At 35.6% G+C, this 71,528-nt stretch overlaps 7 protein-coding genes across 9 annotated transcripts; 4 read left to right on the top strand and 3 right to left on the bottom strand.

Annotated features, from left to right (window-relative positions):
• The first annotated feature begins 13,846 nt into the window (after positions 1-13,846).
• Positions 13,847-15,594, top strand: LOC131631558 (probable xyloglucan galactosyltransferase GT19). Its single transcript, XM_058902359.1, has one exon. It carries the CDS (start codon positions 14,102-14,104, stop codon positions 15,455-15,457), a length of 1,356 nt encoding a protein of 451 aa, XP_058758342.1. The 5' UTR covers positions 13,847-14,101; the 3' UTR covers positions 15,458-15,594.
• Positions 15,595-31,952: 16,358 nt separating this feature from the next.
• LOC131602963 (heavy metal-associated isoprenylated plant protein 35-like) lies at positions 31,953-33,855 on the top strand. The gene is made up of 3 exons (XM_058875196.1): positions 31,953-32,525; positions 32,621-32,696; positions 32,950-33,855. The coding sequence occupies exons 1-3, from the start codon at positions 32,490-32,492 to the stop codon at positions 33,750-33,752; spliced, it is 915 nt and encodes a 304-aa protein (XP_058731179.1). The 5' UTR covers positions 31,953-32,489; the 3' UTR covers positions 33,753-33,855.
• A 1,364-nt stretch (positions 33,856-35,219) lies between these two features.
• LOC131631550 (probable protein phosphatase 2C 40) lies at positions 35,220-37,949 on the bottom strand. Its single transcript, XM_058902349.1, has 4 exons — positions 37,674-37,949; positions 36,216-37,310; positions 35,793-36,057; positions 35,220-35,701 (listed from the first exon to the last, which is right to left on the bottom strand). Exons 1-4 carry the CDS (start codon positions 37,926-37,928, stop codon positions 35,574-35,576), a joined length of 1,743 nt encoding a protein of 580 aa, XP_058758332.1. The 5' UTR covers positions 37,929-37,949; the 3' UTR covers positions 35,220-35,573.
• A 5,881-nt stretch (positions 37,950-43,830) lies between these two features.
• Positions 43,831-48,275, bottom strand: LOC131631532 (uncharacterized). The gene is made up of 8 exons (XM_058902332.1): positions 48,082-48,275; positions 47,854-48,000; positions 47,652-47,764; positions 47,364-47,456; positions 47,038-47,140; positions 46,877-46,951; positions 44,417-44,512; positions 43,831-44,177 (listed from the first exon to the last, which is right to left on the bottom strand). The coding sequence occupies exons 1-8, from the start codon at positions 48,163-48,165 to the stop codon at positions 44,118-44,120; spliced, it is 771 nt and encodes a 256-aa protein (XP_058758315.1). The 5' UTR covers positions 48,166-48,275; the 3' UTR covers positions 43,831-44,117.
• Positions 48,276-48,730: 455 nt separating this feature from the next.
• On the top strand, positions 48,731-49,718 carry LOC131631541 (F-box protein At2g35280-like). Its single transcript, XM_058902339.1, has one exon. It carries the CDS (start codon positions 48,822-48,824, stop codon positions 49,581-49,583), a length of 762 nt encoding a protein of 253 aa, XP_058758322.1. The 5' UTR covers positions 48,731-48,821; the 3' UTR covers positions 49,584-49,718.
• A 151-nt stretch (positions 49,719-49,869) lies between these two features.
• Positions 49,870-53,837, bottom strand: LOC131631512 (pentatricopeptide repeat-containing protein At4g38010-like). 3 transcript variants are annotated; one of them, XM_058902310.1, is made up of 4 exons: positions 51,380-53,837; positions 50,737-50,962; positions 50,146-50,417; positions 49,883-50,019 (listed from the first exon to the last, which is right to left on the bottom strand). In XM_058902310.1, the coding sequence occupies exon 1, from the start codon at positions 53,552-53,554 to the stop codon at positions 51,767-51,769; it is 1,788 nt and encodes a 595-aa protein (XP_058758293.1). In that variant the 5' UTR covers positions 53,555-53,837; the 3' UTR covers positions 49,883-50,019; positions 50,146-50,417; positions 50,737-50,962; positions 51,380-51,766. The 3 variants fall into 3 exon arrangements, with proteins under 3 accessions (XP_058758305.1, XP_058758293.1, XP_058758297.1); XM_058902314.1 differs by having other exon boundaries at positions 49,897-50,019; positions 50,277-50,417; XM_058902322.1 differs by lacking the exon at positions 50,146-50,417 and having other exon boundaries at positions 49,870-50,019.
• Positions 53,838-70,130: 16,293 nt separating this feature from the next.
• Positions 70,131-70,773, top strand: LOC131602957 (protein RALF-like 33). Its single transcript, XM_058875186.1, has one exon. The coding sequence runs from the start codon at positions 70,171-70,173 to the stop codon at positions 70,525-70,527; it is 357 nt and encodes a 118-aa protein (XP_058731169.1). The 5' UTR covers positions 70,131-70,170; the 3' UTR covers positions 70,528-70,773.
• Positions 70,774-71,528: the final 755 nt, after the last annotated feature.

Genomic DNA, 71,528 nt, shown 5'->3' with positions numbered 1-71,528 from the left:
AAGAAGGACTCTCATTGTGGTGATTTTGGCAACAGGTGAAAAGGTGTCAAAATAATCCACTCCTTCTAACTGAGTATACCCTTTTGCAACTAACCTGGCTTTATATCTTTCTATGGTTCCATTGGCATGGTATTTAACCTTGTAAACCCACTTGCAACCAACTGGAACCTTACCTGCAGGGAGATCTACAACAGTCCAGGTTTGATTTTCTTCAAGGGCAGCCATCTCTGTATCCATGGCCTTTTTCCAACAGTCAAGTTTAGAGGCCTGAGTATAAGTTTTTGGCTCAGGTATGGATGAAATGGTGCAACAAAATTTTTTGTAGGTAGGTGAGCAATTGAGATATGATAAAGAAGTGGAAAGAGGATAAGAAACATTATTAGTATTGGGTGCTTTTATTGTGGAATTTGGGAGAAGACTACAATGATAGTCTTGGAGATATGTAGGGATGACTTTGGCTCTAGTAGACTTTCTAGGTGGAGGGACAGAAGTATGGTCTGGGATAGATTGGGAAACTGTGTCCAGGCTGGCAGAGGGGTTGCTATTAGGGTCAAAATCAATAAGAGATGGGCTGGCAGCAGAAAAAGGACTGCTAGGAGGTGTATGCAGTATGGAATTGGGGTTAATGTAGTCATTAAGAGAGTTAGGGGTATGCAGGGCAGAAGGACTAGGAGCAGAATGAGTGTCAGAATCAAACAAATGACTAGAAACTAGCTGATTATTGTCTAAAGGATCATGCTGTGGGTTAGAGAGAGAACTAGAAGACTTTTTGAAGGGAAATACAGATTCATAAAAAATAACATTTCTAGACAAAGACAGTTCATTAGAGTGTAAGTCATATAGTAAGAAGCCTTTAGTACCATCCTTATACCCAAGAAACACTGCTTTTCTAGCCCTAGGCTGAAACTTAGTCCTATGGTTTTGTAGGGTGGTAAAATAACAAAGGCAACCAAAAACTTTTAGGTGAATGAGAACAGGAAAAGTTTTGAACAATTTTTCATAAGGGCATTGAGATTGTAATAAAGGACTAGGGATACGATTGATTAAATGCACAGCATGTTTAATGCTAAAATTCCATAGGTTCAAAGGAAGGTTAGAATGGAAGGTGATAGCTCTAGCTACATTCAATATATGTTGATGTTTTCTCTCGACTACCCCATTTTGTTGGGGAGTCTCCACACAAGATTTTTGGTGTAGTATACCCTTAGATAGAAAGAAGGGCTGCAATGAGAGAAACTCACAGCCATTATCAGATCTAAAGGTTTTAAGAGTGGTATGAAAGTGATTTTCTAAAGAGGCTACAAAATGAATGATACTTTGTTTAGTTTCAGATTTGTTTTTAAGAAAAATAACCCAGGTGAACCTAGAAAAATCATCAACAAGAGTTAAAAAGTATCTATGGCCCATAATGGACTCAGTGGCAAAGGGCCCCCATAAATCAGCATGCAAAAGATCAAAAGGAGAAGTAGTGAAAGTAGTACTAACAGGAAAGGGTAACTTCTTTTGTTTAGCATAGTGACATGAATCACAAGGGTTCATGTTATTTTTACAAGAAATTAAAGGACAAGCTTTTGCAATTATTTGTAAACTAGAATGGGAAACATGACCTAATCTTAAGTGCCAAGTTTCAAAAGAATTGGAAATAGCAGAATTACAAGAAGATATAGCAGCACTTGTGTCAAGGATGTAAAGACCCCTTTGTAAGCTAGCTGTACCAATCGTTTTCTTCGAAAGGTTCTGCAAAATATGACAAGTATTGGAGGAAAAATTAAGATGACAATTATTGCTAATAGTCAACTTAGGAACAGAGATAAGGCTGACATGAAAATTTGGTATGAAGAGAACATTATGCAGGGTTAAAGATGGAGAAATGACTACATTTCCAGCAATGTTAGCATTGATAAGGGAACCATCAGGCAAAGTGACAGATATAGGATTGATAGTGTGATACGAATTGAAAATAGCAAGGCTAAAAGTGATGTGTTCAGTGGCACCAGTGTCTAAAATCCAGAAGTTGGGATTCTTACCAATGACTGAAGAGTGGGAATTGAGGGCTAAAGGAGATGCAATGATGGAATTTGCAGTAGGGTTTGATTTTGACTGCTGAAGCAAGGCACGGAGACTGTGAAGCTCTTCTTGAGTGAAACCAAACGAGGACTGAGAGTCTTCTGTAGGAGGAGCAGTGGACGCAGAGTTGGCTTGAGGTTGTCCATTACCATCCGGAGGTTTAGAAATTCGCCCTTTTTGCTTAAATCCAGGGGCATATCCATGCTTCAAGAAGCATGTGTCCACGGTGTGGTTTGTGCGTCCACAATGCGTGCATACACGTCCTGTCCCTTTAGGTTGCTGAGACCATTTTCCCTTTTGGTAGCCTTTCCCAGCCGAAGGACCTTGAACATGTAACGCAGAAACTGCAGAGTCAGTGGTATCCGGAGAAGGAACAAGGTTCAATTCACGTTCCTGCTGAATAACGAGTGAAAACACCTTGTCAATGTTAGGCATCGGATTCATCATCATGATCTGCGATTTGGAGCTTGCAAATTTCTCGTTTAAGCCCTTCAAAAATCTTATCACATAGTCTTGTTCTCGGTAAGTCTTAGCAGAATCCACAGCACCACATGAACAAGAAAATGAACATTTGCAACAAGGAAGAGGACGATAGTTTTCCAATTCGTCCCAAAGCATTTTCAATTGAGTAAAATAGTCAGAGACATCAAGAGTACCTTGGCGGAAACGATACAATTCTTCTTGAATGTCGGAGATGCGAAACACGTCACTCTGCGAAAACCTAATTTGGAGATTCTTCCAAACTCCCGCCGCTGAGTCAATCCAAAGAACAGATTTCGCAATTGAAGTGGAAATTGAACGCTGAATCCAAGAAACAACCATGGTGTTGCAACGAATCCATTGTGCAAACAAAGGATCAGTGACGAACGGTTTGGGGAAAGATCCATCAACAAACTTTTCCTTATTCTTGGAGATAAGTGCCAGAAGCATAGAACGTGACCAAGTATGATAGTTCTTGTTGTCCAATGGTGGAGCAACAAGAATCAAAGCGGGACTCTCGTTGGGATGAAGATAATAAGGATTCGCAGAGTTCGTTGCGAAGTCGGCATAGCTCTGGTGATCCATAAAGAAAAGAGAAGGAGTTTGAGATCGTCAAGAGAAAAAAAAGGGGAAAATCGCGAGGAAGACGAAAGGGGAAAATCGCAATTCTTGAACCAAGGAAGAAGAAAGGGGAAAGAGTGGTCACCAGAGCTCATTGAGCTCTGATACCATGATAATATCGCAACTAGAAGGTAAAGAAAATATCTTCATTATGAAAACTTGGTTAAAGAATCCTGTACACAAGGTTGTTCCTATTTATATGAGTAATTAATAGCACTTTGTTATAACTAACACAACTTTCTACTTTACATAACTACTATCACTAATTATATACATCAAATAAACTTAGGCTAATATTAGGTAGTATGGCTTGATATAAGAATCAATTCAAAAACCAAAGTCAGATACCATCAAATTCACTATCCAAAATAATCAATTCAGAAACGAAAAGGGACAACAAACAACCTTTGAAACTATCTTGAACTAAAAACTGAACAAATGGGTGAGAAGAAGTCTTTTGAGAACACCTCTAGCTGCTGCTTCTTTAACGAATGGAAGTTCCCTTTTGGAATCCCTGGATCATGTATCTCCACAAGGCACTACAACACAATTATAGTTTCTCTAAACATACAAAAAAGTGAGCATATAAGTCAAACATAGTCCAATATGACATTTCCTCGAACAAATGATGTGTGTGGCAAATTGAGGTTATATATGTATGCATCAAACAACTACAAAGATAATTATCTTGTATTTGAATGTGAAATTAAAGAATAAAAATCCTAATCTTGGATTTTAGGATCATCTAATTAAATTTTCTTAACACTTAATATTGATTATTATAAATGAATAAAGTAAACATTTGCGAGATTTCTTCTAACAACAATCATATCTCCACCAAAAGATGAATAAAAAGAATAAAGCACCCGAGTTTAGTGAATGAATAGTGTGATGTTTTTCCCTCTTTCAATTGCAGAGCACAGTGACGGCGGTGTGGTGTCTTTCCCTCTTTCAATCGCGAGCACAAGTTTTAGAACAAAATCCTAAGCATGAAATATATCGAAGGTGTAAATTAGACTCCCAAAAGCATAAACCTGAGAATAAGAAAAGAGAGATATAATTCATGCGTTCATTTTAACAGAAATAAAAAACAAAATGGTGAAACCGTTGAGCGGTGACATGGATGACTTGAATCGTTAAGCTATAACATGAATGAGAGGGATGAATCTTAGAACTATGATATGGATGGATGACAGAACAGAGACATTAATGGAGGCGGAGGCGATATCGGAGGTGGGAGAACGAAAAAGCTGAGATGCGTTCTTTTGCATTTTGTTCTAGGTTAGGGGTTTACAAAATATTTACTTAATTACTATTATTAAAAAATTACTTTATTATTATTATTAATTAGAAAAAGAAACAAAAAAGAAGGATATATGGAGTATTTGATACAACGCTCAGTGATTTTAACATTTAAGATATTTATGAAAACAACGGCGGTTAAAACCGCCATTATATTACTAATATTATGTCGTATTTTATCATAAATTATGACGGTTTCAAGTAAACGCCATAACGAAACCGCCGCAATTTATGCATTTTTTGTAGTGAAACAAACAGTGACATGATTTTCATTGCATTATAAAATAAGTTCACTATAAAATTCAAAAGCTAAAACTTGACATCAAAATATTCTAAATGGATTTAAAAGCTTAACAAATATAAGATAATAAAACACACATCAATTAACATATTTCACGCCTCAAACACACATCAAAACTAGTTTGTAACAAGACTACAAGGAAATTTGTTGAAGAAGAAGAAGAAGAAACAAAAAAGGTTCTAGATTAACATCAGAATGCTTTCTATGTTTAGAAGTTTGTTTCTAGATGCGTGTTTTGCTAAAAGGAACGAAGTGCAAACAAAGGTGGAGAGCAGTTGGACCGATACAAAATTAGGCTTAATGATGGTTGGAATAAAAAATTTAGAGTATAAATATTTATATTGGTTCGGTTCATCAGTTTGGCGGTTTCTAAAAACTAAAACCGAGAACCGAACCAAACTACATTGGTTTTTATTGGTTTGGTTCGGTTTTAGAACTGAACTAGAAAAAATCAGTTTAATTTCGGTTTGGTTTGGATAGTCGATTTAATTGGATTTTTTGGATCCGCTTACACTTCTAGTTCTTTTGATGGTTGACTAGTAGTTTACATGCATACAATTATCTTTTTACAAACTCTTACATGTTTGATTTTTCAATCAGATTGAGGGTGTTTTGAATCGATTAGATTTTTTGTGAGTCTTTGATGGTTTTGTGAATCAAATCAATTTTCTCTTCCAAAGGTTTTTGTAATGCTCACCTATGAATCAATTTCAAATTATGTTAAAATTGATTCAATTAAATCAAATCATGTGGCTTGGTTTGAATTGAAACAAATTGCATTAAGCTTTTAACTTCTTTGTATAATGTTACACAACAACAACATACATTAACACAACAAATACATGCAACAAAATTAAAAAAACATACATTTTAGAAACAAAATACTAACAGCATACAATGTAACACCGCAAAAATTAGATTCAATTATTTAATCTAATATTTGGTTGTTTTATGTGATTATATGAGTCATTGTGATTTATCGAGGAGTATATGTGATGTTTATGTGACGTGTGATGTTTGTGTTGATATGTAAGGGGTAGTAGAATTAAGGTGTTGGTTAAAATAAAATAAATATAGTTCTAATTAGCAATATTATTATTTAATTGAAATAAAATAAAGGAGATAATGTGAGGTGGAGTTAGTAAGGGCATAATAGTAATATCATATTAGGGGTCCTAAGGCTAACTAAGTAAATAGAGGAAAAGAGGAGAATATCCATTCATCATAGAATTTTGTGGAGAAGCGTGAAAGAAAGAGAGAGTTAGGGCAAGAAGAGGAGAAGGAGAATCAACCGTAGAAGGGAAAGTAGAAGCTTAATAATGGTTCAATGTTACTATTGTAATAAGTTTGGCTACTTTGCTAAGTAAATAGTTGGTCAAACAAAGAAAGGAAGTCAGAAGAAGCAAACATATACAGAGGAGATTCTGATGAGGAACCTGTGTTATTGATGGCTTATGAATCTGATGATGAACCTGCGTGATTTCCAACTTCTGAATTTGAAGGAGATTCTGATTTTGACTGTGAGTCAGAGTCAGAAGATGACTCAGAATCTAAAGGTGATTCTAAAGATGAATCAAAATTTAAAGATGATTCTGAATATGAGTCAGAGTCAGAAAATGACTCTAAAGCTGAAGTCGAGTCTGATTCTAAAGATGATTCAGAGTCAGAAGATGACTTTGAAGCTAAAGTCGAGTCTGATTCTGAAGATGAGTCAGAAGCTTAAGGTGATTCTGGAGGTGAATCTGATTCTGATCCAGATTTTGATGAGGATCCAAAATCAGGTGGTCAAGACTTTAAAGGTGATCCAGACTCTGAAGGTGGTCCAGAATTTGGGGGTCAAACTTCTGAAGGTGATCATGTTTCTGAAGGTAGTGATTTTAGAGGAGGGCTAGAAGCTAAGACTGTTCCAGGTTCTGTAGAAGATTCAAAACAAGTTCAGAGACCACAAAGAATGAGTCAACTACCTAGAAGGATTGTATAGTTTGACATGTTATGTGATACTGAAATAGATTTTGAAGGCAAAGCCATTAAGTGTGCCGTGTTAGTAGACCCTGAACTAGTTAGTACTGAAGAGACTCTCAAGAAGAAAGTGTGGCTGAAGGCCTTAAAAGAAGAACTTGAGGCTATAGAAAGAAACAAAACTTGGGAGTTGACTAAGCTTCCAAAGGAGAATAAACTCATCATTGCCATATGGGTTTTTAAGATAAAGTTGGAGCCAGATGGATCAATTGGCAAACAGAAAACAAGGCAGTACAACAAATAACGCTTTTCATGACGAAGCTTTCATGCCATCTAGAAAAAAAACTGAGGTTTTATTCCAAGGCACGCCATATATATGTATATTTAAAAAAACAACTTTTTGCCTTGGTTTTTATAAAAATCGGGGTGATATATCATTCAAGACATGCTTCGAATCCTAGCTAATGTACTTTATGTTTTTATTTGTTGTCAACTATAAAATAAATGATTTAATCCTTCGGCTTCTTTGATAACACGAGGGATAATCAGATTTTACTATAAAACACTTATTGAACAAATATTACCCTAACGTTATCTTACTTGTTGTTGTCCAACCGTCGAATGCATCCTTTTTTTAGAATGGATTGCAAAACTGAAAAAATGTTCGTCTACCTTGAAATACTATGATTTATTCCTAAAAGTCTTTATGTTTTTGTTGTTGTTGTTGTTGTTGTTGTTGTTATTGTTGTTGAAGGTTTTGAACAACTATGATTTATTCCTAAAAATCTTTACTGATGGATCGCAAGTGGTGAAATTTTTTTCCCCTAATTTTCGGAACAAACACCTAATTAGAAGTTGGATGCATTCCAAGCATGCAAATTGTATACGCTAGTGAAAGCAATGATAATGATAGCATCAATAATCAATCTTGGTGAATGCAGGTCTGACATTCAAGTGCAGATCTTTAGTGTCTTGTATGTGACTTGGACATGTTGTATTTTTAATATTCTGGTTAAACAATCTTGATATTCTGCGAAGATTTGTTACATACAATGTATTTTTGATATTTTGGATAAACATTTTAACGAGTAACCATTTAAAAAAATTCTAACCCCTCGATTTTGTTTTAAAACCGAGGGGTTAGAGTAAAATATATTTTTTTACAAAAATGATTACTTGCTCATGCTGTAATTTTAATACTCTGGGTAAACAATATGATATTCTGCAAAAATTTGTTTCGCACAATGTATTTTTAATATTGTCATACCCCAAAATTTGCCCACACTTTTTAGTGACAAAATTTTTCGAAATTATATTCAAAATTAGATTTTTATAAAATCTTGGGTTCATTTACATTGACATCCTGAATTTTATAAATATTCGATTTAAAGTTTATTTTAAAATATAGTAGTTTACTCTTAAATTGCTTATATTTTAATAAATAGAAAATGATGACCGATGCTTCATATACCTTCAATTGGCTTTTTACTTCAAATAATTAACATAGCACAGTTGGTAAGAAGGAAAGGCTTGCATATTAAAGGTTACGGGTACGAATCCCGCTGGGTGCATTTTATCAGTTTTTTTAACTATTTTTAATCTTTTTGGATCATTTCCTTTTTAGGAGTGGTTTTAACCTAATTCTATTCTATAAATAGGGCACTCTCCACCCTCTCTTTTCATCAACAACAATCAACAATTTTCTAATCCTCATTCTCACACTTTCATTCATACTTTTTTTAAAGTTTTTACACACGTTTTTTATCAAACACTTTTTACGGTTTTTAAATCTTGTTTTGGCCAATGATGACACCTGAGGCCATTCTTTTTCAAATAATTTTAAAATATTTTTGGCCGATGATTTTTATATGAGGCCCCCAATTTATTATTTTTTCAATGTTTTGCTTTCAGCCATATGATGGTAACTGATGGCTCTTTTCATCATTTTTTAATTGTATTATTATCATATTGTATACCAATAATATAATCCATTAAAGTTTTCCTTCAATTTCCATTACTTGCGTCAAATTCTAATAAATTTTCTTTTTACGATCTATGAAATTTTGTACGTATATATAATCCTCTAATTTTTTTAGATTTCATGGTACATACTAACTCACATATAAATCAGGTCTCATTCACAATTACCACACTTTTTGTTATAATCTTTCTCTGTGCATAAAATTTATATTTCGATGAAGAAAAAAAAAACAACTTTCACATTCAAGCTATTTTCAAACCAAATTCATATAACCATATCACTTTCATGCAATATTAAACATCTCCTTCAAAGATTTATCAAAAATTCTAACAAAATATACCCCACCTCTACTAACCAGCATCAAATCTCTTAACAAATACACCCTTTTCATTTAAATCCTCAATTCATAAACCTGTTAATCATACTTTCAACACTTAAACCCAAATCCAATCCAATAACATAACAATATTCATAAAAACTAATTTCAATCTATATCTCTTGCAGGTGAAAAAACAGAACAACGGTTCAAATCAAAATCAAAACAGAAGCAGAGAAGAAATCTGGAAAAGTATGAAATAAAAAAAAACTCCGACGCGGCTTCGATACATCCACCACCTACAGCCGCGCGGACACCTACTCTGATCAAACCCACCATGAGACCGCTGTCTGCAGCCACCCTCGCAGTGAAGCCCACACCGAACAACTATTTCATTCGCGTCACGGCTTCACGAATCCTTCATCTGCAGCTCGCAACATCAGTTCAGAACTGCATCGCAACGCGTCGGCAACATCCATCATCATAGCAATTCGATTCAACGACATCAGAGTCACGTGCCCCAACCAGTACAGAGATCTGTTACCGAAGTTTCATCAAACTCGCCCTCGAGCAATACCTCTTCATCAACAGAATCACATCATGCACAGATTCGAAGAGTTTTTCAGGTATTAATTTTGAGGCGTTGGATTACCTTCATGGGCGTTCACAAGTTTTACTTAATATTTTGTATTTAGTCGCATCTTTTTTACAAGTTATGTAATTGTCTATGGGTTGTAATAGTTTTAACTAGGATTTTAATTCCCGCAATCCCCATTTTTAATTATGTACTCCCCATCCCGAAGCCTTGTAATAGCGTAGGATTTTACCTTTCCGCTCTTTACTTTCTGCATTTTATAACTGCTATTTAACTGTTTAGATGTATGGCTTAGGATTGCATGTTCAAGATTAAAACCAATCGCTAGCTAATTAATAACTCAAGATAAATATATATCTGAATTCAACACACTTCTCTCCACACACTCACCTCTAGGGTACGCCCCTCTTGGTTGCCTTACGAACGAATAAAAAATGGTCGTGTCCCTCGAATATAGAGGTACCCAATAGCAAATTCCCCTCGATTAAAAATCATCAAAGATCATGGTCCCTCGATGAACCTCGAAATTGCCTACGAATACATGATCTTGACCCTCGATTGTTGCCTACGAAAAAAGATGATTTGTCCCTTCGAATTTACCAAAGGTACCTCTATCATGTTGCCTTCAAGGACCGTCGATGACCCTTCGATGTCCCGTATACGTCCAATAGATAAGACTACCTACCCACAAATGGTATGGTTAGTATTATCCCTTAAATGAAAGTTAAAAGTATAGGAGAGACCAAACATAGGGTAAGTAGCCTTCAGTTTGCTTGCTCAACATAAAAATACTTTTCACACTCTGTTTTTCAACATTGTCTTTTCAGATATCTTCAAATCAAATTGTTTCTCAAAACACACACACTTGCTTTTTCAAGCTTTTCAAACAAAACCAAACGAGCTAAGCAAACTAAGAGCCCGTAGATAACTACGGATGAAAAGGGTGCTAACACCTTCCCTTTTCATAACTTACCCCCCGAACTCTTTTTCTCAAAAGGTCTTTCCTGTACTTTTATACCTTTCCTAAATTGGACAAAATAAAAGTCGGTGGCGACTCTTGCTCACCGCAACATTGCTTGCTTAAAAATAAAAGTCAGTTCACCGTATTACAAATATTTTGGGTAAACAATGTAACCATTTTTTGTAAAATAAAGTATTTTACTCTAGCCCCTTGATTGTTTTAAAAATCGAGATAGTAGTTAATTATTTTTCACTATTTTAAATCAACATCCTTAAACAAATCTTTGTCGTCCATTTAAAGGTTATCAACGCTCAAGGATCCACCATTAGTGATCTGCGTGAAACCTAAGGGATGTCCATTATATAAGTTCTCTTACAATTTTGAAAATCTAAATGAAATATATGAAACCTAAGGAAACTTGGAAAAGTTCTCTTTGATAGATTACATGAGCAGAAAATCATCTGGGTTCAAGGTTTGTTCTATTAAATTTTTATTTATACAGAAAATATTTTAGATTTTAGATTTTAATTATCTTACCATTTTTTCACCATAAACAAATACATGCAAGATCCGTACATGAAAGAGTTTCCCAGAATATCAAGGAATTAAAGATCCAATATATGATCTTCATAGACAATTAATGTAATATTCTTTGTAAATGCTGTAACGGATTTTATTAAGAAAATTAATGTTATGGTAAACATTGTAACTAGGGGTGGTAAAACGGGTCGTGGCCCGTCGGGCCGGCCCGCGCATCCGCCACAAAATGGCGGGTTGGGTTGGGATTTTAGACCCGCCCCTCGCCAAAGTCCGCCCCGCTAAAACCCTCCGTCCGCCATTGCCCGCCCCGCCAATGCTCGCCGCCCGCCAAAGCCTGCCCCTCCTCCAAAATTACCTCTTTTTTAGTTAATTGTAGTAATTTCAATTCTTGATGGTTTATTTTATATATTTATTTGTAAATATATGTAATATTTTTTTAAGTAAAATCTGTTAAAAAATTGCTTTTATATAAAATTATTTTAAAAAATAAGTGAAAAAATTAATTAAAAGGTAAAAAAAAAACCTATTAATCTATTAAAAAAATGAAAAAAATATAAATAAAAATAGGCGGGCAAGCCCGCTGCTCGCCAACCCGCCATCTTGGCGGGGCGGACATGATTTTTATGCTCATTTCACTTGGCGGGCATGCCCGTCTCGCTCGTTTTTTGGCGAGCTTAAGGCGGGGCGGGCGCCGGTGCGGACGACCCGTTTTGCCACCCCTAACTGTAACACGATTTATTTTAAAAAAACTAATGACCTTTAGGTTTTTATGATAAACCGAGATAAAAAATGCGTTAGTTTTTATAAATAATAAAAGTGAAGAAACTGGGGTTTGAACCCAATCCATAATAAACTTTTACCTCTGTGTTTTAAAATCCGATGTGTTAAGTCATTATTTTTCATGACGCCCTTCGTTACCTCGATTCTTTTGCTGAGGTAAAATGCATTTTGCGTCCGACGTTAGAAGCGCTTTTTTGTAGTAGTGAGGTTAGTAGCTAGAGGATTTCTACAGAAATCTCGTTAAGACTACTTTGAAGTGTTTGCTCATGTAGCTAGACATAAAACAATCATATTGGTAATTGCTATAGTTGCAAATAAAAATTGGCCTCTGATGCATTTAGATGTGAAATATGTATTTCTAAACGGTCCATTACAAGAATAGGTATACGTGTCACAACCTCCTGGAGTTGTAAAAAAGAATCAGAAAACTAACGACCTCTCGGTTTCTGATAAACCAAGATAAAAAAAAGGCGTTAGTTTTTATAGATAATAAAAGTGCAGAAACTTAAGTTCGAACCCATGCCATGATAAACCTTTACCTCGGTGTTTTAAAATTCGAGGTGTTAAATCATTACTTTTCATGACGCCCTTCTGGTGTCAAATCTGACTCAGAGCTGATATGCTATTCAGGCTCTAATTGGTGCGGAGACAAAGTTGACAGAAGAAGTATTTTGGGATATTTTTTCAAGTTTCTAGGAAGTTCTGTTTCTAGGAAGTTCTATTTCTTGGGGCTCTAAGAAGCAACACGTGGTTGTCTTGTCAACTTGTGAAGCTGAGTATATTGCAAGTGCTTTGTCTGCGTGTCAAGCTGTTTGGATGATGAATTTATTACAGGATTTGAAGATTAAGGTGAGCAAACCTGTGAGGTTGATGATTAACAACAAATTAGCTATAAGCCTTGCTAAGAATTCAATGCTGCATGGGAGAAATAAGCACATTGACACGGAGTTTCACTATCTAAGGAATCAAGTTCAGAATGGAGGTTAGAAGTTGTGTACTGTAGCACCCAGAGACAACTTACAGATGTGCTGACTAAAGTCGTCAAGACTAAACATATCATAAATTTGAGGAATGAAATTGGGTGTTGTTGGTTTTAGCTTTGAATGTGAATTTAAAGATGGTGTCGAAGTGTAATTGCACATTTAGTATTTGTTGTAAGTTTGTTTTGGGCAAAGTTGGCCCAATATAGAATTTATTATATAATGCAATTTTACTTTATAATAGAAGATAAATCATTCATTGTAAGTGTTTTTCAATCGAGTAAAAGTTACTTATAGTTTCTCTCTTCCATCATCATCTTTAACATTGTACTCCAACATAAATGATTTAAACTCTCTAGTTTTTTCTCTACTGCTCCTTGTTCAGCAACAATTTTGCTTCTTAAATTATATTCTATATCTACCTATATTTCATTTTTTTAAAAATATTTTTCTTAATTATTAGTCTTTTAGTTTTAGAGCAGGAGGAAGCTAAAAGTTGAAGAAAAACATGAGAGGATCCGTTATTGTATAGAGGCTATTAGTTTCAAATTATTTGTTTGAGTCAATAAGGATAGAAAAGAAAAACTATAGAAAGAGAAATAAATGTGTCTTGAATAATATTTTCCAAATTGAGAGATAGATCATTTTTTAAAATAAAAAAAGATTAAAAAATAACTTAATCTAATTATAATGTTCAAATTAATTTGATGTACTGATAAAATATTCATTCATAAAAAGAAAATAATAGATAAATTAAATGAATCTTAACTAAATGAAATTATTTAGAAACATTTTTCATTTATTTGTTTGATTTAATTATTTATTTTTATAATTAACATTAATAATTTTTTCAGAAAAATTCCATACTAGATCGATGAACCTTTCCACATCTATACATACATAAAATGCGCCATCCCTGATTCCCTTCTATACTTCAGTACTTGAGAACCACTCTCCAAACCACGCGTCTTACACCGACAATTCTCTCTCTACACTCATAAATCAAACCCCTATTAATAAATAAAAATATTAAATACAACTAGTTAAACAATAACTAATCCCTTTTAAATTAACTAATTTCCACTTTCACCTTAATTCCCTTTCTCACCAAACCCAGATCAATCCTTCATTATCACAATTCACTACCAAAACAATGAAAGACACCAAACACGATCAAAACCGTTAACCAAACCTTCAATTTCCAATCCTCTTTTTCCAATGGCATTATCACCATCACCCATCACCATCTCCATCATCACTCTCTTCCTCCTCTTCAACCCAACCACATCTCAAAAAACCGAAAACCCCAAATCAACAACACAACCACAAACCAACTGTGAAAACCGTTGGATCCACATCAGAAAACTACCCTCAATCTTCAACCTAGATCTCCTCTCAAATTGCTCCGAATACATATTTCTTGACGATTTATGTCCTTTCTTAGCAAACCACGGTCTGGGTCAAAAAACCCATAACCGTTCACACAGTTGGTACCGAACCGACCCGGCCATGCTTGAACTCATCTTCCACCGCCGTATGTTGGAGTATCCGTGTTTAACGGAAGATCCGAATACCGCTAACGCCGTTTATCTTCCTTACTACGCTGGCTTCGACGCGCTCCGTTATCTTTACGGTCCGGAATATAACTCCAGCGAAGAACACGGTGTTCAGCTTTTTCATTTTCTCCAAAACGATAACCCGAACATATGGAACCGTTTTTCTGGTCACGATCATTTTCTGGTTATGGCCCGACCCGCTTGGGATTTTTCTCAGCCGTTGGATACGGATCCTCATCTTTGGGGAACTTCGTTTCTTGAGTTACCGCAGTTTTTCAATGTAACGGCTTTGACTCTGGAAGCGCGTGCTTGGCCGTGGCAAGAACACGCTGTTCCTTTTCCGACGTCGTTTCATCCGCCGAATTTTGCCTTGTTGGATTCGTGGATTCAACGTGTTCGTCGTTCGAAGAGATATTCTCTTGCGCTTTTCGCCGGTGGTGGAGGTTATTCGTCAACGCCGAATATCCGGCGGAGTATACGGATCGAATGCGATAACAGTAGCAGTAGTAGTAGGAATGGGAATTCACTTGGTTATGAGAAAATTTGTGATACTGTTGATTGTTCCAATGGTGTTTGTGAGCATGATCCGATTAGGTTTATGAAACCGATGTTAGGGGCGAATTTCTGTTTGCAGCCTCCAGGGGATACTCCGACTCGGAGATCGACTTTTGATGCGATACTTGCGGGGTGTATACCAGTGTTTTTCGAGGATTTGTCTGCGAAATCGCAGTATTCGTGGCATTTGCCGGAGAATGAGTTTGAGGGTTTTTCTGTTACTATACCTAAGGAGGATGTTGTGTTTAAGGGGTTGAAGATTCTTGATGTGTTGATGAGAATACCTAGAGCTAGGGTTAGGAGAATGAGGGAGAAAGTGTTGGAGTTGATTCCTAGGGTTGTGTATAGGAAGCATAATAGTTCTCCTGAGTTGAGGACTAAGAAGGATGCATTTGATTTAACCATTGATGGTACATTGGATAAGATTCGAATGAGGCTCCAGGAGCTTGATTTGGTTGTGTAATTAGATTTTTTTTTCCTTTTCTTGCTTTAGGTTCAGAATTTAAGCAATTGATGAATAGCCAATAGCATTTGTACTTTCCTTTTTTAAGTTGTGTTTTTGGCAATAATCAATAGATCTTGACATGAAAGTTAAGTTTACTACATGCCTTTTAAACAATTTTTTTCTTGATCATGCCATCAAGTGGAAGGCAGGGCAATTATATAAGGAAGCCCTTAGCCATATTTGGATGGTGCAATCAGATTTCAGTTTCGATGGTTTAGTTTCTTTTATAAGATCATAATCGGCCTTAAAAACTTTAAGTCTGGATCTTAATATGACCGACTGAAATGTGGCTGACTGCATGAAGTTTTATGGCCATTTGAACTTTTATTTGTTGATTGCTCATTTGAAATTCTAGGTTCTTTTTCTCTTTTATTGAGTAATTTCTAGTTTGCTTTACTACTCAACATCACAGGTTTCTTCTTACAGAAACTCCAGAAAGCAACAAAGCACCATATATTGTGATCAACAGTTGGTTATGTGTGTGGAGTTCGGAACATGTTAAAAATATCGCACAGGTGCTTCAGAGTGTTATATTGATAATATGTTGTAATTCTTCTCTAGATGTATTATATGGAATGAGTGTTTCTGCCCATTTGTTGGGTAACTTGTCTCTCTGAGCTAGAATGAATGAATGTTCCACAAATCATTCATGCTAGCATATTGTGTGGTAATTCTCATCTCAGGGATTGAGTTGTTAATTCCAGTTTATCATGGTTCTTTAAATTCTGAACTGAATATTCATCATAGGAGAAATGTGAAACGAAGATAAGACATGCTTTTGGCATTTCTTGTCATTTATCTTTTGGTATATTTTAGTATTTGAACATTGTAGGTAACTCAAAATATGCAGAAAACATTATAAATTAAAAACAATTCACTGTCATCATTTGATTTGGCAAGGTATTTAAAAGGACTGGAGAAGTGTGTATCTACTAGTGGTGAAGACTTGGCCTTGAGTGTATGTTTCTCTTGAAGGTCTCTTGTCCGAATCTTGCTAGATGCAAATTGTTATATAAAAAAAAAACTCTAAAAATTGTTATATAAAAAAAAAACTCTAAAAATAAGACTTTTTAGTATGTGTGTGTATATATATATAATAGGAATTAGGGAAGATAAGAATAACACAAGAATTGGTTATAACTGTTATTCTTTTACTTTTTCTTAAAACAAGATTATAAGTTTACAAGAATAACAAATAACCTCTCTCACCCTAAATTAGGATTTGCAGCTTAGCAATGATGAGAGACTAGTATGCTATTTATAATAAAATCTAACATACTAACTAATGGGCTTTTTACACAAGGCTCATTACACAAGTCAACTTAATAAACAAGCTAAGTTAACAAATTAGGGTTTAAACACTAAAATCTAATTTAACATGCTAACAACCCTAGCATCTTCGACACAAGCATGTGAACAACCTTCGACTTCATGCTTAATCCTGTCGAACCAAGAAGCTACCCTTCGACCATACTAGAGTTCGATCCAATATCTCACAATATATATATATATATATATATATATATATATATATATATATATATATATATATATATATATATATATATATATATATAAAGAAAATACTCTCTATAACCTAGGCCACTAAAGAAGAAGAAAAACCCGTCATCACAGATGGTGTCGAGCCTGTGGCCTTGCACTTTGTCTTGAACCTTGTCAGGTGGCTCTGGATCGAAATCCTTACCAGGACCTTCAAGATGTGCTTCATCCTTTTTAGCTTCGCATCATGAATTTTACCTCAGCCTCTAAGGTCGGTTTTAGTTTGTTTTCTGCTACATAAGCTGAAATCCATTTTAATGTCCGAGACTCACATCATCACTGAATTCACTCCCCCAACTAATTGGTTGGATATCTTTTGTTCCTCCATAACATAGATCTTCATTTCTCACGACCTGTCGATCCCACTGAAAACCTTGAGTGAGATACAAATATAAGGAACAATATGCATTATCAACTAGTGAGAATGAAAACCCGGCAGGATTGCATGTAGCAATGTTTGCCAAGTGTCGGTCGAAATGGAGTCTCTTGACATGATTAACCTCAACCATATAATAGCTTTGATCTGCTTTTACTTTTTCCATAATACCATCACTTCGCTAGATGGTAATCCTTTGGTGCGTTGAGGATGACACAACTCATATGCCATGGATCCATTCGCGATACAACAAAAAATTATAATTTGCTTTTGATTCGACCACCATGAACATGGTCGGTCTAGTGATTGTACCAATTGTCAAGTCAACCTAGATCACCCCTAGGTTTATGCCCACCTTTCCTTCATAATTGGATAAAACCATATTGTGTGGTTTCATATCCATGTCAAATTTTCCAATATTTTTTAGCATTGTATGTGGCATTAGATTAATTGTTGCTCCTCCGTCAACCAATATTTTGTTTATAGCCACGCTTTCTAACTTACCCTTAATCAAAAGAGGTTTCAAGTGATTTTTCATGGCTTCATCTGGCCTTTCAAAAAAAGCATTTTGTTCGTCGACACACCCGTTACTCATCACATAATAACAAACTGGCCTGTGTCTGGCCATTTCTATGTCGACGTTGTCCTCTGGCTCTTCGATTTTAGTAACATGATTATACTCCCTTGGGTGAACTGATACCACATTACAAATGATGTTTAAGGATGGCTCTGACCTCGTGTCGAAGTTATCCTTTAGTAGGTCATCTTTTGGAAGAAGCTCTTGCATCTTCTCCTTTTCTTTCTCAACTTTTTGAGACAATAATTTCCTCCCCACATGAACTTTCACTCTCGGCTCCTTAGATCGAGACTGGTTAGTGCTTGATTCGGCCATCATTTTCCCGGCTGCTTCTCTCTCATCCTTTTTCCTCCTTTGGAACCTTCGCCATTGGGAATGAGAGATAAGATTCTTCCCTTTATAGTTACTTGAACCATAGGTTTGTTGTTTCATAACCTGGAATTCTTTTAAATACTCCTATGAAGATCCTATGCTCACTTCAAAGTTTTTCCATTTCCCTTGGTCTTGATCCCTCTTGTGGATAGGCCTCACCCACTTATTTATAGGTGTATCTGTTGTAGGCTTGAAGGAAGCCTGCTTGTTGGGTCGAAGGCTTTGGCCTCCTTGTGGATGCTTCTTGGGAATCTCCCTTTTGTCGAAGAAGTAGAGGGCCTTTGTGTCCCTCTAATTGCGTCTTCGACCAGAACTCTAGAAATTTTCGATGTTCTTAGAAACTTTCTCGTCATAGACACTGCTGCACCTTGCGCACAACATGACTTCAGACCTTTTCTTCTAGTATCTGTACATGAAATCCACCAAATTTTCATCCTCTCTAGGATAGGAAATGTTTAGTTAGTCTTCTTTGCATTAATTAGTCTCTTCGACTTCCTTGTTAGGGAGACCATATTCACGTCCATACCGGGACCATCAGTGATCCTGATTTGTTGGAGTCGAACTCTGAGGCCTTCAATAGTCTTCATCATGTTAACTTCAGCAGACTTAATGTAATGAGCATAAAAAATTTGGAGAGGGTCAGCTTCGATCCTCATTTGGGACTTTGCCTTTTCGCCAAACTACAATCTCCCCACCTTGATAGCATTCTGAACCAAATCCCTAAAAATAAAACATTGAGAAGTTTTATGGCCCAAGAAGTTATTATACTTACAAAAACTCCTCTTTTTCCTTTCCTCTACAGGGGGTATTTTAGCACCAGGAGGTACTATCATCTGGCCATCTTTAACTAATAAATCAAAATTATTGTCATATTTAGTGACTCAAAAGTATACGTTTTCTTAGGAAACCGATCACCCTTTTTTGGTTTGACTGGGTTTTTCATATTTGAAGGTGTCAAAACTTTTCAAGAATAAGGCGGTCCTTGTTTTAATTTAGCGAGGTCAATCTCGCATTCGTCGAAATCCGATGGATCATTAAACGCCTCTTGATCGCCTTCGTCGACTTCGACATAGGCTATTCTTTCCTTTCCATTGTTCTTATTTGCCATAGCTTTTTCATTCTTTACGCGTTCTATCTATCGATTCCTATCAGCCAACTGGTTAATGTCTTTTAAATGTTGGGTATCTAACTTCTTCCTATTAGAATAGTCAAGGCCTTCAGCGGCCATTTCGATCAACTTATGCTCAGGCACTTGCGTAAAGCATCTAGCCTTGAGCAAACGAAACCTATTCAAGTAATCATATATTAGTTCAGTGAACTTTCGTTTAAAACTTGTCAATTTCTTCAAATTGATCTTCGTCTGTCCCATGTAGAATTGCTCAAGGAATAATCTTTCCAATTGAACCCAAATATGTATTGAATTCGGTGGAAATGTGGTAAACCATGTAAAGGCATTTTTTGTAAGAAAACTTGGAAAGTATTTTATCTTAAGATTTTTCGTTATTGACAATTTCGCTTGTCTCTATTAGGTATTTCGCTACATGTTCGACAGTAAACTCGGTAGTGTCCCTAGAAAACTTAGTAAACTTAAGGACTTTCCACCTAGGGGATACATTTGATTGCAAGATATACTCATTTAATGGAAAAGTGTAACTTGGCCTTTGAAGGCCAACATTAACCCCATATCGTGCCATGGTTCTTTCGACCATGGCTTCCAGATTATTATCTGCTGCCATCTCATCACATCAAATTTGATGTATGACTTCATCAGCATTTTGGTTTCTATTCACCATTATTATCATAGGTTCTCTCTCCCTTGGAATCTTTGGTTCCTGTCTAAGAGTTTCAATCCTGGGTTGCTCGACTGCCACCCCCTGATTCACCACTTTTGCCTGGGGTATAAGTCTTTGATTTTGTTGGACTTGGTTAGTGGTTAGGTCTTATTTGAGGGTTATCCCTAGGTTTTCTCTTACCCATTCCTTCTGAGGATGTGGTGGGGGTTGTGGCACCCCAAAAAACTCAGCAATGCGCGTCATTTGCGCTACCATTTGTTAGTTTGCTTGATTGGTGTTTTTGATTAAAGGGTTCAATATTGTGCCCATTTTTTGGGCAAACATTTGGACCATTTCATGTTACTTTCGCCCATTTGCTATCTTATTACTGCTGCAGAATTATTGGTCAAGTTGGGCATTTTGGAAGGAAATTCATTCCTAAATGCTTACTAATTTGACCCAAGTTGTCAACCGCGGACCCTGAACCATGCAATGGCGATGTTACTTTCATTATTGGCTCTGAAAACGTTGATGTGGTGTTGTGCAAATCAGCCATAAACAAAGTTGGCATACCATAAGGTTGTTTTCGTCCACTTACAGGCATAGTAAAACTTGGAGGGAAACATTACCCACTGTTGGGGGGTTAACTAGTGAACTTTGTGGCCTTATATAAGTCAAAATAGGTCCAGTGTGGACATTCGACTATACTAGTGTCGAACTCGCCGTGGATGGTGTAACATCAGACACAGGCGCTGAAACCGTAGTTCTCCCTGTCGAAGAGACTGGGGGTGATAATTCATTATTGTTTTGTGGATTTTGATTACTTGGCTGACTTTGATTTATCATTTTCCTAACATATCTCCTCTAAGGTATTTCTCTGTTGTTTGTGGCTAATTTATCACTCCTTGATCTCATTCAGTGAAGTGTAATCAAAGAAATAATGAAGATCTTTATAAAAAAAATTCACAATAACAAATCTTATAATCAAAAGCACTGGTCCCACTGGGCGTGCCAATTTCTTTACAGTGAAAATTGGTACACAACATATGGTCTCTAATAAAATAATTAACTTGCATGATCAACCAGTAAATCCTAGGACATGTGATTTTGTCCAAATTACGATTTTTTATATGAAGAACATTTCGATAGCATTCATACTTAGAGATTTGTTTGTTTCGAAAAATGGTTACAACGTACAAAATGTAAAAGGAATGTAATAGAAGAGTGTTAAAATAAAAGGTAAAGAAAAGTAAATGTTGGAAAGATAAATGAACTATAAACTAAAATGAAAAAATAATGGTGTTTACACGTACATTCTCGGCATCTCTTTTCTCAATTCACACAGTACTTTGAGTATTGTGAGTATTTGTACAATAAAATGAACACACAAATCCTAATGCTAAGATCTCTATATATACTAAATCGAAATAACTGTTATCAATTGTCTTTCCCCTAGAACATGACACGTTTTGCTCGACATGTCTTTCATTCATCTTGAGGCTCCACGCGTCCTTTGAAACTGCATAAGGACGAAACTCAGTTAATCCTCGTTTAAATTCAAAAACCCTCCGTTGAACGCAATGTGTTGTTTGTCGAATTGCATCTCAGACTTAGAAAATATTTATAAGTCCCATCCAACATCTCTCTCTTATGCAGATGTTGTTAGAACAAGATTTGTTCTGATCAATATTCTTAGTTTTGATGATAACAAGGATATGAATTTTGTGTGAGATAATGTGGTACTCTAATACATTGAAATTTCCCTTTCAGGAAATATATAAAGAGTATGCACAAATCAGCGCTCAGAAGCTTTGTCTCAGAAGGTTCAGCATGCAACATCAGAACATGGTCTGGCAAGACATCAGAAGATGGTCAAGGCAGAATCAGAACATGGGTCTATGGAAGCATCAGAAGAACTTGAGGTCAGAAGCAGAAGCACTGAAGTTCTCATGGTATCACGCTCAGAAGCACTTCAAGGTCAGAAGACAAGAAGATGCTATGCACCAAGCTGTTTGACTCTGATGATATTCAAATATTATATTCAAACATCAGATCAGAAGAAAGTACAGGTGGCAGGCTACGCTGACTGACAAAAGGAACGTTGGAAGCTATTAAAGGCAACGTCAGTAGACACAGCGTGAACAAGGCTCGAGGTAGTTGACAAAAGCGTGAAACATTAAATGCAAAGCTGTACAGAACACGCAAAGCATTAAATGCGCTCAACGGTCATCTTCTCAAACTCCTATAAATATGAAGTTCTGATGAGAAGCAAGGTTAACAACTCTGAATCAAATTCTGTGAATATTAACTTGCTGAAACGCTGTTCAATTCAAAGCTCAGAAACTTCATCTTCATCAAAGCTCACTACATTGCTGTTGTAATATATTAGTGAGATTAAGCTTAAACGTTAAGAGAAATATCACTGTTGTGATTATAGATTTTAAGAAGCATTTGTAATACTCTTAGAATTGATTACATTAATTTGTAAGTAACTAGAGTGATCAAGTGTTGATCAGGATACTCTAGGAAGTCTTAGCTTGTGTCTAAGCAGTTGTAATTAGAGTGATCACGTGGTGGTCAGGATACTCTAAGAAAGTCTTAGCTTGTGTCTAAGCAGTTGTTCCTGGAGTGATCAGGTTGTGATCAGGATACTCTAGAAGACTTAGTCGCGGACTAAGTGGAAAACCATTGTAATCTGTTGCGATTAGTGGATTAAATCCTCAGGTGAGGTAAATCACTCCGTGGGGGTGGACTGGAGTAGTTTAGTTAACAACAAACCAGGATAAAAATAACTGTGCCTATTGTTTTTATCGTTCAAGTTTTTAGACTACACTTATTCAAACCCCCCCTTTCTAAGTGTTTTTCTATCCTTCAATTGGCATCAGAGCGCCGGTTCTAAGGTGCAAGCACTTAACCGTGTTTAGAAAAGATTCAGGAAGAGAAAAACGCTTCAGTAAAAGATGGCTGGTGAAATTCCAACAAATCCAACTCCATCTACATCTGGCTCTGCTGAGCAATACAATGGTAACAATGGTTATACTAGACCACCAATATTCGATGGTGAAAACTTTGAATATTGGAAAGATAAACTGGAAAGTTACTTTCTTGGTCTGGATGCTGATCTATGGGATCTTTTGTTGGATAGTTACAAACATCCTGTTAAAGCTACTGGTGTAAGGCTCACAAGAAGCAAAATGAATGATGATCAAAAGAAAGATTTCAAGAATCATCACAAATGCAGGACTGTTTTGCTGAATGCTATCTCTCATGCTGAGTATGAGAAGATATCTAACAGGGAAACGGCCAATGACATATATGAGTCCTTGAAAATGACTCATGAAGGAAATGCTCAAGTCAAGGAGACTAAAGCTCTTGCTCTAATCCAGAAGTATGAAGCCTTCAAGATGGAGGATGATGAAGACATTGAAAAGATGTTTTCAAGATTTCAAACTCTGACTGCTGGATTGAGAGTTCTCGACAAAGGCTACACCAAGGCTGATCATGTAAAGAAGATCATCAGAAGTTTGCCCAGAAGATGGGGCCCAATGGTGACTGCATTCAAGATTGCGAAGAATCTGAATGAAGTTTCTTTGGAAGAGCTGATCAGTGCCTTGAGAAGCCATGAAATTGAGTTGGACGCAAACGAGTCTCAGAAGAAAGGTAAGTTTATTGCATTAAAATATAATATTAAAAAATGCACTAACGCTTTTCAGGCAAGAGAAGAAGATCCTGAAGAATCAGAATCTGAAGAAGAAGATGAACTGTCCATGATCTCCAGAAGGGTGAACCAACTCTGGAAGAGCAAGCAAAGGAAGTTCAGAGGCTTCAGACGTTCAAAAAGATTTGAACGTGGAGAATCTTCTGGTGACAGAAGATCTGACAAGAAGAAGGCTGTCTGCTATGAGTGCAATGAGCCTGGACATTACAAGAACGAGTGTCCAAAACTTCAGAAGGAGAATCCCAAGAAGAAGTTTCCTAAGAAGAAAGGTCTTATGGCAACATGGGATGATTCTGAATCAGAATCAGGATCAGACTCTGAAGGAGAGCAGGAAAACTTTGCGCTGATGGCGACAGAAGATGATGGATCATAATCTACATCAGAATCAGATTCTGAAGAGGTATTTTCTGAACTATCTAGAGAAGAGTTAGTTTCCAGTCTAACAGAGCTTCTTGAATTAAAAGCTCATCTTAGTATCAAATACAAAAAGCTGAAAAAGCAATTTGAATTTGAAACTAAGAAGCTTGAGTTGGAAAATTCTGAATTAAAAGAAAAAGTTTTAAAATTATCCAATAATGTTGGATCTCCTCCTGATTCAGAAAAATCCACTCCTAGTCTGAATCATATTCTGAAATAATATGATTTAAGTTTCAGGAAGTTCTTATCTAGAAGTATTGGCAGAAGTCAGCTAGCTTCTATGATATATGCTGTGTCTGGAAACAAAAGAGTTGGCATTGGTTATGAGGGTGAAATCCCATACAAGCTTGAATCTGTGGATGATATGAAAATATCATACAAGCCTCTGTATAACCAATTTAAATTTGGCCACTCCCATGATATTAAGCACACATCACATGCACAAAGTTTTCACATAACACACACCAAGAAGCATGTGACACAACCTAAAAAATATCATGGAAATCAGAACAAGAAGTATCATACTGTTCCTCCTGTTAAATATTTTGCTAAACCCAAGTTCAATCAGAACTTGAGGAGAACTAACAAGAAAGGACCCAAGAAATTGTGGGTACCTAAGGAGAAGATAATTTATGTTGCAGATATCCTTGGCGGCAAAGAGGACAGAAAGCAAAATGTCATGGTACCTGGACTCTGGGTGCTCGCGACACATGACGGGAAGAAGGTCTACATTCCAAGACCTGGTGCTTAAACCAGGTGGAGAAGTCAAGTTTGGAGGAGATCAGAAGGGCAAAATCATTGGCTCTGGAACCATAAGTCTTGGTAACTCTCCTTCCATAACTAATGTACTTCTTGTAGAAGGATTAAAGCATAACTTATTGTCCATAAGTCAATTAAGTGACAATGGTTATGATATAATCTTCAATCAAAAGTCTTGCAAGGCTGTAAGTCATAAGGATGGCTCAATCCTATTTACAGGCAAGAGGAAGAACAACATTTATAAGATTGATCTTTCTGATCTTGAGAAGCAGAAGGTGACTTGTCTTATGTCTGTTTCTGAAGAGCAATGGGTCTGGCACAGAAGATTAGGTCATGCTAGTTTGAGAAAGATTTCTCAGATTAACAAACTAAATCTGGTCAGAGGACTCCCAAATCTGAAATACAAATCAGATGCTCTTTGTGAAGCATGTCAGAAGGGCAAGTTCTCCAGACCTGCATTCAAGTCTAAGAATGTTGTTTCTACCTCAAGGCCGTTAGAACTCTTGCACATTGATCTGTTTGGCCCAGTCAAAACAGCATCTGTCAGAGGGAAGAAATATGGATTAGTCATCATTGATGATTATAGCCGCTGGACATGGGTAAAGTTCTTGAAACACAAGGATGAGTCTCATTCAGTGTTCTTTGAATTCTGCACTCAGATTCAATCTGAGAAAGAGTGCAAAATCATAAAGGTCAGAAGTGATCATGGTGGCGAATTTGAGAACAGATTCTTTGAGGAGTTCTTCAAAGAAAATGGTATTGCCCATGATTTCTCTTGTCCTAGAACTCCACAGCAAAATGGAGTTGTAGAGCGAAAGAATAGGACTCTACAAGAAATGGCCAGAACCATGATCAATGAAACCAATATGGCTAAGCATTTCTGGGCAGAAGCAATAAACACTGCGTGTTATATTCAGAATAGAATCTCTATAAGACCTATTCTAAATAAGACTCCTTATGAATTGTGGAAGAACAGAAAGCCCAACATTTCATATTTCCATCCTTTTGGATGTGTATGTTTTATTCTGAATACTAAATATCATCTTGGTAAGTTTAATTCTAAAGCACAAAAGTGTTTCCTTCTTGGATATTCTGAACGCTCTAAAGGCTACAGAGTATACAATACTGAAACATTGATTGTAGAAGAATCAATCAATATCAGGTTTGATGATAAGCTTGGTCTTGAAAAACCAAAGCAGTTTGAGAATTTTGCAGATTTTGATATTGATATATCAGAAGCAGTAGAACCAAGAAGCGAAGCTGCAGAAGCTGGCAGTCTCAGAAGCAATGGATCAGAAGATCAAGTTGCTGCATCTTTAGAGAATCTGAGAATTTCTGAAGAACCTTCAGTCAGAAGATCACCTAGACTTGCTTCAGCTCATTCAGAAGATGTGATCCTTGGGAAGAAAGATGATCCCATCAGAACAAGGGCATTCCTTAAGAACAATGCAAAATGTCAATTAGGTCTTGTTTCTTTGATCGAGCCAACTTCTGTTGATCAAGCTCTAGAAGATCCAGACTGGATAATTGCCATGCAAGAAGAACTAAATCAGTTTACAAGGAATGATGTATGGGACTTGGTTCCTAGACCAAAAGGATTTAACATCATCGGTACTAAGTGGGTTTTCAGAAACAAGCTAAGTGAGAAAGGTGAAGTGGTAAGAAACAAAGCCAGACTGGTTGCTCAAGGTTATAGTCAGCAAAAAGGAATTGACTACACAGAAACCTTTGCACCAGTGGCCAGGTTAGAATCTATTCGTCTATTAATTTCTTTTGCCACTCAACACAACATCACTCTTTATCAGATGGATGTTAAGAGTGCATTCTTAAATGGTTACATAGATGAAGAAGTTAATGTCCATCAACCTTCTGGTTTTGAAGACTCCATGTCTCCAAATCATGTTTTTAAATTAAAGAAATCATTATACGGATTGAAACAAGCTCCCAGAGCTTGGTATGAACGTTTGAGTTCTTTCCTTCTGGAAAATGATTTCACTAGAGGAAAAGTGGACACTACTCTCTTTTGTAAAACATTTAAAAAGGATATTTCAATTTGTCAAATATATGTTGATGATATTATCTTTGGAACATCTAATGCTACACTTGGAAAGGAGTTTGCTGAGTCTATGCAGGCTGAATTTGAAATGAGCATGATGGGAGAACTCAAGTATTTCCTTGGGATTCAAATCAACCAAACTTCCGATGGAACCTATGTTCATCAAACGAAGTATGTGAAAGAACTTCTGAAGAAGTTTAATCTTTCTGAAAGCAAAGAAGCCAAAACTCCTATGCATCCAACATGTGTACTGGGTAAGGATGAGGTAAGTAAGAAGGTAGATCAGAAGTTGTACAGAGGTATGATTGGATCTCTTCTATATCTAACTGCTTCTAGACCTGACATTCTCTTTAGTGTTTGTTTGTGTGCTCGATTCCAATCAGATCCAAGAGAATCTCATTTAACAGCGGTTAAGAGAATTCTAAGGTATCTGAAAGGTACTACTAATGTTGGTTTAGTTTACAGAAGATCTAAAGATTACAACTTAGTAGGATTCTGTGATGTTGACTATGCTGGAGATAGAATAGAAAGAAAGAGCACTTCTGGAAGTTGTCAATTTCTTGGAAGTCATCTGATCTCATGGTACAGCAAGAAGCAAGCTACTATTGCCCTCTCAACAACAGAAGCAGAATATGTTGCTGCTGCTGGTTGTAGCACACAAATGCTCTGGATGAGAAGTCAGCTGGAAGATTATCAGATATATGAGAGTAACATTTCTATTTTCTGTGATAATACTTCTGCTATATGTTTATCTAAGAATCCTATTTTACATTCAAAAGCTAAACATATCGAGATTAAACATCATTTCATAAGGGACTATGTTCAGAAGGGTGTTATATCTTTAAACTTTGTGGATACAGACCATCAATGGGCTGATATCTTTACAAAACCCCTTGCTGAAGATAGGTTTAAGTTCATTCTGAAGAATATCAGTATGGATTTATGCCCAGAATGAGAAGATGAGAAGATCTTATGTATGAGTATCTTCTGAAATGAAATTGGATTTTTGTTTATAAGAAGTTCTGATTGAAATCAATTAGAAATTGTGATTCAGTTATTACTAACGTTTCATTGTCTAAGTTGATTCAGAATCTCTTTAAAAGCAAAACAGCTGTAACTGGCTATCCAGATGGTAAACACGTGTTCATTATTCCTGGACAAGCGTGCGTGCAGTTGAGGGGACGTCTACTTAGGTAACTGTGCAAATCTCGTCTTTTGTCATTATTATCTCTCCTCACGTCAAATAACATTAAATGTTATTCATCATTTCTTTTATTGTCCTTCTTTTCTTTTTTATATTCCTCGAACGTTTCCCTCTTCTTTTTCCCTCTATTTATTCCGTCTTTTCGTTGCATTTTTTTCATAAGTCTTGGCTCTCTTTCCCCTTCTTTTTCTCTCTTGTCCAACAAAGTTTTTCTTTGGCATAAACCCTAGTTCATTTATCTTCAACCTAGCGTTCATCATGAATCCTTTCAACTCAATGAGAACGGATGGAAGGGTTATTCAGTTACAGGATGTGAAGCATATCTTGGGATGGCTCTCCAAGTCTCTTTCAAGACAAATCTCTTCTTCAATGCTGTTATCAACATTTATCCAAAGGAAGAAGACCTTATTGAGTCACTGGAGCCCGTTTGCAACATTAGCTCCCTGTCTATGAACTGTCCCTCACTTCCTCTTTGGTCTCTTGGATCTCTCCTACAGTGGAGGTTCTAGTCTGGACAGGCATGAAGAGTTTTCAAGCTTCCATGGCTGAACAAACTGAAGACCAGAGGGTTCTTGAGTTGTTTGCGCAGTCTTTGCGTAGGATAGAGTCTTAGGCTAGGGTTGTAGCTCTTAAGTCTTTGTAGTTTTCTTTCCTTGTTGCATCTGTTTTTCTGCATTCCTCTTTTGTAATCCTTCTTGTTGATATCAATGAAAAGTCATTTATGTTTCTTTCCTTTTGTCTCTTGCGTTACATCTGAATCTTTTATGCTTTTTGATGTTATGACAAAAAGGGGGAGAAAATATATGATAAATGATCTAATTAATATTATCAGTTACCGAGTAAAAAGACCCCACATTTACTAACAGAAGCTGCAAGCTTCATATGTTTTTAAGTTGTGTTGTTGCAGGAATCAAAGATTCAAGATCAACATAAGAAGCAACGAGATGAGCAATGAGATGATGAAGCAACTCTTTAGAGAATCAAGCTCTTGGATTCTTGAAGCAAGCTGAGTGCTAGGAAACTTCAGAATCAGAAGCAAAAAGGAAGAATGATCAGAAATTCTGATAATAGAATATGATCCAAATCATTGTCTATTTGCTCTGATACACTGTCTATTGGATCTGATATATTCTATATGGCTTATATGGCTCTGATACATATTTTGTGTTCTGATACACATCTTATGTTCTAACTCATTCATGCTGACTTTTGTCGTTTAGTTTTGTTCTGTAACATTTCAGGATGTAGAGATGCTCTGATGATGCTCTGGTACATTCAACAATGTTCTGATACAATCTAGCATGAAGTGATGTAAGAAGAAATTCAAAGCTCTGAAGCTATCCGAGGGAAGCAGAAATCAGAAGCTGTGAATGTTCTAAAAAATCCAGAAAACTCAAGTTCTGAAGCTGTCCTAAATGGAAGCATGAATCAGAAGCTGTGAATGTTCTGAAGATCAAATAAATTCAAGTTCTGAAGCTGTCCTAAATGGAAGCAGGAATCAGAAGCTATGAATGTTCTGAAGATCAAAGAAATTCAAGTTCTGAAGCTGTCCTAAATGGAAGCAGGAATCAGAAGCTGTGAGTGTTCTAGGGATCTAAAGAAATTCAAGTTCTGAAGCTGTCCAATGGAAGCAGAAGTCAGAAGCTATGAATTATCAGAAACAAGAAGCTTATGTGATCGTCTCTACCGAAATAATCAGGGAAGTCTTTTATTATTAAAGTTCTTCGAGTATTTATTTCAGGGGGAGATTATTCATCTCAGGGGGAGAATGTTAATCTCAGGGGGAGACATATTCACATGCTTATGCTATAGCTGTGTAATTTGTCTTTAGCCGTCTGCTCTTTCTGATCGCAAATTCATATCATTTATATATGTTTTTGTCATCATCAAAAAGGGGGAGATTGTTAGAACAAGATTTGTTCTGATCAATATTCTTAGTTTTGATGATAACAAGGATATGAATTTTGTGTGAGATAATGTGGTACTCTAATACATTAAAATTTCCCTTTCAGGAAATATATAAAGAGTATGCACAAATCAACGCTCAGAAGCTTTGTCTCAGAAGGTTCAGCATGCAACATCAGAACATGGTCTGGCAAGACATCAGAAGATGGTCAAGGCAGAATCAGAACATGGGTCTATGGAAGCATCAGAAGAACTTGAGGTCAGAAGCAGAAGCACTGAAGTTCTCATGGTATCACGCTCAGAAGCATTTCAAGGTCAGAAGACAAGAAGATGCTATGCACCAAGCTGTTTGACTCTGATGATATTCAAATATTATATTCAAACATCAGATCAGAAGAAAGTACAGGTGGCAGGCTAGGCTGACTGACAAAAGGAACGTTGGAAGCTATTAAAGACAACGTCAGTAGACACAGCGTGAACAAGGCTCGAGGTAGTTGACAAAAGCGTGAAACATTAAATGCAAAGCTGTACGGAACACGCAAAGCATTAAATGCGCTCAACGGTCATCTTCTCAAACGCCTATAAATATGAAGTTCTGATGAGAAGCAAGGTTAACAACTCTCAATCAAATTCTGTGAATATTAACTTGCTGAAACGCTGTTCAATTCAAAGCTCAGAAACTTCATCTTCATCAAAGCTCACTACATTGCTGTTGTAATATATTAGTGAGATTAAGCTTAAACGTTAAGAGAAATATCACTGTTGTGATTATAGCTTTTAAGAAGCATTTGTAATACTCTTAGAATTGATTACATTAATTTGTAAGTAACTAGAGTGATCAAGTGTTGATCAGGATACTCTAGGAAGTCTTAGCTTGTGTCTAAGCAGTTGTAATTAGAGTGATCACGTGGTGGTCAGGATACTCTAAGAAAGTCTTAGCTTGTGTCTAAGCAGTTGTTCCTGGAGTGATCAGGTTGTGATCAGGATACTCTAGAAGACTTAGTCGCGGACTAAGTGGAAAACCATTGTAATCTGTTGCGATTAGTGGATTAAATCCTCAGGTGAGGTAAATCACTCCGTGGGGGTGGACTGAAGTAGTTTAGTTAACAACGAACCAGGATAAAAATAATTGTGCATATTGTTTTTATCGTTCAAGTTTTAGACTACACTTATTCAAACCCCCCCTTTCTAAGTGTTTTTCTATCCTTCAGATGTGACTTCGACTAAAAACTTCTAGCAGACTTTCTTGTCGAAAGCTCATAGTATTGTCTAAGATATTTTTTCTTTATTTATAACATTAAGTCAACCTTAACGTCGAAAACTTCTAGCTAACAATTTAATGCATTCAAAAACACAATTGTGCTATTACTCTCTAATTATTGTTGTTATTATGATATCATTGTTTTTCGACTAGTATTTTATTTTTCTTGAAAAAATAACCTTAATGACTTTGTTGCCTTGTGAATGACGTCTAGGTCGGGGTAGTTCTAGATGTCATTTATTAACCCATGTAGATTGGAGATAGAATACTGCTAATTCATTTAAACAAGTTGCTCAAGTGAGTCATGACTCATTACCTAAATTCTTTCATCATATTAATGATTGTTTCTGATCAAGCACTTACTTTGCCTTCTCAATAGGTTCAAGGCACTGTTGAACTTGGTCATCTTTTAGCATAACATAGCTGAAATCAATTACCGATAACAAATTTTCCACTCTAGATTTCCCTACAGTCATTTCCCTTTCAATAGGCTCTACTAGATTAGTCTTTTCTTTACTGGACAGTAAATAATCTAAACCGGGTAAAATGATGTTATTTTTTACCAAACTAGAAATATTTAAGGCACTCTTTTTGTTCTGCTAAACGGCGATGTGGCTTAGACGTTATCATCAACTTTGGCTCTTTTACTTGTCCTATGCTGTTTTTTGGTTCCTTGTTTCAAGATCACACCAATAAGTTACTGTTAATTAATTTGCTTGTAATAAAGAAACAAAAGCTTAGAACATCTACAAGAGACAAAAAAATTAGTAATATTTGAGTGAGTAAATGAGTAGCTTTAAACAAAGTAAAAATAAAAATAGAAAAAAAGTGAAAAAAAATGGGAGAATAGATTGAGTGAATGATTTCGGAGGGCAGAGGAAAGCAGCATCAGTGTGTTACTTCTTCTGTCATTGTCACATTATACTTTCATAGCCATTTTCATCTCTCATTCTCACTTTCATTTTTTCATTTCAAATTTTCTAATTCCCTCTCATTCTCACACATTCTCTCTAATGGATGCTGCTACCTCACAACCATTGAAGTATCAGGTAAAACTATCTTCCTTCAACTCTAGTCTCACAATCTTTTCTTTGTTTTGTTTTGTTTTATAAGCTAAACTTTGTTTCTGTTATATGTTTCTCAGACATGGCTTTTGAAAGTTTCTATCCATTGTGAAGGTTGCAAAAGAAAAGTAAAGAAAGTTCTACAAAACATTGATGGTACTTCATTTCTTCTATTTTTTCTTCTTCTTCTCATGCATGGAAAGATTTAAACTCAAATTTCACTGTTATAAACCCAAAACCATATAATGTAAACAACTGTATGGTTTTGTGCTCTAGCATGCACAATGCAGCACCCGGCCGGACACCTCAGATTCATCAACGTGTCTGTGTCTATGTCAGACATTATGTTAGTGTTGTGTCTAATATCTTTGTGTTTTTGATTCATATATTTTCTGGTTTTGCATTGCAGGAGTATTTACTACAACAATTGATCCGCAACAGCAAAAGGTAACAGTCACAGGAAATGTTGCTGTTGAGACTCTGATAAGAAAACTGGCCAAAGCTGGAAAACATGCTGAGGTTTTGCCGGTGAATCTTCCTGCAAAAGGTAAAGATTCCAACAAAGGTAACAACAGTAACAAGAGTGAACAAAGAGACAAAGAACAAAAGAAAAACAACTCTTCAGAAAATAGTACTGAATCCAACCATAGTTCTTCTGTCAAAGACAAAGTAGTTGAAAATGCTGAAAAATGCATGGGTGAAAAAAACAGTAATAAGACAAAAACTAAGGTGTCGCCGGAAAAGTCGCCGGGAAAGTCTCCGTCCAAGTCTCCGGCCAGTTGTAAGAAACCGGAGAAGGACAACAAGGCTGGAGGTGATTCTGGGAAGAAGAAGATGAAGAAAGTTGGTGAAACTGGAACTAAAACAAGAAACAATGGGTTGAGTTCAGCATCTAATGGTGGACCTGCACACACTGGATCAGGATTCCATAGTCCAGGTAAGGTTGTGGGGCAAGTGAATCTCAGCCCTACACGTCAGCAGCAACCGTACATGATGTACCCAGAAACGTGTTATCCTCCTTTGGTACAACAATATGCAGCATACAACAGATTATGTCCCATGGGAACAATGGATTGTCCTTCTTACTATGTTCCACCATTGCCCTACATGTGTTCAGGCCTTGATCGTGACTCTTATCAGTTTCAATCTGGACCGTTGATTCCCTTTGAATTGTTCAGTGATGAAAATGCAAATGGGTGTTTTATCATGTGATGTTGCACTTTTAGCTGGTTTTGTTTGTTCTGTTATAGGATAGTTTTGTTGTGTTATGGTAATTTTGTAATTGAGGAAAATTTAGCTTTTGTGTTATGGTAAATGGATGATTTTACATTTAGAATTTGTTTTTTTCAACACTGAAAATGCTTACAACTTTAGCTTACTTTGATTTTGGACCAAAATGCTCACCACTTTAGTAGCTTTTTTTTTCAACACATGCACTCACAAGTTTACTTATTAGAATCTACTTAATTTGGACGTGAGAACCAATATTGGAGAAATTGTGCAATAATAACTTATTTACTACTATGAGTCTATGACTGGGAGAGCTTTTGATTGAACCGTGATCAGTGCCGTATTTGATTGCTGCTTTTCCGGGCATGGATATATTTACTGGTTTTCTAACTACCTCGTTTTCAAGAATGTAATTAAATAATCTTTTTTGAGGAAAATAGATTCATATGTAGTTAAAATGACAAATTATTTAGTTCTAATGTTGTACAAATGTGAGGATATATGACATTTGTTTATCTAATCCTGATTTTTTTTGTGTTTAATAATGAATCTCAATTGTATTCTTCGAAATCACTTGAACCACGCATAACGCATTCACTCATTTGAAATTTTAGTGATTAAGATCTAATGGTTCACTAAAACTCAAAATTTTATTTTTGTTCTATAATTCAAATCTCAAATTTAAATTTAAAATGTCTGATCTTGATCGAACAGTCTTTAAAGCCCTAAAAGGGTGCATATGTGACTGCAGTGAAACACGATCACTCAATTACTTTGCTTTGAATAAAGCAGCTAGCACTTGAATCAATGCTGGTTGATAAACAAACTAATGATTTTATAATGAAAGGGTGAGGCCACAATTAATGTCTCCTCTATATTTTTCATGTTGTTAAGTTAAGCCCCCCATGTGAGTGGTTCAGCTTGTGGACCTAAACCATTGTGAACATCAATGAAATAAAGTGGAAAAACAAAAGTATTAAAGGAAGAAGCATGTGTGAAGTGTAGTCCATTATCAGAAGCTTGAAGCCCGAGAAGATAAAAAGGTGATGATGCTAGGTGAAACAAACAAGCACTATTACATTGAAGTGAAGTGGAGGAAACAAAGAAACAAAAAATACAGATCATAATAGGACAATGTCTTTGAATTGATAAAGAAAATGTTTTATTTTTTATATACAAACGAAATGTAAGTTGTTCTCGGCTGTCTGCAAGGCCCAATAAAATAAAGATCCAATTGCCACTTTGAGACAATATAGTTCATGTCACGGTTCAAGAGAGTCCAATTCTAATGGACACTTACTGTATCAGAGAGCTACACCACTGTGTTGAGATTTCACCTCATCGGTTCATCAACAATTGGTTCCAAAAAGGAACAAAAATAAATAGGAATGTCACACATATAACTATTAGTTATGGTTCAAACTTAAGGTGACAGATGAAACTATAAAATAAAATAAAAAAAGACTCGTACAAATATGAATACATATATTTTACATATAAAGGACTAAATGTTTTTTGTAAAATGGCATATATATACACACTTTCAATACCATAAATTTATCCTACTAAAGAGCATTCATTGAAAAGCTATTTACATACAAGCTTACACACAAGTTATCTTTGGACAATTTCATATGCATTTGGATTTGGTGCAGTATCTGTGTCACGCAGTTTTCGATTTCGACTCTGATCTCAAATTAACGGTCTAGGCTGATTTAAACAGAATTTGTTGCAGTGTAATCTAAACTGTCATATCTCATATTAACGGTCGAGATTGAAAACTGCATCATATCCTAGTTTGTCTTAGATGCAAGTTGAAGCTTTTGAAGTCCGTTGATTCATCCCAAGCATGATCACTATTACAGTAACATCATCATGGTACTTTCTTCTCCTTCCGGCCGGAACATTCATCAACTCTTCCATGCTGAAACCTGCACGAGATTTACTCGTCAATACAGCGCATAACAATGTACATTCGTGCGTGCAAACTTTAAAATTAGCATTAGATAGAGAAAAACTGACCTGCAGAATCAGCTGCTCTAGCTACAAGTTGCTCTATGAGAAACTTTGCAGGATCCCCAAAAGGATTGCTTATGATGTAAGACTCAACAAGTGTCACCGCCTCTTCATTGCTGAAAAAGTCGAATAAACCATCGCTCCCTACTATAACAAATTGATCGGAGTTTGAGATTTTATGGACATTTAGTGATGGTTGAGTGGAAACATATGGTGGGCTCGTAAGGTCGCGAACTCTAAGGATTCCCATCAAAGCATCATTCAGATTTTTCTGCAACGGAATGATAATAAACACGGGTCTAAGTGTTTGAGAGTTTATGAAAATATCTTAAGACCTGTTGTTTTTAACCACATTTCTTCTTGAAACGATTAGTTAAACTGTTTATCGAAATACACTGAAAAATGTAAAAGAGAATACAAAGTACAAACCTTTTTTAAGTAGCCAACTCCGAATGCACGAGTGACCTTCAATTTACCTTTCACTTTTCCTGCTATGACGACCTTAGGATCATCAGGATGTTCAGCAATGAGTCTAGCTTTTTCAGCTTCGTTATCGACGGTGTGATTATCTGTAAGCTGTATAGTCTCGAGTCTTTCAGTCTTACTCATTCTGTCATCGTTACTGCATGTCGCCAATACTGCTCTACTGTCTCCAAGATTCAATGTATACAAATCATTACCATGAAGAAGCAAAAGCAGAACACAAGATCCAATCGAAACTAAATCCGGACGTTCCACCATTTCCTGCTCAACCATGTATAAGAAATCGTTCTCAGCCTGACTGAGAGCATGTTCGAGGCTATCAAGTACTCCACGCGAAAAAGACTCGCGCGATGTGCTTGACTGAGAACGACCCTCGTGACAATGAAGACTATCGTCCAACTTATATCGAAAGAATTCACCCAAATCCGCGTGATTGGAAGCTGCGGTGGAACCTGGCTCCAATTCCCAAATTAACTTATCTAGATAAGATATGATGGTGTCGTAAAGGGTACCTGCTAGAAAATCAGCAGCATCTCTTCCATTAAACCCGTCATAAATTGCGCAAAAGAGCCAGCCATTTTCTTCAGAACAAACCGCTTGAACTCTATCTTCGCCTGCAGCTCCTCCTGCTACTTGAACTTCAGTGGCAATAAGAAATCCGTCGCTACTGGAACGATCACTCGCAGATTTCAACTCGTATTCAAGGCTGTCACTAGCAGTTGATGGACTGCAACTAAGGTAAGAGAGACTATTTGGGAGGGAAGACGATAATCTATCCAACCGTGAATGACTTGGCGAAGAAGGTACTCTACGAAACGAATTAGGAGAGTCCCAACTCGGAAGGATCTCTCCACCTATCTTACCATTGCAGATGTTTGTGTTGGCTAGTGTAGCATTTGCACTTAAGGCTGCACCAGATAAACAAGAGAAACTACTTGTTCTACGGATTTCGGTGATCTCGCTAGAAATACCTCTATCATTATTGCATTTGTAACCAAAAGTTATTTTAATTTCTCCTTCAGGACTAAGCATGTTTCTCTCCTGCATTCAAAAATCCATTCTCAATACTATCAACATCACTAGGACTATATCAAAATAATTTCACAACACACAAATACACCCTGTGATGTCCTAAAAAGTAGCCACTTTATCATATAGAATAGAAAACATGAATCAAAGATTTCTCAGCTATAAAGCACAGATACAGACACAGACACAGAAATCAGACACAGCACAGACACGGTTTTTTTCAGAGGTGTCGATGCTATAGAGTTGCTCAGATTATGTAAAAGGTCTCAAATTATACATGAATGAAAGTTCATAACAAGATAAGGCAAACAATGATAGTCCAAATCATGGTGATAGCACAAAAGATTAAAAGAAAAGGAAAGAACAAACACTTACCTCAGTTATTAGCCTAAGATGAGATGATGATGATGAAGTGAAGACAAAGTAGGATAAAAGAATTGTTGAATTCAGAATGTGGCAAGCTATACAGAAAGAGAGAAGAGAAATTGTGAGTTTATATAGAAAGGGAGAGAGAGTGGGAGTGTGACTTAGCAAATCACAAAGGTGAAGAGAGCATAGAGAAAAAATGTTTTGGTCGTGTGAACCAAGAAGTGGAGAATATGTGTCAACATTGAAACACAAGAGGGGCATAGACTTGAAGTTAGATTTAGTAGTTCTCTATTTTGTCGTCTTTGTTATTTACAAAAAGAATCACTCGGTTTCTTTGAGTTTCATTTCTACACGTTAGTTACCTACTAAATTTTTAACAATCAACATCCAAGAAAACTTTTTCCTATTTTCAGCTTCACACCCACTTGGCCACTTCTTCCTTTGTGTTTTATCTATGTCTTCTCTTGTTATCTCTCGCTTTCTAATTACTAATTTTGGCTAACAATGTTGCCTCATGTTTTTTCTTTTTCTTTTGTACTTCTTATTTTTGAAACACACAAATTGGAAATGAGTTGAGTAAAAAATAAAAGTTCTTTGTTCTAATTTTGCTTAAAGTTCAAGGGAGAAAAAAAAGGAAAAAACATCTTTTAGTACGGTTGATTATTCCGACAAGCGGCGTAGTTGTGGCCGTGGAGGTGCTCTTGCAAAATGATGGCATTTGCGACGGTTCATAAGGTTGGTTTGGTTCTCAAGTCCATCCCTTCAGTAATTTGTCGAGTTTTGAGCTCAATTTGAATTTTTAAAGTTTTAGAGTTATAAATATAATGCGATGTCCCTTATTGCGCAATCTTTAGGATTATATACAAAAATAAAAAATACTATAAACACCTTAGGTTTGTATAATTCATATACACAAAATTGATTAGATTGAAAATTATATTAATAGAAAATAGAATTTATTCTTGTGAACTTTAAACACTCATATTTTTATAACTCATCCTGTAATATTATGGTTGATTGTCATGGTTTTTTCTTAAAACTTGTAATTTTGTATATAATATATTTCTTATTATAATTGTTTTCAAATTCATACATAATATAATATAATATAATATGAAGTAATATTTTCGATGTGAAAGAGCGGGATAGACATGCAAGTTTAACTCTCCACCGCCCAAATTAACGAGAGAATGGTATGTAATGTGAATCTAAGAATGGATTTGAATATCTCAAATGGGGTTTTTTCTCCTTATATATCAAGAGCAGTTGAAATCGATCGCGTGATGCGGAGAGCTGTACGAACAGTCGTTTGATTGAATTGGACGACGAAGAATGTGTTGGAGGGAGCAATGTTCTGCTTCTGGACAGAGTGGAGGTCTACCTTTTCGTTGGTCTTTTTTACTTGGAGTTTGCTCTTTGGTTTTTTTCCATGACCCTTCCAAATAGTGCAGAACAGTTGACCCCAAGCCTTTGTTCATACAATAGAATGAGGGTTTTACCATGCACGTATTTAGACCAGGTGTTAGCAAAAGTAAGTGAACATTCTTGACGGGACTTCATTAGCATTAGGTACAGATACATTAAACGTCTTTCTCTTGATCAAAGTCTTGACGCGTCTCCCTATGTCTTACGATAATGATATCATATTTATATCTGGATACACAAGTACTCTGAGTAGTTCAGGATAAGATATTAACCTTTAATTGTGTGGTTCGCGCTTCCCAATGTAATGGATCTCACCGTTCACCCATGTTGACCTTTAATGATATGGTCTGCGCTTCCCAATGGAATGGTGTGGTTCGTGCTTTCCAATGTACTGTGAACATGCCTTTTGAACTCTTCTCATATCTCGCCTGCAACATCTTCTCTTGCGGCCATTCTTTATACATTGCTTTTGGTATCTGATATACTCGTGTCGGTCTTTTTCTTCGAATCTGCAACGCGTTGGCCATCAAATTTATTTATTCAAGGTAATACCCATGTCATCTTCTCTTATATTCTTGCTTTCCTCATTAAGGTTTTATGGTAAAAAGATTACGGGATTTCCGGTCTTTCTGTGTTGCATTTTGATAAACCTCCTTACCATAGATGTGCTTTGATAGTGATGTCAAATTTGTCTTTAAATTTACTCCTTTGAAATTGCATCTAATGAGTTGGGCTTACGTCAAAATATTTTAGTATTGGTGAGAGTACAAGAAGAAATTGCCGACCATGACACTTTTCTTCCATCTCTTTAAAGCTCAACGCAGCTCTTCCAATTTAGCGCGAAGTCGAGGACTGATATCTTTCAGACAATGTACCTAGATGTTTGACGTTTACTCAGAGAGTGTGAAGAATTTTAAGGAGAATTGCTAATCGGTTACTCTTCCCATCAAGATGGCTCATGCTAACTTGTGTATCATAGAACCCGGGCCACCTTATCAATGTTCAGATCAATTCTGCAAGTTTTGGCGTCAGAACCATTTTTTACAGACTCTGATATACACGTCTATAAGATGAATGATTTGTCTAAAGAAGATATTTATCTGAAGAGGCAATTGATGTCTTTCTTCATGGATTTGAGTTTTGTCGATGAGGTTACCCCTTCTAAAGTTGTGTCGAAGAACTAGAAGAAGTGGACACCAACTTGAAAGAGGATAGGCGGATTATTTTTGGTCACGGGTAATCCCCTTTTTCTTAAATGTTGCTTTGGTGGCTTACTTTTTAACCAGTCCACTCTTGGCATGCAGATGTGATAAAATGTTACAAAATAATGCAACAAATGAATAGGACCCGTCAGATCGTCCCCCTACTGGCAATAATTATTGGTGTCCCTGTCGTTGCAATGGCTTAGATTTTGGGGCTTTCTCTTGACTTATTTGTAGTGGAAGATGCTTTGATCCCGTCCCCACGCGTCAATTTGGGGTGTTTGGTCGTTAGCCATGAGTTTCAGGCGTTTCATGATGACGATTCAACTATTAATCGGGCCTAAATGCTTAAGTAAAACTTTGGGGGATCTGATTCTATGGGATGCTCTGCATCGACATCGGTTGCATTACCCTTATTTTCTCTTTGCCAATACATGTCAAAGGATATGTCTTTTTATCTGCCCGATCAAAGTTGTTCGCTCTTTTTTGCTTGCATGTATCACATCAATGATTCTCCTTTTTATGGTTTTCTTAAAGGGTTTCTTTGCTCTTGGAAGACTACCAGTGATTAATGTGATGTACTTGTGCTTTCTTTTCAGCTCTATCTCTTATTCGTTACTTGTGTCTATTTTTGTGAATTTAATCACATCCTCAATATCTTTCTTAGGGGAGGATTTCTTTTGGCAAGGGGATTGTTTCTTCTTTAAAAATTATTCTCGCTCCCTATGCTCTCTCTTTTATTCCTACCCACCTTCCCAAAAACCTTCCCGAGTATACTAGCTTTTAATTTTCTCTTCTATTGTATCCATTATATGCATGCACTCATTAGTATTGTGACTGTGTCTTCCATGAAAATGGAAATATTTGAACTTATCTGTACTAAACGGTTACTTACCAAATAATGGTTCTTGATCTCTGCTTCCTTAAATTCAATGTTAGCACACTCTCACCATACTTTTCCCTCAAAGTGTAAAAATGAGTGTAGGCAGAGAACCTAAATTGAAAATCGAGGTCCTCAGCTTATTTGTGGCAATTGTCTCTTCCTAAAGCCCGAGCATATATGGAGTTCCCTACTTTCTAGCCCATTTATCCCTCTTCACCTATGAATTATTATTCGTAATTGATATAGGGTTGTGCTCTATTCAACAAATCACTTAAGTTACAGACTCCTTCAAGCCCCGGCATTTCTCAGAACAAACAATTCAGCTCATTCACTTCTTGAACATCCAACATTTTAACATGCCATTCATGTCCCCTATTGCCACTTCCACTTACATTTTCGCTAATTGATCAATGTACTCACGCAATGTTTCCTTCTTTCTTGGCGTGACCCTGTTGAGTACATACCTGGTTATGGGTTACCGCAATTTGAAGGTAAGTTGGACAATGGAGTCATACACTTCCTTTCACAAATTCATACTTCTGCCTAAAAGGATTTTGAACCACATCATCACATCTCCCGTCAGGGCTTGTGCAAGAGCTCGCACTTCACTGCCCATTAAACATGACAGTAATATGTTATCTACATGTTCAACATGTTTTATTTCAGATCTTCGATTATGTCATAATTTTACAGGTTTATATGTTTCTTCAGAGACCTCAAGATTTTACTTTCGAAGACGCTGAAAGACAATGGTTTTTTATTTCCCTTTAGAGTTAGAGCGTCTGTGCCATATCTTTCCCTTCTTCGTGAATAGCGTGTAGGTGTATGATGAAGATGGTGACCTTCAGAGAGAGTATGGCTATCACTATTTCCTTTAGAATCAACGGAGGAGTCATTTGTCCTCGGTGCCAGTTGCAAGTGGGTGATCTAGAGGTCTTTTCCGTGGAGCAACTGTGCCAACGAGGACCAGTTGTGGTGTGGAGGCTTGGTTACCTAAGGTCGCCTCCCCTATAGTATGTCCCTTAGTATAACGTATTGCATGCTCTCTTCAATTTTGAGGTTTCTTCAATTTTGAGTTTTCTATAGGAGAAATGAGTTTCATTGGGCGATAGATCGAGTAATTTTGAATGTCATTGTACTCGATGAGTTTGATAATAGACCTGTCTAGGGAGGAGATGAATTTTCAAAAAAGAAAATCAATGATATGGATCTTTAGTGAAGAAACAATGATTTTTCGTGAAAACTAGCAAACATCAACAATTGATACCCATATATGTTACATTGTTCGATTGAAAACTAGAAATAGAATATGAGGTGGTAGAGTTGTGTCATAGAGCAATACTTTAATCCGACAGAGCGGGACGAACATGCAAGATTAGCAATTTAACATCCAAGTCACTGAAAGAATGAGAAATAATATTAGAGTGAAAATGAATTTAAATACCTAAAATGTGTACGATTTCTCCTTATATATCAAATAATTGAAATTGTTCATGTGTGATGTAACGTGTTGTGCAAACAATCATTAACTGAATTAAATGATGATTCATATGTTAAAAGGTGAAATTGTCTACTTCTAATCAGAGTAAATGTTTTTCTATTTCGTGCGTCTTTCATTTCGTGCGTCTTTCTACTTGGAGTTCGCTCTTAGACCTTTTGTCATTGACTTTACTGAAGACCCATAACACTTCCATTGAAATTAATATTGTTGTTAATAGTTGTGTTATTTGAAATCAAAAGTCACTCACCAACGTATAATTCTTTTTATACTATATTTTTTATTTACTTTTTGTTTTCTACAACTTATAAGTGTTCCAAAATTACACATAAGAATGTCTGGTTACTTAATAATTGAGTAAAGACATCCACTTTCTTGTGAAAGGACACTGAGCATGGGCGAAAAGCAAGTTGAGATGTGTGTTGTCAACATAAATTAAAGATGGTTTGAGTTCTAAGAGATTGTATCATATGTATCATGATGTTGTGGAACTTGATGACCAAACTGGATGACCCATGCTGTAAGGATTTTCTACATAATTTTATTATTAGAAATAGTCATATTTGACTTTTCCACTTTCAAGTCAGAGTCTAGTTTCTTAAGTTCTTGTTTTTTTCAATGATGAAAACAACATAAAATTGGGTGAAACATTACGTTACTTTATGTTATGGAATCGGATAGGATGCCCATTATGTTGAATTATTGCCCAACATATGTTGTGTTTAGATGCTGCACGGAAGAATTTGAACGGCCTAACCTCAACGTTAGGTTCCCCCTGTTTATTGAGTTACTTTGTACCCCGTTTTCTACATAAAAGTTTCTTTTGCTAAAAATACTATAAACACCACCAACCAAATATGAATATGCTGATGTACATGGACTAGTTTGTTGTAAACTTAAGTTTCGCCTCGTTTTTATGTAGCCAAAGCAAAGAAGAAGAAAAAGTTTAGAGGACAAGGTGCCAAACTCATCACTACCATCCACTCAATGTGAGGATGGGGACACAGAGATCAAAATCAAAATCATTGTGATCATGACATGTGAGAAATGCTGAATGAAAAATTCGTTACCTAAACCGGTCAAGATGCTTGAGCCTGAAGCAAAAGGAAAGGGTGGTTATTAAGTTTGATTCCAAATCCAAAGGAGAAACCAGAATTTGGAATGAGGATTATAATATGACTGCGAGAGAATATGCTGTATATGTGCGAGTGTAACTGTCATCACCCACTAAAGATATTGCATAATTGTTCTTTTCAAACTCTATCCATACAAACCTTACTAAGTTCATTGATGAGATATAACTGCCACTGTTTTGTGGTAGCATGGAAACCATAAATAGATATAATATAGTTGTTCATAAGAGACCAAAATAGCTTATCCAAGAGTAGTGATTGCCATGAATCTCAAACAACAGTTCATTGACAGAAGAGGCGTCCATTTAACTAAGGTTCAATATTGTAAGATACTTTTGTTAATCCCTTCTTCGACCGAATTTGAGAAACCTGATCAAATACACATATAACTATTATGTAGAAGTGTTATATAGATTAGCAACCAAAGAAAAAACATCTTTTTAAGAATAGATCAAATCATAAGTCTCTTAACTATAAAGGTTTCATTCCAACAGCTTTATGTTAGATATAAAACATGATAAAAGATATGATTGACTAATTGGTAAGAGTAAATGATCATCAAATCAACCTTTTTGTTGAGTAGTGTATGAAGTAAATGGATTACACACCTTAATTTTCGTAATGTCTGAAATATCTACAACATGGGTACCACCGCAAGGACAACCTGGATTATCTCCTATCCGCACAATGCGAGGCGTGCTTTCCTGTGTGAGTTCATACATAAAACTAGATATACTAAACAGCAAAACAGACTCTGATTCTGGCAATGAAATTTAAAAATTGTTTAAGTTGTTATAAACCAACAAAAACTTAAACTAATGTATTTTAACTTGATCTATAGTAATTTATATCTGTAGCACGCCAACTCATGCAAGAGCCCTTTGGGAATGAAGTGTGGACACTGAATACTAAACAGATCTACCTGTAGTTGAACCTTCTTTTTTATAAGGGGGTGGAAAAGTTTGAACTGGCAACCATTTAGCTATTGAAACTGGCGGCATTCCATAAATGGAAACTCCCAAAAGCTTAAAAGGCTTTTTATATTATTTCTCCATCATTTAACTTCTGATAGACGTATAAGCATGGAATGTATATAATATGGGAATAAAGATCCCAGAAAAGTACAATAAGAATGATATTCTAAAAATGCTTCCCACTAGCTTTTTCATAGTTTATGATTAAGAACAGCAGATAAATACACTGATTGACATGGGTGCTATATATTTCATAGTTCTTTGTCTCTTTAAAGGATCAGTCCAAGGTAAAGACCACACCTAAGGCTATGTGAGGCCTCAGATTGAAAAAATAAATCATGGGAGAAGGCCTTATATGTGCAGGTTTTGTTAAATGGAGGTGAGAGCATAAAGTTAGTGGGAACCAATTATGAAAACATGACTCGTGTAATTTTTGTTAGGTATCAAAATAGTAGAGGTGAGGCCAACAATTAGTAGGAAATATCATGGGAAGCGCCTCATGTGGGAAACTTTTGTTAGGTATATTTAAGTAGAGGTAGGCAAACAATGTTAGACCGAGACTTCTTGGAGTGGAAACTAGAGCAAGGGTCGGTCAGGCTTCTTTTATAAAAGAGCATAGATGAGAAAAGAAAACATGATATAGTTGCCTTAGATTGACACTGTTGGGTTGGTTATATTCCAGTAAATACATGCACATACCGATATCAATCAGACAGAGATACTGCTGAGTACTTATTGACATAAACAAACAAACACAAAACTAGGAAAGCATAAAGATGATTTGTTTCCTTTATTAATACTGATGTTTGGCTTGAATTGATTTGATCACAACAGCTGGGGTGAGAGTTTCCATCTTTATAAAAAAGTTTCAGGATAACAATAACAACAGCCAAACTTTATCATGAAAGCTTGTAAGGAGTTTCCATCAAATGATGGCAGAAGTTACATCATGTTTCTATCCAAGTATCCAACTCATTAATCTCTAAATCTCTCTTATTAGTTTCTCTAAATGAAGCACGAATACATCACAATTTCTGCCGAATAGTATTCGATACACCGATATACTCTGATACAGCATCGATACGTATCAAAGGAGTATTCGAATTTATTTATTCAAAAAAATAAATTAAAAATCTGATACTACGGCAATCTGCCTCCAATACTCCATGGATCTCATTCCCCCCTTTTTAATAACCATTCATTTCTAGTCATTCTCTTTTAATATCCTAATTAATTCTTCGCAAATGGTAACCATTTTCCAAAATTGATTTTATTTCCCATAATTTCGTATGAATACTAATATTTGAAATTTAATTCATATTAATTATTACTTCATTTTTACATTTTTTTAATATTATTTAGAATTGAAAGTTTTTAACTCAAAATGATAATTTGCAATGTTTCTTTCTTTGCAAGGTTCCTTTCTTCTTCTACAGATCTTGAAGAACCAAATTTGGAAGGTGACGACATTGATACAATTCCAATATCTTAGATTTAATATTTTTCAGCAATCTAGTAATGTTAAAGATTGTTTTAAGAATTTGGTTTTGTTAAACTATGATTTAACTAAATGTTTAATCATAATTTTTATGTGTATCTAAAAGTATCGTATCTTGTATTAATCAATTAGTGACGTATCTCCGTATCGGATACATATCGTATACGATACTTGTATCATGTTCGTGCTTTATTGGTTTCTCCTCTAGTTTTACTAGATCTTTCCCTACCTCTAATAATTTGACTACCCTATATCTCATCTACTCTTCTTATTACAAAATCTATAGGTCCTCTCTCTTAGTGTTCAAACCACCTAAGTTTAATTTCCACCATCTTTTTTACAAAAGCACTACCCCAATTCTCTAATGTGGTTGGACCTAGCTCAACCCAACAAAACTAGTTTGTAAGGTGAGGATTGTCCGATGAGTGACTCTTAACAATAAGGAAGCGGAATATTTTGCAGCCGAGAATCTAGTAGGAATCTTATTCGACAAGATACTCACAGGCACCACAGTTTATATAAAAAACCAGCAAGTAGTTTAAGTTGAAGAACACAAGAATTATTAGTAGCATGGTATATTTCCTTTATAGACTAACCTTAGAAACATAATCAGGAAGAATACCACCACAAAGCGTAGCAGCTTCATCATATGGCAATATATCAACAGAAACCTACATGGCAAGGAGAAGATTTTCAGAACAAGAAGCAAGGTGGAACTGCCAAATATAAAAGCCAAATCATGAACACCTTAACTTACTTTCCCACCCATGGAAATTAAAGCATTAGCTTCTAGCTCCAGTTCCTTTTGCTTATTCTGCATTTCATTTTGTGGAATTACACCTTTATATTCAACCCAAGGCCTGTTAACAAAATTGCAAGTCGAAAGTAAAGTTTGTAATCGTTGAGTAACATATACCAATGATGTGACAGATACAAGTACAACTCGTTTCAGGTTATTTTATCATTTACCAATGATGTGACAGATACAAGTACAACTCGTTTCAGGTTATTTTATCATTTATCATAGCTGGTACATTAAGTACACATTAAAGGGATAAAAAGGTTGTAAATAGTATAGTATACCCATCAGAAAAATGGTAAGCTTTTCCAGGCTCTAAATGGCCTAATCCAATTTTTGGCAAACAAATATCAAGCAAATGTCCTGCTGAATGCAACCTAGACAATAAACAAGAAAAAAAAATGAGATTCATAGTAGCGGAAATACAAATCTATCAAGCACAAACCTCAGGAATAATTTGAAAAATATAAGTGTCAGTGTATGTGTCACACAGACATATCTTTTTTTATAAGTGTCACGTGTCTGGTGCTTCAAAGTTACAAATTTTCGAATTCAATTACAAAATTGTCTACCTAGAATTCAATTTCCGTCTATGCTCGTCAACAAATAGAGAAACCTCCTTCCCTTTCTCGAGTATGGTATCAAACTCCTCTCCAAAACCCTCAAAGACGCCGTAATGTAAAACCTACACAAAATTAAAGTAACAATAAAAAACAGCAGACAGAATTTAACAACAAACAACGTAAATTAAAAATAATAAACAAAGAAACATACAGTTCCATCTTTTGATCGAACATCATGAACCAAAAACTTGATATCTAAGCCATGAATGCGTATAAATCCAGTGTCCGCCGGTTGACCACCACCTTGAGGATAGAAAATAGTCCGATCCAATATCAAAACATGCCTCCCATCATCTCCCTTTTCATATTTTCTCAAAGTTAAAAACCGAAAACAAAAATTCAAAAATAATTATAATAATTAAATAAATAAAAATATTACCTTGAAGTGAGAAACAAGTGTGGCAGTAGATTGGAGCTTCCACATGTCATGATGGTAATCCAGCTTTGTGGGACTATTATCCATCTTCACTCCACCACCCTACTACCGAATTCCAGAATCAGTTAATGTGGGTTTAGAAAAATCCAAACAAAGGCCTAACATAAAGTCACAAACCCATTTTGACGCGTTGGCGGCTACTTTTTCATTTGACTCTGTCCAACCGCCATCAATTCACTTTTTACATAAATAATGCAAATTAGTTTAAAAGTTTAGATTTTTTTTTAAATTACTTAAAATATTATTTAATAAATAAACTAATGTATCGTAATAATAATTAATAATAATAGTATATTTAATGGAATTGGGCTCTTTTTTCCATTATTATCATGAGAAATTTGTCGGAGAAAATAGAAACTAATTAATTTTTCAAAAAATTTTATACTAAGTAATTTTTCAAATATACCTACACTTTGATCATCATTATTTTTTTCTTTATTCCTCTCCAACAAACAAAGTATAAAATCAATGTACCTCAAACAAACAAGGTATAAAATTGTTTTACTAATTTAATTTTGAAACATTACACCAGTTGGGATTCGAACCACAAAAATAGGTAACCATTAAAAAAAAATCAAATTATATCTTATTTAATTCGGGAGTCTTATTAATCAGCCCTATAAATTGAAGTTGGTCCTTTCGTTTTTATATCAGAGAAAGAACCAAATACAAGGTTTAATGAAATGGCTTTGTTAAGAGCGAAGAAGGAAATTAATAAACTGAAGAAGAAAAACAATGCTTCTCCCATCAATATCGTAAAAACTCTTCCAAAAGAATTATTGGTGGAGATTGTTGGAAAGGTTGCATCACAATCAATGGCTGATCTCTGCCAAATGAAATTAACTTGCAAAGATTTTCTTGATGCTTCTGAGGATGGTTACGTTTATCAACATGCATCTATGGAAAACTTTGCTTTGATTCCACTTCCATGGTTCACGGATGAAAAAGAAACCTCTTTCTTGAGACGTTGTAGAGAGAATGATAATTTGGAGATTCTTTATCGTGAAGGAATGGTGCAATATTTTAGTACTTCAATGGTGGATTTAGGTTTTGAGAAATTGAAAAAGGCTGCATTAGAGGGTCATCTTGAAGCTAAATATGTTTATTCTATGCTTTTGATGGCTAATTGTGAAGATGATGAAGGAGGAAGAGAACTTGGTTTTGATCTCTTTGGTGAATTGAAAAATTCCACGTGCAATCGTATGGTTGCAAGATGTAGAAAGAGGGTGAAGTCTTTTATTAAAAGCATGTGGTTGAAAAATCATGTGGTGGTTCAAAATCTGTCTTCGTGTTGCTGTTCTGACACATGTGGTGGAACAGAGAAGTTGAAGAGACATTCAACATGGTCTGCTGATGAAGTTGATAATGACGGTGTAGGTTTTTCATGCAAATATTGCGACGGGAATCATGAATTAGGTTTATTTGCCAACATATTTCGCATCTGATTATAAAAAGAATATAGGATACGAGAACAAGTTAGCATAAGAATAGGAAACTTCAAAAAATCATGTACAAACTCAAAAAAGATTAGTTCAAGCTTAGTTAAATATTTTTGTTTCAAGTTATTTTTTCTTGCTCTATTTTAGATTCTTCCACAATGATCGATCATACATTGTACAAACTCGAAAATTCAAGTTATAGTTATTATTGTTGGTTTAAGTTGTTATTTCTTCCTCTGTTTTAGATTTGATTGTAACTCATTCTCTCTTAATGCTAAGATGAGAAAAACAAAAGTTTCAGAATTTATTAAAGAAATTAGTGAAGTTCATGAAACAGAAATATCTCCGGTAATAGTAGTAATACTAAACCTTCAAGACAAAGATTATCACCGCACCTAACATTGCTTGACTTCAATTTTCATCTTTAGCCACAAGCGATTACCTGAGCAGAAAACCAAACAATTTTAGGTAAAAACGCAATGGGAGAGTAAATCACTGTTAGTAACCCAAAGTAAAAACAAACACAGAACAGAGATGATAAAAATGGAAATCCAGAAAGAGAAATGACCTTGAATCTGACACAGAGCCAATCTCCTATATAGGTGGCTAAAGCCTCCTATTCATATCTAACTTAATTCTTATAAGGTAATCCTCTCTTCTATTCCTTATAATGTGAAACCATTACAATCATTCGCTCACCTCAACTTTCTAACAGAATCAGTCCTCATTTCCCCTCAATTCCCTTTTTTGTCCCTTCTAGAATATGCTCTCCATATCTTTGGCCCATGATTGTTATGATGCATGAGAGGTAAGTTAGCTTCACTACTAGTCACGTGGTTCCTATCAATCACATGCCACAAAAAAGAGCAGGATGGCCTCATAAGTTGATAATCAATTGAATTTGATGTTGGTCCTTTCTTTTTTGAGTGAGACAATAAGCAGTGGATATCAACAATGTTCGAGCAAAACATGGCATGCTGCTGCTATAGCAGCTATTTCAATCCAAATATATTGTTCCCAAAAAGTTGTTGAGGTTTACTAGTCACTAATTAATTCATATAATCGTGAAGAAAATGAACAAAACAGAAAGCAAATAACTGAACTCGTGCTATAAACATCAGTTAAGAAAACTATCAAACAAAATAATATCATTACAGACCTGTGCTCAGACGAAACCATGGACGAGGAAAATGGAATTTTGACAATCATCTCGTATATGGTCAATGTTTATCAGAACAGAGGCATAGAGGCATGGTTCTTTGCGGTTATGAGTCTGTTGGTGGAAGAGCTGCATATTATGGTCAATGCATTGCATGGTTATGAGTCTGTTGATGGAAGAGCTGCATATTGCATTGCATAGGCCTCTTCATCCAATATCTTGAAACCTATATAACATATCAGAATCAACAGCTATCAGAAGTAAATAAAATCCAGTTTAAAAAGCCACAAAATAAGCAAGTTTGGATTCAAAGTTTGAAATATTAATGAATAAACAACCCCATAGTTGATATTACATTGCAAAACCACAAAATAAACAAACAAGGCATGAAGCAACAGTGTACTTAGATAAAAGAATTCCAAAAAGGTTTTTGATGAAGGCGAGAGGAACTTCATATGGAGCTGAAAAATCTAGCATTTCTGGTTTTCATCAATCTTACAAATAGACACTTTATCATTAAAACATAAGATGTTCCACATGATTAAATTGTAATTGTCAGATTTAATCTTATAATAAGTTAATATATATCCTATAATTTAAGGAGTTTTTATCAAGATAATTCTGACTTTTGAGTGGAGCTTACCATTTCAGCAATATAATGACCCAATTGTAGAATTTGTTTCTTCACGTTAGCACTCTATAACACATGTATCCTTGCCTCCCACATTTCGGTTCAATATGTGCTGGATTTAACAGAATAAAATGTCGTTGGTAAATATTTAGCATGCCCGAGCTCCAGCAAGATATCCTAAAATAATTTTGGGAACATCTCCTGAGACAATTGATTCTATACATAAATTGCTCTCCAAAGTTGTATACCAATAAGACCAACACTATCTGATGTTCATATGAACCTTTGCTATAATGACCACATTGTTGATGAATTGACGCGTTCCATAGCTGCAGTTTAAACCAAACATCTTTTTTTATGAGGAACAATAGCTACTCTCATCTCGATGCGGTTGTTTGATCAAGAGAGGGTATCAATAGGACCCTCAAGATAGGTTTGATTGGCAAGGTTGTTTAATAGAATGTGAATATCCTTACTTTGAGGATGGCTGTTATCTCCAACTAAAAATTTATGACTCTTACCATCCACCCTTATAAGGCTAGAACCTGGAGCCTTGGATATTCCTTTCTCCTTCATCATCCTCCTAATATTCCTTACTTCCGCCCATTTCTTGTCAGTTGCATATAGATTAGACAGAAGCACGTACACACCACTCTCTTGGCATTTAAATTTTGGAAGTGACTTCAACATTGTTGGGGTTAATTTGACATTTCCATATGTATTGGAGGCGCTCAAAAGAGCACCTAGGATCTGCACATCTGGTGGCATGGGCATTTTCTTTATCAACTCCATAGCTTCCCCCATCAATTCAGCCCTGCAGAGCAAATCAACCATACATCCATAGTGTTCTAACAAGGGAGAAATATTGTAGGGGGGACTTATCATCTGATTGAAATAGCTACGACCTTCATCAACCAAGCCAGAATGGCAGCAAGCCGTGAAAACAGCTAGAAATGTAACCTCATTAGGCCTTGTACCGGATTCAACCAAATATGCAAATTGTTTTAGTGCTTCTTTTCCATGTCCATTTATTGCTAGACCACCAATATAGGCATTCCAAGTACGGATATTCTTAGAAGGCAACAAATTGAAGACATATTGAGCCATCTCTATACAACCACATTTTGCATACATGTCAACCAATGATGTTCCTAAATAAACATCCCATTTGATATGTCTACTATCAATGTATTCATGAACCCATTTTCCATAATCAAGAAGCCCAAGACTAGCACAAGCAGAAAGCACACTGGTTAGTATAACCCCATCAGGCTCAAAACCAGAATCCCGCATTTCACCGAACAAATCAAGTGACTCCTGTGGACACTGGCATTGCACCAATCCACTTAGCATAATAGTCCAAGAAACAATGTCCTTTTCAAGGATCTCATCAAACAACTGTTTTGCATCAGAGACAGACTCGCACTTCATATACATATCTATCACAGTATTCCTCACCACCAACTCCTTTCCATGCGGATATTTACAAACCAACCCATGAACCCTCTTCCCCAATTTCAACCAACCCAATTTCCCACATGCCCCAAAAATGCTAACAAACGTTGCTACATTAGGCACCACATCCATTCTTAAAAACAATTCAACCGCATCATTAAACAACCCAGCCTTCACATACCCAGATATCAAACCAGTCCAAGAGACCACATCTCTCACAAGCATAACATCAAACACCTTACCAGCATCTACATTATCCCCACAAATACTATAAACATGAACAAGAGAGTTTTGCACAAAAAGATCACACCACAGGCCAGACTTAACAGCCAACGTATGAAACTGTCTAACCTCCGCAATACCAGAAAACTTAGCACATGATTTCAAAATTGCCGGGACAGTATACACATCAGGCACAAACCCATTACGGAAACACCATCTATAAACTAGGATTGCAGCCCAAGGTAAGCGACCAGAACCATAGCCAGAAATTATCAAATTGCAAGGGAAAGAGCTCAAGCTCCAATCAAATTGCTTCAAGAAATTGCAAGGGTAATGAATATCAGTGACATGTTTCCCGAAAAAGTTTGCCACTTTGGGGACAACCAAGTCGTTGGTGACAAGGGTAGAAGTCAAGAGCTGTGCATGGATTTGCTTGAAGGATCTCAAATCGTTGCACCTCTCTATTAAATCCAAGAGAACCCATTTCAGAGAATGTTTACCCTTATTCATGTCAGTAGCTAAATTCTTGAAATTTAACTGAACAGGTCAAATGTATACCATCTACTGCATTTCAAAATTAGACAGTTAATCGCGGCCGATTGTGTGGGGATCGGGGCCGCACGGAGGGGACGGCCGCTGGCTTCTACGGAGATGCTCGGCGCAGCGCGTGTAACTGCCGCGCGCCTGCTACAATGATGGAAGAAGGGTGGCTAAGAAGAAATGAAAAATCACAATAACAACCGGCGTGTTTGGATTACAATGGTGGCTGCTAGGTCGCTTATGCATTGCAACATCGATATAGTTTTTTTTAAGGTTAAATATGCTATTGGTTCTATAGCGATTTTCACTTTTATCTACAATTAGGGGTGTAAGCGGATCAAAATAATCCGATTAAACCGACAATCCAATCCAAACCAAACCGAAATAAAACCGATTATTATTGGACTGGTTCAAAAACCGAACCAAACCAATAAAAACCGATGTGGTTTGGTTCGGTTCTTGGTTCTAGTTTTTAGGAACCGCCAAACCGATAAACCGAACCAAAGGAAATAATGACGCTCTAAATATTTTATTCAATCCATCATTAAGCTCAAATTTTTAATCGGTCCAACTATTATCCATCTTTGTTTACACTTCCTTCCTTTAAGCAAAACATGCACCTAGAACCAAACTCTAAAGCATAGAAACTAGAAACCATAAGTCACAAAAAATATGCTTTCACATAACTGTTGCTCTTGCTGCCCACAACCATTGTTCCTTTCACTACCGTCATTCTGATATGATATGATGGTCTTCTCCGTGTTCAAGTTCTCTTTGTTAATTTTCATATATTTTTGTACCTTTTTTTCTTCTTCAACAAAATTCATTCAAGTCTTGTTACAAAATAGTTTTGATTCGTGTCTGAGATGTGAAACGTACTAATGGATGTGTGTTTTGTTATATTCTATATGTTAAGCTTTGAAATCCCTTTTCAAGATTCTGATGTTAAGTGTTAACTTTTATATTTGAGTGAACTTATTTTATGATGCAATGGAAATCATGTCACTATTTCATATGGAATAAGAGCAACTTGTAATTTGTATGAAAAAATATAACATGAAATGTATTATTTTAAAAAATAATAGCATAAAATACACAAAAAAAACACGATAATGGAGAATAGACAGATGAATATAATATTTTTAAAAAATAAACATTGTAAACCGATCAACCAACCCAAACCAAACCGAACCAAACCAGTTAGTTTGGTTCGGTTCCATTTTTGAAAAATGTTGAAAACCGAACCAAACCAAACCGATAGAAATATCATTGGTTCGGACCTTTTTTTGATCAAAAACCGGTCCAAACCGATCCGATTACACCCCTATCTACAATATAAGAAAGTTAACTGATCTTGAAAAACCAAAAAATGCCCTTCTTGCCCAATATTAAGCCACGTGTATAGCTTAAGCATTCAGCACTCTGTTTTACAACAACTCCTTCTAGGAGAGTTTCACAAACTGTTTCTCTTCCAAATTCAAAAACAGTTTCTCACTCATTAATCTGTGTACCTTCTCTTTCTCGACCTCGTCCTTTTTCTCTCTCTATCTCTCTTGCTTACGACTTTACCTTCTTCTTCCTTACCCCTATTCTTCTTCCTCCTCACCACATTAAACCTAATTAAACCTAACTTTTTGAGAGATCAAACCCCCTATGACACCCGACAACAGCACCACCGCTCTCATAGCCTAACATAACACAGTGTGTTTCTACCGCTGCTCCGACATCAAAACCACTTCACTTCTACCTAATACTCCTTCGCCCACCGGTTCTATTCCACTACATATTTTTCCACCGACGTCGCTATTTGCCTCAAGGTATGTTTAATGTTGAAGATTTAGGGTTTGAGGGTTTTATATGTTTTGTTGATTGATGGTTTTCTTACGGTGTTGGTTTTCTAAATAATGTTGTTTTAGGCTGAAGATGATAAACCTGATTTTATTGTCAGGATTATCGAGTTCTTCGAATCTGAAGACAAAGATCTATTTGTTTACCGCTCAAAGGTTTTACATAGCCGGAGATATTGTAAGTTTTTTTAATTGTTTTTTGTGTGAGTGTTCATATTTTTAGGGTCATGTTTGATTTTGGAGATTTGAATGTATGTTGTAGGTTATTAAGATTCATCCAGAGCTTATTGACAAGAAGATTGTCTTTATATGTGTCGCCTTTTCGGTTAGATCGCCTTGGGTTATGTGTTTTGAGAAGGAAATTTCTGGGTTTTGTTTACTTGGTTTCTTATGGATATTTTTGTGACTTTTATATTCTTTTTGGATTTCTGTGTTGCTATGGAGAATTGTTGTTTTTTGTTTCTATTACTCATAATACAAATTGGCAATCGTGCAGTTAATGCTAACTCAAGCGGGATTCGTTCATGGGTTGCGACAAGAAGAAAATGTTTGTTGCCACATCAAAACATCAAAGTGTAGAACATGCTTATATTGTAGTATATGCTTTGATGCTTATTTTCTATGTCTAATAATAAACAATTATGCTGTTGTATTGGTATTCAGAAGAATTGTATTTGGTTTTCTTCAATCTGAGTGAACATGAGATGATGATAGAAACAACGACATTAGATTTGGATAGGTTTTTCGTTGACGAAGACTTTCATACATGTCAAAGTACTGAAGTAAATTCCAATTTTGCTTGAAACAATGTTTAACTAATTGTATTGATCTTCCATGAAGAACACGTTGAAGATAAGCTACACTCTGCGACGGGTACCTTTTATTTGACTCTCTTTGAACACCAATCTTTCATCATATTTTAAGATTAAAGAATGTTACCTCTTGCACTGTATTTTTTAATTTTATAAGATCTATAATTATCATGTCAATTATTTTTGTTGAGTTAAACTTTAAGCTTTAATGAGTAACCTATAACCACTTGAGCAGTTAATTATGGGGTTCCTGTTTTTATTCTCTCTATCTATGTTAAAACTGTTATTAACTATATTCTTCTATGATGGAAGTTCTCATAATTTGGTTGATTGTGTGATAAGGAAAACTCAATGAGATTCACTTTAGTGAAACTGTAAAATTTTCTGGTGCTATTATTCAAACATGTAGGTTTTCTGCTGTTTAAGTTTACTGTTTGGAGTTTGCAAGTTAGTTTTGATCATTCACATGCCTATTTTTTAATAGGCTTCTACTGCAACTACCACAAAGGGATGCATAAGCAATTTAGTTTGGTTACTGACATGTTTTTTGCATTGAATATTGATGTTATGTTATTTCAATTTCAATGTTGAAATGACAAGGCCACTTGAATTACTGTCGACGAGGTCCGGATGATTGCATTATTGTTTACCACAAGTATAGTGGGATAGCGGCGACACGTGTCTGCAGCTTAATATTTTAATGGTTATATTTTTTTATTCTTAGGGATGCTTTTGTTGGATTATACCATGTCGAGTAGTTGTTGCTGTTTTCTAAAACGACGCACACATTTCCCGTATTCGTTTATACGCCTAATACATATTCTTTGTTCATAATTTCATCTCAAAATGGGGACCCCATATCACCAAAGCGGCTCTGTACAGAACATCGAAATGTCTTGGCAGCAAGGAATTCTTTTACCTCACCAGTGAAAGATCAGCTTCTTTGTTGACTGGTCATCCGCATGTCGCAATGGATCTTGCAAATAAATGACAGGACATGAGCACATCGTTCTGTCAAACCAACTCCACCTACTGTAAGTTGTGTTTTTTTATGCCCGATTTCCTTTGTTCTTTTCAATTCTCAAGAATCATGATTTGACTTATGTGAGTTGCAATGATGCAGGAGACAATGTCTAATGAGCACGCTACGCGTTTTCCCTTTGTTGGGAGCGCAATTTCATTTCAATCAGCCATGAGTTAGGGTTTTATTGTGTTCCTTATTGATATGTGTGAAATTGATCTATGTATTGTATGGTTTGATTTTCAATTGATGTCAACATTTCAAATGTTTATTAATGTTGTGAAATCCAAAATATCGACCTCCTAATTTAACAGTCAGGCATAGAGAATTGAATCGTCTTTTCAATTTAGGGAAATATGTTCAATTATTGATATGTGTGTGAAGTTGATCTCTGTTGTGTGGTTTGATTTTCTAATGTCTGGCTGTTGAAAAAGTTTGTGTCCTTGGATTCATAAGGATTCATGTGGCTCTGAGGAATTTAAGGTAGAAAAACTGCTTGCTGTCTGCTATGGAGATCCCAAATCTAACGAGAAACTAGGACTTTACTTTAAAGTATGTTTTCTACAAGCACTTTAATTTGAGTTTTCTAATTTTTTTATTTTGTTCTAGCTCAAACATACCACTACTAGCCTACCATATCTCTGATGCTTTGAAGCCCTGAATCCATTACCCATGGCTAATCCAGGAAGGTGAAGTTTACTGATGTTGCGTTGTACATAAGGAAGTGTTTGGTTTCACTGTATGTTTAGTGTGGCTTTTAGCTTATTTGAAAGGTAATGTAATTGTAAATGTGATAATTTAATGTTTGTTTACAATGCAGACAACAAAAATGTAGGAAACCGGTCTTAAAGGTACTGTTCAGGAGAGTTGGATGGAGTTTGATTGGAGGCAGTATTCTATAGCATAGAAATTTTCCATTGAGATGTAGCCAATCACATTTTATCCTCTAGGGTTTGAGCAAGTTAATGATATTGAGGAAACAAGTTCCTAATTCATGTTATCTTGAATTGATTTTATTCTTAGATTAGGTTGTAATTAATGTTATCATTGAATGGTTGCTTAGTTTTCAAGGTTCTATATAAAATTGACAGTCGACTCATAAAATGAATTTTAAGAATGCATTACTAAGTACATGAATTCTACTAGAGGCAAATCACATTGTCTTAAAAAGTGTGTGATTTTCTATGGGAAGAAACATATGTAGGCAGCAAGGAATTGTTTCTTGTAGTTAGCTGAGTGTAAATATTGCAATCTTGAATGGCAGGAAATAATAAGACATCATAGAGATAAGGTCAACCAAGCAATTAACCAATACACTGTTAAATCGATACTATGGCAGCTGCTCAATGGAGTGAACTATCTGCGCAGGTTAGTCTATTCTTTGTGAAGTTGAAGATGGTTCCTTTTATTTGTTTTCTTCATGTTGACTTATTGTATTATTATACTTTCCCTCCAGTAATTAGATAATACATCGAGATTTGAAGCCATTAAATATATTGGTACGAGTTTTGCCACCGTATCATGATATGATTAATAATTTTATCCCTAGAAGTAGACATTTGAGTTTAAATTTATTTGTCCATCTTTTATCTGTGCACTGATTTTCCTAACGAGTTCTCTACACAAATGTTATGGGTGACGGGGAGGAACATGAAGTTGTTAAAGTTACTGACTTTGGGCTTGCAAGGATATATCAAGCCCCTTTGAAGCCATTATCTAAAAATGGGGTATGAGTACATTTTTCATTTGTGTATTAGAGAAATCTTCATGTATATTCTCTGCATGATTCTTCTATTTTTAATATTTGAAGATTTGAAATTTGGCTATGCATATAATACATGCAATAGGACTACATTAAATGCTTGTGCTTTATCCAAGCTTTCTACTGTAAGCTGACTGAGTGATGGATATTGTTATTTGTTTCAAGTTTAACTTGTGGAACTGTTGAGCCTTCCGTCAAAACTTCATGTGTTTTGATTCTCTACGTGTTTGTCGTTGGGTCTATTGTCATCTTTAACTTTAATTGGCTGACATGGCTGTGCACTTATACCACATTTTACCTTTTGATATGTTTGATCGTTTAGATTCCAGATCTCCATTTTCAGGATTAAATGGAGGAGTTGGTGGTCTCACATTAAAAGAATGGCCATAGGTTATATTTTCAATTGAACAATATTTAGGATTAGAGAATCATAATTAGTTAATTCTTTTAGAGACAACTCATAATCGAATTCATAACCGAATTCTGACAGAAGGGAAGGGAAGAGAATTGGGCCAACACAGGGGAAACCCAGCCTATATTCCTAATAACAATTATCATCCCATACTTGACTATTCTTTCACCGACTGCGTTCTATTTACATATTCACATCTGAATATTTAGTTCCTCTCAACATACAAATAGTCATTTGTTGATAAACAAACATTTTATATCCATTTGTTGATATTTTTTGTTTGTAATATTTTTTAAGTAGATCAACACCTTTCACATCAGTTGTCCAAGCCTATATTGTGAAGACTTTTTGTTAAGAGAAGGATAAAATGGGAATATCCACATGCCTGAGACTGAGAAGAGGAAATGAGAAGTGAATTGTGTAAGGGAATGATGTTATACAGATTCTGAGTGGAAAGAGAAGGGTATGAAGGACCTTAGCTCTATGGACTATAAAATCTTGTGTTTGCCTTTAATTTTTGAAATTACACTCTTTATCTTATATTTGTTTTTATTTCATCTTTTCTGCATTTTATGTTTTTGAGTTCACATTAAATGGTCTGACCTGCTCGATATGTGATGGGATCAGCAATTCACAGAAATAGACAATCATGCCTGAAACAATGGAGGCAAGATTAGAAGTGTTGTGAAAAGGGATGAGTAACATCAGAATGCTACTACAGTTGAGTATTATTATTAGATGTAGTGTCATTGTTTTTTTTTTGACCAAGATGTAGTGTCATTGTTGGATTCTAAATAATCATTGTTCCATTTGTGCAGCTTGATCAACTTGACAAGATATTCAAGGTAAATGTTCAAAGAAGAGAAGGTTTGAGTTCTACTGGTGGGCAGAATTTTGATGAACCAAAAAGAGCATCTCGACACGAAATCAAATCTGCCTGCTAAGGCAAATGCTCAGAAAAATCTGAATAGGAAATCTTCTTGCCAGAATTCTTCTTATGTTCTCAGGCAGAATAATTTGAAACAGAACCATTCAATGGATACTTGGTATTTTTCAAGCTTCTTTTTCTTTATGTCAAAACTGAAAAACTCTTTGGTTTTTAATTATTTAGGATGTCGAAGGGTACATCGATACTATCAATTGATCATTTTTCAATTACTTATTATAAGATTGTGAATGTAAGGATAAGTCATCATATGGTGATGAGAACAGAGCTTCTCATTCTCCACGAACTTTATTGGGAAATGCTATCGGTGACTCCCCTCACCTTTATGAACTTCTACTACTGTTTCATGTATTGCTCCTCATAGGATTAGGAATTGGAGCAACTCCCTTCATTAGTATTTTCAGAGATCTTCTTAGTGACACGAAAAGAATAGACGAACAAACGGTACAATCCTTGCTCTTGCTTAGTTATTTTTACAATGTTGATTACATTTTATCATCACCTGCGAACTTTAACAAGGCCAAGTGCAGGACTCAAAGACAGAAAAAACTAAATCAGATGAGAGTTTCAATACTTTCACCTCTTCAAATGTAACGCCAAGAAGAAATAAGAGATCACAAAGGATTATAAAAACTTGCTTTTATTGGGTTAAACCAGGTAAAACTCCATTTTAATACAGCTTCCTGTTTATTAATTTTTCCCTGAATCATTTTTTAAATTCTCCCGACCGTTTCTGATGCAAGGTTTCTGAGTCAGTGAAATCATTGTACTTAGTATTGCAAAGGTCTGTTGAATCCATGGAGTTGGGTGATGTTGTTTTACCTCAAAGTGATGTTTTAGTTTTTCCAAAGGCACTTCATGTAACAACCCAATTTTATTTTGTCATGTTAGTCATCTCCGGTGATTACTTAATAAAATAACATTTGCTATATGTTTCAATGCAGTGTAAGTCATAAAATTATTGCACAGTATATGTTGGCACGGGAAGATGAGGTTACTTATCACAAGTTCCAGCCACAACTGAATCAGTTTAATCCACTGCACTTTTTCACCAATCCCGATTTGGGCATAGTCTCAAAAAATATAAGTTGTTAATCACTTGGAATCAACATTGCTGGAATTATTAGAGCACTGATAGGATCATGGAACTATCAAGCACCATGGGGTGATGGCAAGGATTTTATTGTCTTGGTAACGCCTTACAATCTAAGGAAAGTTAGTTAATGAGAGGCTTTGTCTTTCGGTATTGTTTACTCGGTGTTCTCACTGCTTTCACTGCTTTCACGGGTTACATGGTGTTCTCACTGTTTTATGGATGCTAAGCTAAGAGAATACCGGGCTCCTGCATTCCGTGAAACTGACATAGATAATGGTGAAAATTGTAATGCTAAACTTGGACAGAATCCTTCTTTTGAGAAAATGCTTTATTATCAACAAAATGCTTTATACTTTTGAATATTTCAATCTTAATATATTACACAAATTTGTATCAATTATTTATGCATAGAATAATTAATTGATTACACATGGAACTTGGTAGTAAGATGAATGATGAAATTTTCAGCTTAAATTAGAAAGAGAACGTGATTGTTTGCCCAACTCGAAGGAATATTAATTTTGGCTTATTTGAAATAGTTGGATAGCTATCATGTTTGAAACCATTTTTTTTTGGTAATACGCGAATATGGCTTATAGGAGACGGGAACAAGCTCAAACGTTGGTACCTACGCGAATATGGGTTTGAGTATGTGCATTTTTTAAACATCGAATATGGAAACGAGTCCCTACTAGCATCTGTCATTTGTTATACCATTATATTTCTTTTATTAAAAAAATTAAATATATGTACTTTGAAATATTTATATGACATATGTATCCGTTTAATTATATTTTAATTTTCCAAAATTAAATCAATTATCAGTTTAATTATATTTTAATTATATATCTTTCTTTTCTTAATGACTTTATTTTTCAATATTCAATTTTGTTAATATTAATAATTTTATAACTTTACTCATTTTAACTAAAATTTAGTTTTTCACTAATACCTTTTATTATCCTCAACCAAATGCGCAAACACGACGGATACCCGTGCGAACGCACGGGTATCACACTAGTTTTCTATAAAATTTTATTTTAAAGAATGGTTTCTATAAAAAATTTCAAACAGGTCTTTGAGGCTGAAAGTCACGAATGATGACGTGGCAAGATCGGTGGAATAAAATATTTTTTAAAAAATATTTTTAATTAAACAGTGAACCCAGGTAGAGAATGGAGAGAGACGATTCAAACAGTTAACAAAATATTATATTTAATTTAAACATAGAAAATGCAGAGATATGATTCAAACAAATACAAAAAATTCTCACAAACAACAACCAAGGCACACAACATTACAATTCCTCATATCATTATGCATCAACTAGTGACACAAAGCCCTTGCGTACCAACAATCATAGAAAATTATCTAAAACAAATTCAAATTGAACGAGTAAGGATATAAAAGGCGTGTAAAAATTAGTGGCAGTGATGAGAAGTCATTGAAGCATTTCAAATAAACTTCACCTACTTGTTTAGGACTATTTTCGAAGGGAAAAATGTGATGTGCGGCATATCTAATGACGTTATTGAGAAATAGTTTGATGATGAAAGAGAGATGGTCGCTGGTGAGAGGTGATGCTTCGGTGATTGTGTGAAGAGCGGTGGTGGCTCCGATTTAGACTGGATCAATAGAGAAGAAGCAAGGCGGATATATTGTTGTTGGTTGTTGTGAGATATTGGGTCGAACTCTAGTATGGTCGAAGGGTAGCTTCTTGGTTCGACAGTTCGACAGAGTTAAGCATGAAGTCGAAGGTTGTTCACATGCTGGTGTAGAAGTGTGCATGCTGTAGTCGAAGATGGGTCTAGCATGCAGATGTCGAAGATGCTAGGGTTGTTAGCATGTTAAATTAGGTTTTAGTGTTTAAACCTTAATTTGTTAAGTTAGCTTGTTTATTAAGTTGGCTTGTGTAATAGGCCTTGCTAAAAAAGCTCATTAGTTAGTATGTTAGGTTTTATTATAAATAACATACTAGTTTCTCATCATTGCTAAGCTGCAAATCCTAATTTAGGGTGAGAGATGTTATTTGTTATTCTTGTAAACTTGTAATCTTGTTTTAAAAGAAACTAAAAGAATAACAGTTATAACCAATTCTTGTGTTCTTCTTATCTTCCCTAATTCCTATTATATTTTGTTCTTGACATCGTTTTTCACAACAGTTGTTGTTGAAATCGATCTTGATTTTATCGATGAGATGGAGAGAGTATGGAGCTTGGTGGATTTGGAATCGATCTTGACTTTTTGTCTTGTTAATAAATTATTATCATCCACTGATCCAATAATTGATGTGTATGATAAGTTTTCTTATCATAATTGTTATAGGTTATTATTAATTTTCATTTCCTCATACACATATATTAACTTATCTTATCATCCATAGCTCATTTTGCTTAGCTTTAAAACTTTAGTACTTCTAAAAGTCAACCCTTGTTCTTTCAATGTTATTTGTAGAATTTCCACTAGTTCTGCTTGTAAAACTGGTTCCTCTAGCTTATTGCAAATAAAAGAGATAATAGTGAATGAATGTAGCATTTTCCATTTTAAATATGAGTTTTGTTTGAGACTAATGATGTATATACCAAATAAATTTTTCTGTTTTGACCATTTCTAATGTTACTACATTGTAACTGTTGGAATATGCCTTTAAATCTTTGTTGACAAAGAGAAAGAAAGCATATTTCGAGATTGTCAAGAATTCAGAAAGCCGAAAAGTAATCTGGTTCGAGTGATTTACGGTATCGGATTCGGTGGTTCATTGATCCATTCATTAATGTTAGAATATTTTATATTAATTTGGAGATCATATAAGTTAATATAAAAAGATATTATAGGATATTTATAATATTCTAAAAGATATTATAAGATATATTTATAATAGTCTAAAAGATATTATAAGATATATATTTATAATAGTCTAAGAGATATTATAAGATATTTATAATATTTGAGAGATATTATAAGATTATAATAATATTTTTTATTCTAACAATTAAGGAGATATTTTTGGGATTTGGTATGTATTTGTTGGATTTTGGCTATTATAAATATGTATCTCTTCTATTATTATAGTGAGACAATCTTATAGCTTACATCAACAAGGGAGAATAAGGGTTCAGGGAATTCCAAGAGAAAACTTAGAAAGATAAAGGTTTTTGGGAAACCTTTGGAGTTATCTAAGAGGATTGAGAAATACTTCTAAACACCTTGGGTTTGAGTGATTCTTATATTGAAAGTTAGAGAGGTTGAGAAACACTTGGGTAGAAAATAGGGTTTGTTCTTTGGGAACTGTGAAGGCTATTTTCTTGTAACTCATTTGTAATCTCTTGTAATAACTTTCTGAGTATAGTGAATTGGAGAGCTGCTCTCCCCCCGAGTAAATCGTTTGAATGAACTGGGTAAACAAACCTTCGTCTTTTTCTCGCCTTATTATGTTATATTATCTGTGTACAAATAATTATTGTTGTAGACCATTTATGTTGGTTGCTACTTTTCTTTGCCTCACAAATTGATATTGAATTTTGTCGTAATTAACAACAAGATTCACAACAAGTGGTGCGGTGAGCGTGGAGCAAAGAGGTACTGTTTACAAGTGAGCACCATGGTTAGATGGGAGATCGAGAAATTTTCTTGTAACAACGACTTCGGGTTGAGGAAAATTAAGATGCAAGCAATTTTAATTCAAGAGAAGTGTATCGATGCTTTGAAGAGTGAAGCATTGATGCCTACAGGGCTTACACAGGTACAGAAGACCGAGATGGTGGATAAGGCCAGGAGTGCCGTTATCTTGTGGCTCGGGGATAAAGTTCTAAGAGAAGTCTCCGGGGAGCAAACTGCGGTTGCTATGTGGGCAAAACTTGAATCATTGAATATGACTAAGTCTTTGGCTCACAGGTTGTGTTTGAAACAACAACTATATTCATTCCGAATGGTGGAGTATGAATCCATAGTTGAACAACTTACAGAATTTCACAATATTATCGATGATCTTGAGAATATTGAAGTGAAGATTGATGATGAGGACAAGGCTTTGCTCCTATTGAGTTCATTACCCAGATCCTTTGAGCACTTTAAGGATGCCCTTCTTTATGGTAAGGAAGGTACTATTACTTTGGATAAAGTCCAGACGGCGGTAAAATCCAAAGAATTTTCAAAGTTGAAAGATTTGAAGATTGAAGATAATGGTGAAGGCTTAAATGTGTCAAAGAGGAGGAGGTGAGCGTAAAGGGATGTCCAAATCAAAGAGGTCCAACAAGTCAAAGGTAAAATGTTTTAATTGTCAGAAAATTGGTTACTTCAAAAGAGATTGTCCTGAGAGAAACATCAATGGAGATTTTGTTCAAGTTGTTGTTTCCTTGGGTGAGGAAAGTTATGAGGATGCCGATGTACTAGTAGTATCGAGTTTGGAAACTGAAGATAGTTGGGTCATTGACTCAGGTTGCTCTTATCACATGTGTCCAAGAATAGAATACTTTGAAACTTTGAAGATGGTGCAAGGTGGAGTTGTTCGCCTTGGTGATAATAAGGCTTTCAAGGTTCAAGGTTCAAGGTATTAGTACGGTCAGACTTAAAATGTTTGATGATCGTGAACTTCTTATTCACAATGTGAGGTATGTTCTAGAACTCAAGCGAAATTTGTTATCGATAAGTATGTTTGATGATCTAGGCTATTGTACTAGAGTTGAACATGGAGTGTTGAAGATTTTGCGTGATGAATTGATTATTGCTAAAGGGTCTAAAATATGTGGTCTATATATTTTAGAAGGTTCAAATGTGGTTATTCATTCATCATTAACTAGTGGAGGCTTTCATGACAAGGAAGAACTATGAGATTTGGGGTTAAGGCATTATGAATGTCTTGAGAAAGTTTCAGAGGAGTATAATGAATTTTGCAGAAATCAAGGAATAAAAATGCATGTTACCGCTGAGTTGTTATTGAGTTTTTGGGGAAGAGCTGAGGTTAAAATAACTTACTTGGTTGGTAGAGAAATTCTTCAGAGGGAGAATATTGAAAACCAAAGGAGAAACCTGGTAGAAACTATAACGGAAAAAACTCAGTTTGAGGTGGAGTTTCCTACTATGGATACTAGTAGTAGTGAGGGAACAGTTACAGAGATCTCTGATTATCATTTGACTCATGATAAGGTAAGGAGGGTTATTGTAACTTCTCAAAGGGACGGTTATGCTAGCCTTAGATATTATGTTTTTAATGTGGCTGAAGGAATGCAAAAGAAAAGAAGAAAAACCTTCAGGGAGGCATTTGAAAACAGGTGGAGTCAAAGGTGGTTGAAAAATCATACTCGTAGGCATGTTAAATTACATAAGAATAAAAGGGTAGTTGGAAACAAGTGGATGCAAGTGGCAAGATCAAGATTCAATGGTTGTTTGAATTTGATCAAGGTTATTGATTAGAGTTTCAACTTGGTAGAGAGTAGCAATGTTGATGATTGTTAAATTGGTATCAACACGGTTTAAAGTCAAGGTGGAGATTGTTGGAATATGCCTTAAAACCTTTGTTGACAAAGAGAAAGAAACCTTTGTTGGAACTGAGTTTTTAATCATTTTGTAGTTAATGTTTGCTAAAATAGACTTTCATAAAATTAAGTGGGTCTACGTTAGTAAACCCACATATATATATATAATTAAGATACTAAAACATCAAGTAAATAAGAGAAAAAGCAAAAAGCCGAATCCGTAACCGGTTACACAAAACTTTTAACCAGTTACAACAGCAAATAATAGAAAAGTAACTATCAGATATAACTGATTACTACAAATGGATAACATATTACAACAACTCAAAAAATATTTTTTTCAATTTATTTGATTTATTTTAATGTGTATAACCAATTACATCTCGTGTAAACTGGTTAGAAATACTCAAAATTTGTTAAAAATATTATGATTACTTATCAAAATTATTTTTCTACGGTTAAATTATCGTAAACAAAAACGTCAAAATAAATTATGGTAAGCAAAATTAGTATCCACATTCTTTTTTTTTTTGGTTACAATGAGGGCCAAAGCCCGAAGCGAAAACTAAAACGCAACAAATCTCAAAGAGACACAACCATTTTTGTCTCTCTCAACAATTTCATCCAGCCATCCAGGAATCTCTTGAAAGAACTTGAAACCACCCTGAAGATTCTTCCCTTCCTTAGCAAGAACGTGAGCACAAACATTACTATCTCTAAAGATATGATTTAACTCCACCTCTTCAAAATCTCCCATCAAAGCTCTAATATGGATAATAAGATTGTAGCTCCTACGATTTAGCTTGTTATTCATACTGATATTATCAATAGCTACTTTCGAATCAGACTCAATTTCGACCTTCGTAAACCCTTGCTCCCTAACCATTCTTAAGCCAACATATATTCCCCAAAGCTCCGCCATTAACGGACTACACTTGCCTATGAAATTTGCAAAACCACCACACCAATTACCATGCTCGTCCCAGATACACCCACCACAAGCAGCAATACTGTTCCCTTGAGCACCATCTATGTTAAGCTTAACAAAAGCTTGCTTCGGACACTCCCAAGCTACAAGACAATTCTCGATAGTCCTGTTAAGGACTTTCTTGTTGATCATGACAGCATTTTTATAGTCTTTAACTCCTCCCTCTATAATCATCCCCACATCATAAGGTCTCACAAAGTTCTCTTCATGAGTTTCTTTATTCCTCCAAGCCCAAATAACATGGCAACCCATAGCCCAATAATTGCACCATTCCAAATCATTCATCCTTTTGCTTGAGAGGTTAAGTAAGATCCAGTCATGGATATCTGCATGATAGAAATCATTGGTTATATGCATAGGAATCTTATTCTGCCACACTTGCTTCGCGAAACGACAATCACGGAGAGCGTGTAGCGTATGCTCGCTAGCAGCCCCACAAAGCCTGCACTTTGCATTTCCAAAACCTGTAGCAAACATTCTCTGGTTAGTGAGCAGCCTATCATGGTTGAGGAGCCAGATAAAACTTCGCACTCGCTCCAGAACCTGCAGCTGCCAAATAAGGTTCCACATTATTTCCGTCGTGTGGTCCGTCTCCTGCATCATCACCCGATACATATGCCCTATGGAGAAACTTTCATTTTCATTCGTCGAAATTATAAAATTATCTTCGCTATCATCATTCACAGGAGGAAGAATAGTCTCTATACTCAGTTTGAGCTTGTTTGGAATCCAATCTATGATTTGCCAATTCCTAGATCCATCTTCGCCAACCAAATCAGTTACTCTAGCATTAACCAAATAATCCGGAATTACGACACCACTTTCACAGATGTTCTCCCCTTTATCAATCCAATTATCCGTCCACGCCTGAATCGTATGCCCATTGCCAATTCTCCAAAGCCCCACATCCAACAAGTTGGGATGTGTTTTCACAATTGCTTTCCAGAGATTCGAATCCGAACTCTTCGCTGTCAGATTCCTTCTAATCGTATCAGGCCGATACTTCCCCTTCAAGATGCTACACCATAAGTCCTCATCACCATTGAGAATTTTACAACGCAATTTCATGATACACGATTTATTCATGACAATAAGATCTCGCAACCCAAGTCCACCATCTTTCTTAGCCATAGTAACCTTATCCCACCCTACGACATGATATTTCCTCTTCGTCTCCGTATCGCCCCAAATAAAGTTTCTTTGTATTTTTTGAATATCCTTAATACAGGAAATATGGAGTAAGTTTGTCATCATAGGATACACTGGTATAGCTTCTATCACACTCTTGGCTAGAGTGACTCTGCCAGTAAAGGAGAGATTCCTTGCTTTCCAACTCGTAAGCTTCGCTGCTATCTGATCCAACACATACGCAAAATCATTCTTCCTTATAGCCTTACCAGTTAAGGGGATACCCAAATACTTGCCGAAACCATCTGTCTCCTTAATATTCGCAAGATTAGCCAATTTGGCTCTCACCCCTTTAGGAACATTATTAGAAAAGAGCATACTAGATTTTTCTTTGCTGATTTCTTGACCTGACATTTTACAAAATATCTCCAGAGTTTCATTAACACAAGACTTGTTTCTCCGTCGCTTCACCGAAAATAAGCAGATCATCCGCAAAGATCAAATGCGAGATGTTAGCTCCATTTATACCAACTTTGAAAGGCTTCCACGTTCTTATAACCATGGCAAATTAACTTTGAATAACGAGCGAATTTCTTGTAGTGTGAGAAGAATAAAGTAAAGTTAAATTATTGGAGCGCACTTGCACTGTTGCACACATCATAGAGTATCTATTTCAATAATGGAATAATAAGAAAGAAGAAAAAAGAAAAACATCTGTAATTGTTTCAACTCTCAACAAGTCTAGCTTCTCTGTCTTTCCTTACAACAACTGTATTCATTTCATTTTCAATTATGCATACTAAATTATTCCCTGTTACCCATCTCCTATATAAACAGCTGTAACCCCTTAATTAACCATAAGGGGCATAACTGTAAATTCTTATTAAATATTCTTTTCTTTTATATTAAAAATCTTTTTAAATAAAAGTTAGATATGATTTATATACGCGTGTGAAGCAATAACGCGAGTCACGTTAAAGTCAAGTGGCAGCATTCGTAAATAAGACCAAAATCCAATGGCATTTTTGAATAACCTTTTGCTTATATTACGATAACAGAGCCTCTTGTTAGAATTCTCAACTCGAGTAAACAAACCAGCCATGGGAACCAGAAACAGCTTCTTTCTTATCTCTGCAATCTTAGCCGTCCACGTGGCGTTTTCATCCTCCATCACCTTTGATTTCGCCGACAACAATCTCGGCAACTTCCTCCTCCCGTTGAACATCGGCTGCCGTGGATCTATCGCCGAATGTAGCCTTGAAGATACCGAGTTTCTGATGGAGTCTGAGAGCAACAGGCGCATTTTAGCAGGAACTAGGTACATCAGCTATGGTGCGCTGAGGAGGAACACTGTCCCTTGCTCACGACGAGGTGCTTCGTATTACAATTGTCGACCTGGTGCTCAGGCGAATCCCTACCACCGTGGATGCAGTGCCATCACTCGATGCAGGCGTTGAAGTTATTATTTCCATTTTCTCTGATTTACTTTGTTTTTATTTTTTTATTTTTTTATATATAATTTTGTAATTGATGATAATAGATCTTGTTGTTATGTACTACTAGTAGTAGTATAGTAGAATAGAGAAATTGAAGTAGTAGAGTTGAATAAAATGAAATTCGATGCTGTTTGTATTATTATTCATTTGAGACTTGAGAAGATTACTATCATCAATAATTTATATTATTAATTCTTGTTGATTCAAGGTAGTTTCTTTTTATGTTTGTGCTTTTTCTTGAGTTAATTTGGGCAGTGTTTGGTTGTTTGGAAAGGTAATGTGAAATGAAATTTATAAGTGCTTTTTTGGGATGATAATGGGAGTGGACAGTATAGGATCTAAAATGTGACTTTTTTGGGTTTTGGCTTTTTGATATGTGGCTTGAGAAAGAAGGAGAGTGGCATCTGTATGGGTGGTGTTTTGTTCCTCTTTGCTACCTTTTCTCTTTTTCATTGTTGAAATGATATTGAGGAAAGTTCCTTAAGGTGAAGTAAAGTACATTAAGAAGCTTGTTTGCCAAATTTCATTTCTATTTTAAAAAATTGTCCTAATAACTAGGGTTTTAATGACATTAGTTAATAAAATAACAAAAATGAAGTATGTCTTGAAAGCACAATTTGATATATTTTGATCAATTTTAAATTGTAACAAAATATAAGTAAGATTTGGTCAATTTTAAATTGTAACAAAATATAAGTAAAATTTCACTTTGACACTATATTTTATAATAACTTACTAAAATTGTCCTTAATTTAATTTAATTAATGATATTATTTAAGATAAGTTTTTATATTATTTATGTTCGTATTCAAGGATTAATTAAATATAAAACCAAGCAATTAGGCTCGGCTTGAGTGGCAAACGAAAGTTCGAAGAATACAGAGTTTAATTTTTGGTGGGAACAGTATCATGACTTCTCGGCACGAACTCTGAATTACTAGAGTCTCATTCCTCTAGAAACC

Source organism: Vicia villosa, linkage group LG1 (genome assembly GCF_029867415.1).
Source record: "Vicia villosa cultivar HV-30 ecotype Madison, WI linkage group LG1, Vvil1.0, whole genome shotgun sequence".
Lineage (NCBI taxonomy): Eukaryota > Viridiplantae > Streptophyta > Magnoliopsida > Fabales > Fabaceae > Vicia > Vicia villosa.
Note: the sequence above shows the minus strand (reverse complement) of the source record. Positions and strands in the feature narration are given on the sequence as shown.

Excerpts from the sequence above, each read along its gene's own strand:
- LOC131602957 (XM_058875186.1), top strand. The coding sequence starts at position 70,171 with ATGGGAACCAGAAACAGCTTCTTTCTTATCTCTGCAATCTTAGCCGTC.
- LOC131631512 (XM_058902322.1), bottom strand. The coding sequence starts at position 53,554 with ATGAATAAGGGTAAACATTCTCTGAAATGGGTTCTCTTGGATTTAATA.
- LOC131602963 (XM_058875196.1), top strand. The coding sequence starts at position 32,490 with ATGGATGCTGCTACCTCACAACCATTGAAGTATCAG. Across the intron at positions 32,526-32,620 it reads CACAACCATTGAAGTATCAG|ACATGGCTTTTGAAAGTTTC; the intron begins GTAAAACTATCT and ends TATGTTTCTCAG. Across the intron at positions 32,697-32,949 it reads AGTTCTACAAAACATTGATG|GAGTATTTACTACAACAATT; the intron begins GTACTTCATTTC and ends TTTGCATTGCAG.
- LOC131631550 (XM_058902349.1), bottom strand. The coding sequence starts at position 37,928 with ATGCCCCTCTTGTGTTTCAATGTTGACACATATTCTCCACTTCTTGGT. Across the intron at positions 37,311-37,673 it reads ATCTTAGGCTAATAACTGAG|GAGAGAAACATGCTTAGTCC; the intron begins GTAAGTGTTTGT and ends TTTTGAATGCAG. Across the intron at positions 36,058-36,215 it reads GAGTTGGCTACTTAAAAAAG|AAAAATCTGAATGATGCTTT; the intron begins GTTTGTACTTTG and ends ATTCCGTTGCAG.
- LOC131631532 (XM_058902332.1), bottom strand. The coding sequence starts at position 48,165 with ATGGATAATAGTCCCACAAAGCTGGATTACCATCATGACATGTGGAAG. Across the intron at positions 47,457-47,651 it reads AGACGGAAATTGAATTCTAG|GTTGCATTCAGCAGGACATT; the intron begins GTAGACAATTTT and ends TTTATTGTCTAG. Across the intron at positions 44,513-46,876 it reads TTCCTGATTATGTTTCTAAG|GAAAGCACGCCTCGCATTGT; the intron begins GTTAGTCTATAA and ends GAACTCACACAG.
- LOC131631558 (XM_058902359.1), top strand. The coding sequence starts at position 14,102 with ATGGCATTATCACCATCACCCATCACCATCTCCATCATCACTCTCTTC.
- LOC131631541 (XM_058902339.1), top strand. The coding sequence starts at position 48,822 with ATGGCTTTGTTAAGAGCGAAGAAGGAAATTAATAAACTGAAGAAGAAA.